At 39.0% G+C, this 72089-nt stretch overlaps 3 protein-coding genes across 3 annotated transcripts; all 3 read right to left on the minus strand.

The window, feature by feature from the left end:
* Positions 1 to 33393: 33393 nt before the first annotated feature.
* On the minus strand, positions 33394 to 34829 carry LOC109206069 (calmodulin-like). The gene is made up of 4 exons (XM_019368837.1): positions 34579 to 34829; positions 34325 to 34482; positions 33891 to 33968; positions 33394 to 33700 (listed from the first exon to the last, which is right to left on the minus strand). Exons 1-4 carry the CDS (start codon positions 34652 to 34654, stop codon positions 33569 to 33571), a joined length of 444 nt encoding a protein of 147 aa, XP_019224382.1. The 5' UTR covers positions 34655 to 34829; the 3' UTR covers positions 33394 to 33568.
* Positions 34830 to 47585: 12756 nt separating this feature from the next.
* LOC109206078 (RING-H2 finger protein ATL54-like) lies at positions 47586 to 49526 on the minus strand. Its single transcript, XM_019368847.1, has 2 exons — positions 48570 to 49526; positions 47586 to 48306 (listed from the first exon to the last, which is right to left on the minus strand). Exons 1-2 carry the CDS (start codon positions 49269 to 49271, stop codon positions 47848 to 47850), a joined length of 1161 nt encoding a protein of 386 aa, XP_019224392.1. The 5' UTR covers positions 49272 to 49526; the 3' UTR covers positions 47586 to 47847.
* A 13638-nt stretch (positions 49527 to 63164) lies between these two features.
* LOC109206070 (RING-H2 finger protein ATL54-like) lies at positions 63165 to 64724 on the minus strand. The gene is made up of 2 exons (XM_019368838.1): positions 63953 to 64724; positions 63165 to 63676 (listed from the first exon to the last, which is right to left on the minus strand). Exons 1-2 carry the CDS (start codon positions 64580 to 64582, stop codon positions 63614 to 63616), a joined length of 693 nt encoding a protein of 230 aa, XP_019224383.1. The 5' UTR covers positions 64583 to 64724; the 3' UTR covers positions 63165 to 63613.
* Positions 64725 to 72089: the final 7365 nt, after the last annotated feature.

Genomic DNA, 72089 nt, shown 5'->3' on the forward strand with positions numbered 1-72089 from the left:
GATCAAGCTTACTCGCTGGACCAGGAAAGCCTCCTTTTATAGTTTTGCCTAAGACCACTGAACTTAGGCCTTTGGAAGGGGATGAGGACGTGTCCTTGTCCGTTGATCCCTCCATTAAGGGACAGTTTAGGGCTACTGCGGGGGAGAAGAAGAAGAGAAAAAGAAAATCTTTGGGCCCGTGGGTCTCGAGGTGAAGCTGAAGAAGAGGATGGATCGTAAGCCCAAGAAGAGTACCAGCTCCTGGGTGCTAGATTCCGACTCGCTTCTCCAGTTCAGGGATGAGTTGGAAGAAGATGACATTTTTGTTGCCCATGGATCGACCCCTCCCGGGGAGCAGGCCACAGCCGAGGGGGCGGGCCATGAGATCGACCTCCCTTCAACTCAAAGGGTCGATATGGAGATAGGGACTGAGACCCCCCGAGATGCCAGTTCTACCTGAAGGAAACGACCGTTGTAATAGGAATTATTGGGATGCCCTTTTACACCGAGTCCATGCTCGAGGAGGCCCAAACAAGAAAAGAGAAATCAAGTGAAGGAGTCCACGGCGAGGATGACCCTCCCTTCATTCCTTCTTCGACGGTGTGGATTCGTCTACTTTGGAAGATTTACCCTGGTTGGGCGACCTGGAAGTCTCGGGCGACCTCGAAGTCTCGAAGAAGGATGTATCTTTGGAAGCCGGTGGGCCGAGTTCGAGCCCAAAGTTGGTTAATCAGTTTCTCGCTCCGAGCGTGGACCCTAATCGCAAGAGAGCGGTTATTCTTACTACCCCGGAGGATTCCCTGTTCTGTATGCTCCCGTGGGCGTAGCCAGCTACCTCCGATGCCTGGTGATCGAGGGGGACCAAGAAAAAATGAACGAGGGGGACGTGCTGTGTCTTTTCAATGAGGCTCAGCAGGCACTGAACCGGGTAAGGCATCATTAAGTCTTCTTGAATTTTACTTAGGCTTTGATATCTGTCGCGACTTTTGTTGTTTTGCAGGCCTCGGTACTTCACCACGAGAGCTTTTTCCGGTACCAAGTCGAGGTCAATCAGCTCAAAGAATAGGTTCAAAAGAAGGATACATACAAGCTCCTCAGAGAATAAGATAGGGCCGTCAAGGACCTTCAGGCCAAGCTGGATAGGGCTTAGATGGAAGTTTCGACCCTGAGGTGGGAATATGCCGACCTGGTCGAAAAGGTAAAGATCTTTGAGGTTAGAAACAAGGAACTGGTCGTAGTAGCTAACGGCAAAACCTCGCAGGTCCAACAGAAGATCGACCGACTCCGAATCGAGATGAACGAGGTCTAATCCATGGCCGACGGGTGGAAGAGCATTGGACCTGCTGGCTTCGGATAAGGAAACCGCCCAGGAAAAGTTGGCATCAGTAGAGGTTCAACTTCGGGTGGCGAAGGAGAAAGCCAACAAGCGATCCCAGCTGAATGACAATCTCCAAGCACAACTGAGCTCGGCTCTAGTAGAGGCGGGACGCACTCGGTCTAGAATACGAAGAAATAAAGTCCAAGTTAGACACAACCTCCGCCGATGCCGAAGATATGGTGGCCCAATATAAGGCCAATGTCGAAGCAGCCGAGGCACGCCTGAAGACCAATACCGAATATATGAGGTGGCTGTCTCGAAGGGAGACCCTCAAAGAGATTCACGCTCGAGGCTTTGACCTGGCGGCCGAGATAGAGGAAGCAAAAAAGCTTGAGGCCGAGGCAAAGAAACTTTTTGAGCCTGAAGGTGCCGAAGGGCCCGAGGGTTCTGAGGGATCCGAAGGCTCCGGCGGTTTTGGCGACGAATCAGGCCCCGGTGAAGATACCTTAAAACCTTTTTAATTTTTGTCTTATATATATTTTTTGTTTATTTTGAGGCATTTTTTGTTAGGCCTTTGTAAATACATTCCGAAATATATAAAATTTCTCTTTTTGGCAATTTTAAGTCTCTACTTTTTTAGCATATTTTCATGATTTCTATTCTAGTAAATATTTCTAGTGCCTTAGCACAGAATCAAATATAGTACTAAGTCGTTCATTTTCGGAGGCCCGAACAGAGCCTGACTTCAATGCAACTTTATTTGCTCGAGGCTTTGAAAACTCGGAGTGACCGAAAGTTTTTCCAAGATGCTTAAGTGATTCTAGATGATGCTTGCCGAGGGTAACCTTTTAGCAGGTTTTGAATTTTTATGAAGGTCTTATGTTTTGATAACGAGCTTCGGACGTCTTCGAGCCATTTTTTAGGGTGGCCCTAACTTTTTGTATTAGGCACTACCTAATAGGTTTTGTGCCTCCGGGATTTAGTAGCCCGAGTTGCCCAAACTTTTTTCGGACGATAGTCCTCGGGTAGGGGTAGCCCTTGGGCTCGATAGTCCCCAGATAGGGTTAGGATCTATGTTTTTAGATGCAAATATGTGTGATAGCACGGTGGAAATCTTCTTTCATTTCTGTGTGTGAGAAGTACATGATCGAAAGCGTGCAAAAGCTTGTATCACGGCAAAGGTGGCCTATGTAGGCACGATTCACTTGAGCGTTTGGCCCTTACAATAAATCCTAACCACCGAGCCTAAGCCGTTCAAGTACAAAGTTCCTTCTTCCCCTGCTAAGAACCTTAACCATAGGGTGATGGCCCCCAGTATTCGAGGTCGATCTTGAGCGGGCTCGGATACTGTTGATGTGCCCATTGACTTTGATTTAAGACAGGCCTTCGAATCTAAGTTAGCACGATTTACTGTTGTCTCATTAAAGACCTTGCCAAAAAACCCGTTTGGGATAAAATCGGTACGAGGGATAAAGAGTTCAACGCGTGCTTACAGACCTAATAGTCGCATTCTTCCTTGGCCATTGCCTGCAGGTGTTAGTAAGTAAATAAGATCGTACCTTAGCAGTAGTATTACTTTAAGTGCGTCACTTTTAGTTGTTTGGTGGTTTCGCACCGTTTCCTGCTTCGAGTTTGTACTAGCCTTTGCCGGTAATTCCGACGACTCGATATGGTCCTTCCCAATTTGGTCCCAGTTTCCCTTTATTCGGGTTTCGAGTATGCAGTGTTACTTCAAGTCCCCGATCTTGAAGTGTTGGAGGTTGGCTCTTTGGTTGTAATATCTTCTATGCGCTGTTCCTGGGCGGCCAACCAGACTAGGGCGGCCTCGCGCCTTTCATCCAATAGTTCCAAGCTCGTGCTCATGGCCGCACCGTTCGATTCTTTGGTTGCATATTCAAACCTGAGGCTCGGTTCTCCCACTTTGACCAGTATTAATGCTTCGGCATCGTCGATTAACGAAAACAGGGTGGCGCGGTACTAAACTTTGAAGTTGTACGGTACGCCCACAAGATTTCAGGCAGAATTTTCTTCCATTTCCCTTTGTCATCGGTCAACCTCTTCTTTAGGTTTTGAAGTATGGTCTTGTTTTTTGATTTCGCCTGTCCGTTCCCACTAGGGTGATAGGGTGTTGACAAGATCTTCTTAATCTTGTCATCTTCGAAAACTTGCTTACCTTGCTGTCGATGAACTGCTTCCCATTATCACAGACTATCTCGGCCGGTATCCCGAACCGGCATATTATGTAGTCCCAAATGAAGCCAATGACTTCTTTTTCCCGAACTTTCCCAAACGCTTGAGCTTCGACCTATTTGAAGAATAATCGGTCATAAACAATATGAATTGGGCATTGCCATGTGCCCACGGCAGGGGACAGACGATTTCTATTCCACACTTCATGAACGTCTATGGGGACAAGACCGAATATAGTAGCTCTCTAGGTTGATGGATCATCGGTGTGTGTCTTTGAGAGCCGTCGCATCTTCGTATGAAGTCCTTTGCATCTTTCTCCATGTCGATCCAGTAATAGTCGGCCCTGATTATCTTCCGAACCAAAGATTTCTCCCCCAATGGTTTTCGCATGTGCCTTCATGAACTTCTTTCAAGACATATTCGGTATCTCCCGGCCCCAAGAATATGACGAGCGGGCCGTCGAATGTTCTTCTGAATAGAGTCCCTTCGGACAGGCTAAATCTGGCCGCCTTCGTGCGCAGCTTTAGGATCCGGGGGTAATTTCCCAGTTTTCAAATAATCTATGTATTTGTTCCTCCAATCCAAGTTAAACTTGTTCACTCTACAAATAAGACCTTTAGCGGCAATACAAAATGGCTGTAGCGGCAATAACAATAGCTACTATTTCTTTTACCGGCGATTGGACTTTTGCCGCTGAAATTGGGGTCGGCAAAGCCTTTAGCGGCTATTCTCGCAAAAGCTGGTAAACGGTATATTTTATTGCCGCTAAAAGTTATTATCTTTAACGGCAACTATTTGCGACAATTATAATGGCTACTAAATCCAATCCAAAACGACTAATTATACTTCTTTAGCGTCCATTATTATAGCCGCTACATTCAAAATAATTGCCGCTAAAGCAATTGTTTGTGGCAATTATAATGGCTACTAAATCCAATCCAAACGGCTAATTATACTTCTTTAGCATCTATTTTTTATAGCCGCTAAATTAAAAATAATTGCCACTAAAAGTTTGCATCTTTAAGGGCAATTATTTTGTGGCAATTAAAATGGCCATAGTATCCCTTCTGAAAACATCTTAGTTTGCCCTTTTATCTTCCATTCTAGTGGCTAATATATTTAACTAAATTGCCGCTAAAAGTCAATATCTTTAACGGTATTTGTTTTACATCAATTATAAATAGTTTAGCCACAATTAATAACAATTACTACATTCGTACATAATATGACTCAAATAATAAAATATATTAATATTAATTAAAAAAAACATTATGTATCTCATTAATCTTAACAAACAGAAGGAAGTACTAATCAAAAACATTAATATCACAGTAACTTAAAACATAAAAATATATTGTTTAGACTAAATAGCTAATGTCATTATATAACTAATCCAAATGATGGTCTTCAAATGATTTCCGCAACTTTTCATCATTTTGAAATCTTTCACCCCCTAAATTATCCAACATCAGATGGTATGACCTGAAATTATAAAATAATTGTGTCAAAAGATAAAGTATAATGTGTAAAAACAACTTGAAGATTTCATCACTGCCCAAATTAGTCATGTAACAGTAGTCCCCTTTCCCTTGTAGAATGGCACAATTAGAGAGAGTAGAATGACAGAGAAGTCCATTTGTTTATTGTATTAAACAGGAACCTATGTCCAAAAGGAGAATGTGAAATACAGAAATATGCAGCAAAACCAACCATTCATCTAAAATTGATAGAAAAAGGCAACTTTAGGAATTTAGGTAAAGCCTTATTAGAAAATCAAAAATTCCTGTTTGCAAAAGTTGACAGCTTAACGAAGCTTGCTTTAGCACTAAGCAAAAATATTTAATCGAGAAAGAGCTATAAGCACATAATATGTAAACTAAGAACTAGATTTAGGATTAGATACAAGAAAATGTGAAGGAAGAGATGAACAGAAACATGCAACAAGAGTAAAGAGGCTGAGACAGGACCCCGAGAAGGTGAATCAAATGTAAATCAACTTTGCGCTATCAATAAATGATCTGTTTAGTCCATATATCAGAAAGGTGTTGTACAACAAAAGAAGAAAAAAAAAAAAAGAAAAGTAGCCAACTCCCTCACCTAACATCTATATGCAAAAACAACTAAGCTAAAATACGAACATTTCAATCAAATTGATTAGAACAGATAGGAAAAAAGGAAAAATAAAGTAAACATAAAGCGACTGTCAGCAGGGTCATTTATCAGATTTCATCAAATTAAGGAAGCACGATCAGAATATAGGTCAACAAACAACTCTTGTTCAGGTTTCTCAAGAACTGAAGGATGCTAATGTTTCTGTGATGGATCAAGCAGTTGCAGATCGTGCTTTTGGAAAAGGCTTGGAAGTCATTAAGCCACAAAATACAACAGTTGTTTCTACGCATGCTACCGTTTCTAATCGATGATGCCGACGTTTCACATAATTCTAATGGAGCTGATCGTGTGACTGAGAAGCAGATTGAAGGTTTTAAGGCAACGTTTACAGAAGCTAAGAACTCTCAAAAAATTGTACTTGAGCAGACTAAGTCTCCTAGTATTTGCTCACTTTATGGTGTGGTGAGGTTGACAGAGGTTGGTACTACTACTGCTGCTGAGCAATTCTCTAATGACCAGAACCAGGCGACTAAGGGTGCAAAAATAACAGTTGTTACTGCTGAAGTTGGTGCAGAAACAGTTGTTACTGCTGATACTATTACTGCTGATGCTGGGACAAGAAAGAACACAACTAGGGATGTCTAGAAAGAAGTGGTGCGATCTTCAAGTAGGCAAGGTAACTCTCGAGTTGTGGAAAATACGCAGAAGCAGTTAACTTTTCCAGTTGTGCGACAGAATGACGCAAAAGCTATCATAACTCAAAATGTTTTTTATGCGCTTACACACGAGGAGGATGTTGGAATTAACTTACCAACCTTTGGAGATGATAACGTGCAAGAGCTAATTCTGCCTCGTCCTAGCAGTGAGGATCATGCCCAACACAGTGATGCTTCGAGTAAAAATTTGGGTGTTCGACAAGTTGCACCAATGATCAGCTTGGCAGAGGTGTTAAAGGGTGATCGTGTACCTATTTCCAGCACTCCTAGGCTACAATTTTCCAGTTCACAAGTGCAGAAAATCATCAAGGAATGTCAGATTGAAATGATGTTGAATGCCAATCATATGGTCAAGCACACATTGGTCACCTTGAACACATCGACGCATGAGATCCCGTCTCAATCGGTGGAGTCATTTGGTGAGCATGGAGGTGAGTCCTCAATATCCCTACAATGCATCATCAATATCCCTGCATCCTGCGTCGCGGAAAAGCAGAATTCTGTCAAAGAATGACATCACATGTAGGAAGTACATCTCATCTATATTGACATAAACTAAATGCGGGCACTGCAGTTAAATGGAAGATGCAAACCACAGTTAAATTTGGGAACATACCAGGAGGATCCACACTACATACACGTAGATGACGCAAATCCTGTCTAATAGGATTTGTCAAATCTTGAGGAGATACAGACCAAGGTAACGGCGGCAAGCATGCCAACACTTGAGCAGAAAATGGTCTGGCATCTATATCATTCTCTATTAATACCACCTAAAGTGATTACAGAACAAATTAAGTCATGACTATTATTTATCAGCATCAACAAATAAATAAAATCCTAATAATTTAAGCATGTAAAATAATATAATTGTAGCTACAAGCAAAGGACAAGAACGCCCTTAGCACTTGAAGGTTTTCAACAAAAAGCCACAACAGAGAAACAACAAATAGTCTCGAAAGTACATGACAGAAAAGGTAGAGAAGGATAATCAGTTTAAATTTTAAAGAGAACGAATGACATTTTACCACATACCTCTGTTTCAGTATCCCTATCACCTATTTCTCCAATTGTCCTGAATAGTGACCGGTTGGATATCGGGACAAACGATCCCATGAATCAAACGCAACGATAATCCGCTTATCCAACAAATTGATGAGTTTGTATCTGTATCTTAGGGATTCTTCGGTCCTTGGATACAAATAGGCATGGGCAAGACCACCATTACCTCCTGGCATTGGCATTGGCTCCAAGGATCCACAGTAACAGCAAGGACAAAATCAATTATATACCAGATAAATGAAGACTTTGTTAATAGTGGGAACTAGATAAAGCAATTTTAAGAAGTACGAGTTCAGTGACAGTGGATAGAATCCACAGACCATAGAATTGCAGGATTAGTTGAAGGGGCAGAATTTTCCGATCCCGTGCTACTTTGCAAATGGTTAGGTAAACTGAGCCTTGGGCATCACTCAATCTTAAAGATACCACAAGAGGTAAGAAACAGTCACTAGAGAGATGAGTGACGCCTGAAAAGGCACCAGAGAAAGAAGCGGCATCTGAACTGTCCTAAGAGAAGGAGCAATGCCTTGAACGGTCGTGGGGAGAGCAGCGGCACCAGATGGTGTAAGCCGCCTGCTGGTATCATAAGCTATGTGAATTGCCACCAAAATTGAAGATGCTCCGATACGATGTATGGAAAATGGATCTTGGACCTAACTCAATCTCAAAAGCTAGCTCAAAAGTTAAATTCAAGACCATAAAAGGAGACAAAATATTACACATTTGAAATGCCTGGAGCGTGGAATTTATAATGATCCAAAGTTACTCTACCTCTTACCTTAAAATTTTAGGCCAGATGTGAATACTTAAACATAGAACCATAGCAAGCAAAGTACAAGTCTCACTACTACAAATCAAAGAATTTACATGCTTTAGACCAAGAAAAAGAAATTAAATAAACCTTTCTAACATTTAAAGTGTAAAAATGTAGTTCAAATGTGTAACACAGCAGGTCCCATTAATTTTGAGTTCTTGACTGATTGAAAAGTATTTCACTGGCCAGAAATGGTCATTGTGCAAGCCCCAAAATGTAAACCACAACACTCAAAAGTGATGAAGAATTTAAAAGTTAAAAGTAATTGGTGTATTACATTAACAAAAGATTAGGCCAAAACATTTTTTACAAAATATATTTCATGTCAGAAAATGAAGAGCATGGAGCATATTTTCAAATATTTTCTCCATTTCGGGGAAAGAAATAACTCAAAAGACTAACAATTTGAAAAAAATATGAGGAATAAACCATTAAACAATATAACCAAGGACAAATATGAAGTTTGATCCCAGACATGGACATTGTGGTAAAGGTTCCTTAAATCCATGTTGCTAGGTGGTGACCTATTTGGAGGAACCAAGCGGATATCCTTTTTCTAATTATGAAAAGGTACAATCTTTTTTTATAAGAGAAAATTTCGAGAACTTATTTACTAATTTAGGCACCAGCATAGGACAATTGTTTTAGAAAGTATCTCCTGAAATGGAAAAAACTTCTGTGCCAACTTCTTGAAATCCTAACAAAAGACAGCACAAAATAGTGAACCTGCGATAGACCTCCTGCACTTCCACTTACTCACTGTCTGGATCGAATCAATTACCAAAGCTCGCAGTGAGAGAGTTTGGGCCTTCTCCAGAATATCCTGAACAAGACAGCAACACGGAATAAACCATAAGCACATCAGACGTATTCACTTTAAGCATCTGTCCAGTATTATATCTCAGTCTGCAACCTTCAAGTAGTCCAGGTTATTTTTTGAACAAATGCGCTAAGGACCTAGATTTTCACAAGAGAAGACGAAGCACACGAATTAATACAAAGATATTTTTGATCATTCACATAGTTTAACAGAACTATATTTCATTAAGTGATCTTCTTTTATCTGCCACGTTTACACATTATTATTACAACAAATTGCAATTTAAAGATTAAAAAGATAAAAATATTGATCCATTCTCTTCCTTCGGTTGGATGTAGAAATTTCGGCTACACACTGGTCACAACTAAGAATAGAATTATTAAACTTATAAATTATACAACTTTTTAAGACTGGACATTCTGATTATTACTACCAACAAACTAGTAGGTACCCACTGTCGAAGGATTCTGACTATTGCTAACAACCCAAGCTATTTCTTAACAAATGACTGAACTACTGTGGTTGAGATGTCCTATTGGCGATTGAGCTTTTATATGGTGAAAAGTAGCCATAGGAAATATACAAAGGAACCAATTTATAAAACAATACCAGAACATAAGAGGAATCAATTCAATCAATCGATGATCAATCCAACAGCAAACAAGTATCACTAACGACTTAGCAAACACAAAAAGAAAAAGCAATACTTTCACAAATTCACAACTTATTTGATAATCTACACCCAAACCTGACCTCTTAAAATCAAATTTTCCTAAGCAAATATAAGTTCCTAAGATGCAATGTCTATCATATCATTGTATGAATTAGAATAAGCAATCATTTCTTACCATGATGATAGAAAAGAAACAAAAATACGATAGCTTGTGTACCTTACTTTATTTACTAGCTTAATGAAATTCTCTCTTAAGGATGGAATTCTGTACTACTACTCTAACTAAAACCTTAAATGTTCTGGTAAGTATAGGTTCATAATCATTTACAAATTATTGCAAGAATGCTATTTCTTTTAACTCAATAGTACACTAATTTATAGATTATTCATAACTGCTGCTCTAGCAAACCTCACACCCATGACATGGACCTTTAACACGGAAAATAATAAGTCTTGGCAATAGATAGATTTTGCAATCAGAAAGATATCTCAGCGGTACTCTATATATTTATATTCTTTATCTAAGCACTTAACAAAGTTCAATCCAATATATGAATAGTCGAGGGCCTGTTTTACACCATTTGAAGGTCATTCTTAAAGTAACAAAGGGCGTCCATGCTTATTAAAGGATCTGAAAATCTTTTTCCATGCTACGTACATCGTTTCATACAGAACACAAATCCCATGTACAAGAACATTAACCTCGGCAACTATATGAATTTTGTAACATCCCGTGCATCCGGACTAGGTGTGGATATATTAAATGGGTATTAATTTGATATTTTAGACATATGAAGTCCTAGAGGGATGAGTAGGGGTAAAAATAGTTGGTTTGGAATCAAGATGGAAAGTGTGGTGCATAAGATTTGACAAAATCGACTAAGTTTGCAGAAGGTCTGTCTTCCAGCAGGGTTTAGTGAAAATGTATAAGGAACTTGAGAAAATTCAAAGTATGGAAGTTGTAGGCCATTGAGATATCTTTCCAACGATATATTGTGGAGCCCAAATGGAGCTCTGTGCAAAAAGTTATGCCCATTTTACAGAAATGTGTGTAACCACCGCGTTCCTGCCGCGTTTTTACCGCGACCGCGGTGGTGAGGCAGTGTCCCAGCGATTTACCGCGGTCGGGACCGCGATCCCGCCAGTGGGATGTGGTGGCCAACTTGGGAAGTCGTTTTTAGCCCTATTTCGTCCCCCACAGCCCCAAAACATAAAAACTTGCTTTAGGAAGTAAAGCTCTCAAAAAAAACCACTTCTTGAAGGTCCCTCCACCATCCAAAGTAAGTTTTAATGGTGATTCTAAGTTAATTTCAATTTCCCAACATCTTATTAACATGGGTAAACCCTCCATATCATTAGATATTCGATTGGGACACCATTGTTGAGAGAAGAAACCCTAGAACTCGAATTCAAGAAGATTGAACGTCAAAAAGGTAATATCTTCACCCTCTAATTGATTCTATGATTGAATTAACGATTATAGACTCTAGTTCATGAGATATGAGTTTATGGGTTTGATAGAATAGCATGAACGGTGATAGGCTTGGGTTGTTGATTGGTTATTATTGGTTATGGGTGTTGATTACCTTATGGGTGATAAAGAATAATGTTGATTATAACCATTTGAGACTTTAGAATTTATCTAGGAGCAAGAGAATGGTTATTAGGTGTAGAGACACCATTAATAAGGGCTATGAAGCTTTATGCCACCGAGTGTTTGATAAAATGCCTAAGTGACCAAAACATGACTATTGTTGCTAATTTGGAATCTCTTTGACTTGTATTGATATAGATTAAAGTTGAAAGGGTTGGCGAATGTTGTATTATGCTCAAGAGCAGGAAGTTAAGGTATGTGAGGCTAACTCTCTATGTTTGGGAATTTTAATGATTCTCCCTACTCTACGTTTCTTTTACGACGTTACTAATTGCCTTTAGAAATATAGTTTAGCCTAGTCCCTTGAATAGTTGCAGAACTTCTATTCTCTAGCTTCATAACTCGTTCACCACTTTCATTCTGAACGTTGTGAGCTCAGTGTGTATTCAATATAGACTTGGGTTTGATGCCCCCGAGTCTTAGTATAGATCACTCAGTATGCCATAAACAGTTGAAGTTTCAGTGTTCATAATCAGTTCAAGAATACATGTCTCAGTCTAGTCCCATTCAGTATTCCAGTATTATGTAACTCAGTGTGATCCAGTATTCCAGTATCATGTAACTCAGTGTGATTCAGTATTTCATTATCATGTATTGTAGTTTGATTCTCAGTTCCTGAATGTTGAACACCTGTATTTGGGCCTGAGGCCACAGTTTATGCTTTATGCATTTTGGACCTGAGGTCGCAGTTATGTATACGTATACTTGGGCCCGAGGCCGCAGTATATATATATATATATATATATATATATATATATATATATATATATATATATATATATATATATATATATATATATACATACATATATATTGGGCCTGAGGCCGCAGTTTATTTATTCAGATAAACAAGTTGTTCATCATTCAGAAGAGGGAGTATTCATATCCTTACTTCCTTTGTTCAGTTCAATTATTAGTTATCATTTCAGATATCAGTTATTAGTTCAGTTATCAATTATCAGTTATCAGTTATCATTTCAGTTTCAGTTTCAATAGTTATATTTCAGTTATCAATTATCAGTTCTCAATTATCAGCTTAGTTTCAGTTTCAGCATTTACAATTCTTTCTTTCAGTTGCTTTACATACCAGTGCAATTCAAATGTACTGACGTCCCTTTTGCCCGGGGCCTGCATCTCACGATGCAGGTAATGATTTACAGGTTGATGATTCAGAGCGCTAGGATTCTCGTACTAGCTATTTGGTGATCCCCAGTTCTTTCGGGGCATTATCATTACTACAGTCTTAGTATTTTCAGACAGTCAGTGATTTCAGTACAAATTAGAGGCTTCATAGACTAGAGTAACAGTTAGACAGAGTCACAGGCTTTTCATATTAAGCTATGTTGGCTACAAATATGTTTCAGAATTGTATTAGTATTTCCGCACTTTGATTTATATCATCCAGACTTTCAGTATATCAGCATGTGTTAGTTTATCTTCCGCATTCAGTATGTTATGATACCATATGTTGATTCAGCCAGCCAGTTGGTTCGCTCGGTCACATGTAGTCAGGCACCGAGTGTCTTGTTACGTCCAGGCCCAGGTTCGGGGCGTGACAAGTTTCTTTCCCAAAAATTGGTTTATAACATAAGAGAAATTCAGATATAAGAGATAAGCGGCCGAAACAAACTTCCTAAATTAGGATTTTCTATATCCAAATAATAACATGACTTTTACTAGATTAATGTACACAAAATCTATTATAAATCAATCGACAAGGATCAATCCAAAATCTACTGTAAATCGATTGCAAGCGACTGATTTAACCGGGAAAAAAGAGAAATTAACAGGGGAAGAAGATGGACGGGCACTGCGGCAGGCTGTTGACGCAACAACGAGTTGGGAACTGATTTACTGTAAATCAATCGACCAACATCAATACAAAATCTACTATAAATCGATTGGAAGAAGAGAAGTTAATTTACTGTAAATCGATTCTACTGTAAATCGATTGTAAATCGAAGAGAAGAGTTACCTGGAAAAAGATGGGCTGCTGTTGAAGCACTCGTACTGCCGTTGACACACTGTAAATCACATTGCCGTTGACGCAGCAAGGAGTTAGGTTTTTTCGGCAGCGAAGTCGATTCAAGATAGAAATCGATTCTACTGTAAATCGATTGTAAATCGAAGAGAAGAAAATTTACCTGGGAAAAAGATGGGCTGCCGTTGACGCACTCGCACTGCCGTTGACACACCGTTGACGCAACAGCGAGTTAGGATTTTTCAGCAGCGATTTAGGATTCGATGTTTTATTGTTTTTCGTTCAACTAGGGAGTTAGTTAGGTTTGTCGTTCTATTCCTTTCTAATTGGGGAGGGAAACGATAAAAGGTATCCAAAAAATTGGAGGGAAAGATTTTCTCTTTTTCGTGGGGAGGGATTGTTAAAATAATAAAAGATTAATTTAAATTAGCAATTTTTTAGTGGATATTATTTTTTATTGCCAGTAAAAGGATATCTTTTACTGACTAATAGTCATATGCCGCTAATATTTAAGCTTAAAGAATTTATTAGCGACCATTGCCTTATTGCCGCTAAATAATTGCCGTCAAAGGCCTTTTTGTAGTAGTGGTTGAGTTTATTTCGGCATGGCCTTCTTCTACTACCAATTTCATGAGTTGTACGACTGTTCCTGAATTGAATTCATCGTCATCAACCGATGACCCCAAGTTAGCCAGAGCATCGGCCTTGCTATTTTGATCTCGGGGCACGTACTGTAGGATCCATTCCTTGAATTAATGCAGCATTACCTGCAATTTGTCTAAATACCTTCGTATTCATTCCTCTTTTACTTCGAACGTCCCATTGACTTAATTTACCACAAGGAGGGAATGACACTTAGCTTCGACCACCTCGGCCCCAAGGCTTTTAGCCAATTCAAGACCTGCAATCATGGTCTCATACTCGGTCTCATTATTCGTCAATTTCACAGTTCTAATGGACTACCTGACTACATTACCCATAGACGGCTTCAACACGATGCCGAGTTCGGACCCCTTTGCGTTCGAAGCACCGTCCGCAAAGAGGGTCCAAATTTCTGAGGAAGTCACCAAGATTAAAAATAATTCCTTTTCGACTTTAGGTATTAAGGCCGGCGTAAAGTCGGCCACGAAGTGTGCCAAGATTTGTGATTTGATGGTGGTTCGGGGTCAATATTTGGTATCGTACCCACTAATTTCTATGACCTATTTGGCCAATCGACCCTAGAGCTCGGGTATGCATAACGTTCTTTAGTGGATAAGAGGTTACGACACATATGGGGTGGTACTAAAAGTATGGTTTCAACTTTCTGGAGGCGCTTAGCAAAGCGAGCGCCAATTTTCCAGGTGAGGATACCTCATTTCGGCCTCGCCTAGAGTCTACTAACATAATAAATAGGAAATTGTGTACTGATAAGTAGGGAATTTAGCCTATTATTTGCTTCTTTTACTTAGGTTTTGGGTCAAAAAAGCGTGAAGGTATTCTCAAAAACTAACTTAATGTGCTTGCTTGTAGGGTTTGTTCAAAATGATCCAAAGAAGCCATAATCAACTCATAAAGGAGTCAAACTTGAACAAATCCAAGACTGGGATAAGAGCGCGGACCACGACATAAAAGTGCGGCCGCATAAGGATCAACGCTGAGGCGGCCATAATTCGCGGACTGCGAAGTAGAGATTAAGAGAAGTGGTTTTGGGCACTGGCATGGGCGCGGACAGCGACAGAAAGACGAGGCCGCTAAATTACTGGCGCGGCCGTGATTGGAATTCTGTTGACAGCGTGTGCTAAGTATCAGAGACTTTTCAAGTTATGCAAAAACGAAGAAAGCGGTCCGCATCAAGAATACGCGGCCGAGAAAAATCGCCCACGCAGACGCGATGAAAAATACGCGGTCCGCGAAACAAGTTCCAGCCCAGTCTCAGATATAAAGAAACGCGGACCGCACTCAATATTACGCGGCCGCGAAAGCAAGAGTGCGGCCGCGGTTAGAATTACGCCGTCGTGAAACCTCCGCAGGAGCATTTTTGTCCGAAAATTTCAGCCTAGTATAAATAGACTTTTTCACATTTTTAGGTCAAGTTTAGTTTTTGCTGAGCATGTGAGACGGCCAGATTTACTATTTTGGGCAATTTTGTAATAGATTCAACTTTTAACAGTAGCTTTTCATATTTTAATCTAGTATTTTGGATTCTACCTTTATTTCATCTTTGATTTCTGCTATTTCCATGAGTAGCTAAACCCATAGCTAGGGTTGTGACCTAACCCTAGTGTGGGTATTTGATGGGTCTTGAATTTTAGGGCTTGAATGTGTATGGGTTAGTAGTATTTAGCCTAGTTCTTGCTAGAACTGTGGAATTAGTGGTTGCAAACACTGATTCATGCCTTTATGACTTAGTCTCTACTTGAGAAGAGGGACTAAGTCTAGGAAAACTAGGCTAACAAGGAATTGGGGTGAACTCAAGAAATTGATAGCCCCAATTAAAGGGTTAAACCTAGAGATAGTAATACTCGACTTGAACTAACATCACTTATATTGCATGAATACCCATTTGGACTTGAGAAAGCCGAATTAGGCAAAATCACTCAAACTACCGAGAGGTATAGAGTGAGTACCCGGGTGTGATAGTTATACTACGATCCCAATTAATCACTTGATTGCCCTAGGTTCTTGCTACCTGTTAGATATCCACCTAGGCAAAAGTCACCACCCTAGTCCCTTTTAAACCCCTGAAAATCAACACCAAAAATATTGTACTTAGTTTTAACTATTGTATGCTATAGAATAGAAGTAGAAGTAGAAGACAAATCAACCATGTGTGGAAGTGTAATTAAGAGCAAAACCCACATCTAGACTCGGATATAAATCTATCTCCAAACAAATTAACTCCCTGTGGATTCGATCCCGACTCTGTTGGGTAAAACTGCATCGACCATCCTCGCTACTCAATAGTAGTGCAGGCTTGGACTCGATCAATTTTGGCGCCGCTGCCGAGGATTTAGACGGTTTTAGCTATATATCTGAGCATTTGTGTGTTTTGTTTTTCTTTTCTTCCAATTTTTTCTAATTTGTTTGTGAATTGCTTTTAGGTACTAAATGAATTTTAACAATGATGCTCCCGGAAATTTGCCATTAGGGGAGGAGGTAGATGATGATAATGTGGATGAGATTCAACCCGAACCTCAAGCACAAAGGAGAGGCCGACCGCCTCATGATAATATTCCAAACTCTCCCCCAGATCCACCAAGGGCAGCACACCGGGTGTTGCCGAACGAAGGCTATGCAAGTGCAATAGTCCCGCCCCGGATTAGGGCGGGCAACTTCTAGATAACCAATGTCATGCTTACACTGTTAGAACAGCGGGGTTTCTTCACTGGAGCTCCACATCAAAACGCCTACAAGCATCTCAAGGGTTTTGTTGACACGTGTTGGGGGAGCAAGCAAATTAACGTTTTTGAGGACGCATTGAGATTAAGGCTTTTCCCATTTTCTCTAAGGGGAAAGGCTTTGGATTGGCTTGAAAGGTTGCCCAACCATTCTATCACCACTTGGGATGAGTTGGCCGAGAAATTCATAGCAAAGTTCTTCTCGCCGGGAAATATGGCGACGCTGAGAGATGAGATCATTGCTTTTAAACAAAATCCAAATGAACCGCTTCATGAGATTTGGGAAAGGTATCAGACGATGGTTAAAGAATGTTCGAATAATGACATGACCGAAGCTAAGATCCAACAAACATTCTACCGTGGCATCAACACAACCAACCAGTGTGTAGTTAACCAACTCGCCAGGAGAAACTTCATGAACGCGCCTTATGCTGAGGCGTGTGAAATACTTGATAAGATGGCGGATACTTCTTCGGCGTGGCAAAGCCGAGCTAATGTGCCACAAGGTGATCCCAATGTCATTCACCTACACAAGGAGCTCCATGACCACGACCAAGCAATAGCCGAGTTAACTACTACAATGAACCAATTGGCCAAAGCGCAGTTGCAACAAGTTCAAGGGCCAAAACAAGTGAATGCCATGGAAGGGGTAAATATGATGGTCAACAAGAGGAGGCAACGAGATCAACAAGTTCAAGGCAATCCGGATCAATTTGAGCAGAGTGGTAGTGGTTACAATCAAGATGATGTGTATGATGATCAAAGTGAAGAGGTTCAATATGTGAACAACTACCAAGGTCAACGGGGCAATTCTTCGAATCAACAACAACGGAGATCTCAAGGAATTTGGGGAAATCAAAATCAAAAAGGAAATTGGAATAGTGGCAACAACAACAACAACCAAAGCAATTGGGGAACAACAACAATCAAAACTGGGGTAGCCAAGGAAACCAAGGCAACTGGGGTGGCAACAATAATAGCAATTGGGGAGGCAACAACAACCAAGGGGGTTGGAATAACAACAATCAAGGGAATCGGGGGCCGTGCTTTCAAAGGCCTCCGATGTATCAACAACCAAACCACCCACCTCCCTTTCCGTCTCAAGGTCCTAGCTTGTCCAACAATGAGATGGGACGGATTGAATCCATGTCTGAGCAAATGATGAACAAAAATGCCAACTCCGATTCCCAATTGGCATCCCACAATACTTCTATCCGCAACTTGGAGGTCCAACTTGGCCAAATTTCTCAAGCTTTGAATACTCGCCCTAAAGGGAAACTACCAAGTGACACGGTAGTAAACCCAAAAGGTGGAAAAAATACGGGCCATGCTATGGCGGTGACTACAAGAAGTGGTAGAGGTGGAGTTACTAGTACCTCTAATCCAAGAATGGTTGTGAGTGATGATGTGTTGATGCAAGATGATGATGAGCAAAGCAATGATGTGCAAGTGAGTGATGAGATTGTGAATGAAGAAGTGAGGATAGACATTGATGACAACATGGAGGAGAAACAAAATGATGTGAACCCGTCTAGGAAACACGTGATAGACATACCGGAAACGGTAGTGCACAAAGCCAAGGCTCCTTTGCCAAGGCCTCCTCCACCATATCCTCAAAGGCTTGCAAAACAAAACAATGAGAACCAGTTCAAGAAATTTATTGATATGATGAAAAATTTGTCCATAAATGTGCCTTTGGTGGAAGCTTTAGAACAAATGCCGGGATATGCCAAGTTCATGAAGGATTTGGCAACGAAGAAGAGATCAATGAACTGTGAAACAATCAAAATGACACACCAAGTGAGTGCTATTGTGCATTCCATGGCGCCAAAGTTGGAAGACCCCGGTGCCTTTACAATCCCATGCACTATTGGTAGTGCCGATTTCGCCAAAGCTTTGTGTGACTTGGGGGCAAGCATTAACTTGATGCCATATTCTGTGTTCAAGACATTGGGGGTTGGGCAACCAAGGCCCACATCCATGAGGTTGCAAATGGCGGATAGGACAATGAAGAGGCCATTGGGGATAATTGATGATGTGCTAGTTCGGGTTGACAAGTTCATACTTCCCGCGGATTTTGTGATACTTGACTGTGAGGTTGACTATGAGGTGCCGATCATATTAGGGAGACCTTTCCTAGCTACGGGAAAGGCTTTACTTGATGTGGAAGCAGGGGAGCTCACCTTCCGGGTGGGTGATGAAAAAGTTGTGTTCCATGTTTGCAAGTCAATAAGGCAGCCTAATAGCAACGAAGTATGTTCGTTTGTGGATCTTGTGACCGAGGTGATTGTTGAAGACACCAGTGCTGTAGTTAATGTGGAAGACCCTTTGGAAGCTGTGTTGTTGAACCATGATGTGACCGAGAATGAAGGCTTGGTGGAATATGTCAATGCTTTGCACGGAATGGGTTTATATACATATGAGCCCCGGAAACTTTCCTTGGATCTTGAGAACCGGAAGACTCCACCAACAAAGCCCTCAATCGAGGAGCCTCCCATATTGGAGTTGAAGCCTTTGCCTTCACACCTCAGGTATGAATTCTTAGGCCCTTGTTCCGCTTTACCTTTTATTCTTTCTTCGTGCTTAACTAACGTGCAGATAGATGCCACCCTTGCGGTGCTCCAAAGGAGGAAGAAAGCAATAGGATGGACATTGGCGGATATTCGGGATAGATGCCACCTTGCATGCATAAAATCATTTTGGAGGAAGATGCCAAACCCTCTGTGGAATATCAAAGAAGGTTGAATGAGGCCATGCAGGAGGTTGTCAAGAAAAAGGTTATCAAGTGGTTGGATGTTGGGGTTGTCTACCCCATTTCTGATAGTTCATGGACTTCGCCGGTACAATGTGTCCCAAAGAAGGGGGCATGACTCTGATTACAAATGACAACAATGAGTTGATCCCAACTAGAACTATCACCGGTTGGAGGGTGTGCATGGATTATAGAAAGCTCAACAAAGTGACTCGAAAGGATCATTTTCCGCTTCTATTTCTTGATCAAATGTTGGATAGGTTAGCCGGACGTGCTTATTATTGCTGCTTGGATGGGTATTCCGGGTATAATCAAATTCTTATTTCACCTAAAGACCGAGAGAAAACCATCTTCACTTGTCCATATGGCACATTTGCATTCTCAAGGATGTCGCTTGGCCTATGCAATGCACCGGCTACTTTTCAATGGTGTATGATGGAAATATTCACGGATATGGTGGAGGACATCCTCGAGGTTTCCATGGATGATTTCTCTGTTGTAGGGGATTCTTTTGATGAGTGTTTGGGTAATCTTGATAAAGTCTTGGCACGTTGTGAAGAGACGAACTTGGTGCTTAATTGGAAGAAGTGTCACTTTATGGTTGAGGAAGGCATTGTCCTCGGCAATAAGATCTCCAAGCATGGTATTGAAGTGGATAAAGCAAATATTGAAGTGATATCAAAACTCCCTCCTCCTACTTCCGTTAAAGGGGTGAGGAGCTTTCTAGGGCATGCGGGGTTTTACCGTCGGTTCATTAAGGATTTCTCAAAGGTGGTGAACCCCTTGTGCAAGTTGTTGGAAAAAGATGCAAAATTTGTGTTCAATAATGATTGCATGAAAGCTTTTGAGCTACTCAAGTATAGGTTGACTACCACTCCCATCATTACCACACCAAATTGGAGCTTACCATTTGAGCTCATATGTGATGCTAGCGATGTGGCGGTAGGAGCGGTATTGGGGCAACGCATCAACAAGATATTCCATCCAGTCTACTATGCTAGTAAGACCATGAATGACGCCCAAGTCAACTATACGCTGACTGAGAAAGAACTCTTAGCCATTGTCTTTTCTATGGAAAAGTTCCGCTCGTAGTTCATGGGTACCAAAGTGATTGTTCACACTGATCACGCGGTGCTTCGCTATTTGATGAGTAAGAAGGACTCCAAGGCTTGATTGATGAGGTGGGTACTTCTTCTACAATAGTTTGATCTTGAAATCATAGACCGAAAGGGGAGTAAAAATCCTGTGGCGGACCACTTGTCCCGTTTGGAAGAGGAGGGGAGGCCCCATGATGGCCTTGAGATCAATGATTCGTTTCCGGATGAACAACTCCTTTCCATGTCTTTGATCGGGATGCATTGGTTTGCCGATGTGGCTAACTATCTTGTGAGTGGAATTGTCCCGAATGAGTTCTCTTCAAACCAAAGGAAGAAGCTCAAATGGGACTGCTCGGATTATTATTGGGATGAACCATATCTTTTCAAAATTTGCACCGATGGTGTTATCCGGAGATATGTTCTGGAAGAAGAGCAATTGAGTATTCTGGAAGCTTGTCATTCTTCGCCCTATGGTAGTCACCATGGTGGTGCGAGAACTGCTAAAAAGGCACTAAGCTATGGATTATATTGGCCTACTTTGTACAAAGATGCTAGCGAGCTTGTTAAGCGGTGTGATGAGTGCCTAAGAGCTGGTGGGATTTCCAAGAAGAATGATATGACTCTCACCACCATCCTTGAGATTGATATTTTTGATGTACGGGGCATCGACTTTATGGGTCCATTTGTGAGTTCATGTGGGAACACCTATATTCTTGTTGTTGTAGATTACGTCTCCAAATGGGTTGCAGCTGTGTCTTTGCCCAACAATGAAGCACGGAGTGTGGTGGCTTTCTTAAAGAAAAATATATTCACAAGGTTCGACACCCCAAGGGCCATTATCAGTGATGGGGGTTCTCATTTTTTATAACAAAGCCTTTGATACTTTACTCTCCAATTATGGTGTCACTCACAAGGTGTCAACTCCCTATCACCCCAAGGCAATTGGACATGTTGAGGTCTCCAACAGGGAGATCAATAGTATTCTTTCCAAGACTGTCAATGCAAACCGGACTGATTGGTCAAGGAAACTTGATAATGCTTTATGGGCCTATAGAACAACGTACAAGACTCCAATTGGTATGTCTCTTGTATCGGTTGGTATTTGGTAAAGCATGTCACCTCTCGGTGGAATTAGAGCATAAGGCCATGTGGGAGTTGAAGAAGTTGAACCTAGAACGGGATGTAGCTGCAAATCTTAGGGTGGAGCACATGAATGAGCTTGATGAGTTCCGGATTCATGCTTACTCCAGCTCGTCATTGTATAAGGACAAGATGAAGTGCCTACATGATAAGTATATCCGGAAAAAAGAATTCAAACAAGGTGACCTTGTTCTCTTATTCAACTCGCGGTTACGGATGTTTCCAGGAAAGCTAAATTCAAAATGGAGCGGTCCCTTTGAGGTGGTGCATGTTACTCCTTTTGGTGCTCTAGATTTGAAAAACAAGAACCGTGAGATCTTTAGAGTCAATGGGCACCGAGTGAAGCACTACCTTGGTAAGGTTGACGATGGCCATGATGTGGCATTGATCCATTTCAAGTGAACAATGGTAACATGCATCGTGCCGCGACGTTAAATCAGGCACTTCTTGGGAGGCAACCTATGTGTTTTTCTTTCTTTTTGATTTTCTTCTTAGTTTAGGCTTTGTTTCGGACTAACTGGTTGTGAAGTTTGTGTGGGAATTATTTGTGCAGTGCAGGACTTTGGCTGGAAAAATTTGCCCAAGTGTGGGGAATTTTGCGGACGGCGCCCAAAATCTCGCGGTCCGCGTTAGCAATACGCGGTGGCACTTTTTGTTCGCGGATGCGTACTTGAAGAGCTCAAAATATCAGCTCTCTGAAGTTGAGTTCGCGTCCGCGTTCATAATTTGGCGGACCGCGGTGACTTTCGCGGCCGCGCCCATTTTCCGCGGACTGCATCCAGGTTTTCGCAGCAGCCCTGCATAAAGGAAAAAAGCATGGACCGCGGTAGAATTTCGCGGACCGCGCTCAGGTAAGGCGGTGGGTCCCCATCTGTTTGTTATAAAAAGAAAGTCCTTAACACTTTTACACTTTTCGAACCTTAAATTTTCACCACACTATTGCACTGTTCACCTTCATCTCCTTTGGCTCTCAATCACATTTCACACTAATCAAGAGTCCAATTTCCACTAAATTTCACAACTGGTATGCTCAAATCCTTGCATTGATTTTATCTTTTGCTCTTCTTTTCTCTTAGTTTTAATTTTTTCTTTTTTAGTTAGCGTTTGAATACTTGCCATAATCTCAAATTGATGCTTAAATTCATGTGGATAATTTTTACATGCCTAATGGAGGGATAGGGTTATTAACTATGCATGATAATTGCACTAATTTTTGCACTTAGTGAAAACCCTAGTTTCAAATGTTCATCAGTGCCTGTTTTGTTTGAACTTCACGGTCCGCGGTCCAATTTACGCGATCCGCATTCCCTAATTTGTGAGAACTGAGTATCGATGCATGTTCGCGGACGTGGTGACTTTTCCGCGGTCCGCATTTTAATTTACGCGATAGCGTCCCAAATTTCGCGCTCCGCGCTCTTGAGTTTCAGAGAGTTTTGATAACTGCTTCCACGGCTGCTTTCACTTTTATGCGGTCCGCGTTTGGTCTTTCGCGTCTGCGTCCATTATTTCGCAGTCCACGGAAAACCATGATCAGAGAATTGGTATTCTGAACCCAACCTCTTCGCAGCCGCACCCATTTTTACGCAGTCCGCTATGGCCCTTCCGCGGCCGCGCTCCCTTTTTAGCGGTCAGCGGTGCCATGTTTTGAGAAGCGTCGTGTTCATTTCATCTGCATTTCTTTAAGGATTAATTAAAGCCCAATTCTAGTGATCTTTCACTACCTGTTTGGTGCTGACAACGGTCCGCTCCCAAGGTAGAGGTGATACATCTAAAGGAAGGGCAGAACCCTCCAGAGGCAAGGGTAAAGGAAAGACCAAAATACCCCAAGCAGTACAAAAGTCAATTGGCAAGATGAGAGCTGCAATCCAAGCTACGGACAGGGTCGCGGACCATTCAGACACTAGTGAGTATGTCCCTTCCCGGGAAGATTCGGACAAAGACTCTGTGCCAACTTATGTCCCCACACAGTTCAAAGGGAAATTCCAGTTACGAGATGAACCTACCTCCTCTTCTGAGTCGTCTGATGGCTCAGAGGAAGGTAGTGAGGCTTCGGGATCATCTTCCCCACCTGCTACAACTTCGGCCTAACCAGTTGCCCCTATTGATGTTGATGAAGACGAGGTCCCGGATGACGGAGAAGGGGTGTTACTAATGTAGGGGGTTTGGAAAGGTCAAGAAAACCGGAGGTGTGGAAGCATCAGTTTGTGAGCGAATTAGCTTATAAGAAGTTACGAGAATGGTGGCCCCAAAGGTCACTCACCCTTGAGAGACAGTTCATAGAGAGAGACCTCCTTCCCCACAATCCAAATGTCAAGAGGCAGTTTGAGGAGAGAATAGGGTGGAAATGGTTCGCCAGCAAAGTTCCGGATGCTAATGAATACCTTGTCAAAGAGTCCTATGCAAACGTTGCCCACATCAAAAAGGGCACCACTGTGACAAAGGTCCGGAATTGGAAGATCCGGTTTGATGGCCACATATTGAATGAATATGCCGGTTTCGAGGATGTGAAAGCCGTGCAATACTTGGAGAAGTTGGCACTAGGTGAAGTAGCCCGTCCATGGTTGGCGGAGATATTATCCCCAGGGACGACACCGACATGGCTCATAGCTGGAGCCCTAATATACAGAAACACCCTCAATTTTGAAGCCAAGGGGTGGTCCACCTTTGTATGCAGACGGCTGGACCCATGTCAGCACGATAATATCCTCCCACTCACCCGGTGTGTCCTGATAGCCTCCATCATGGCGGGGTATCCTATCAATGTGGGGAACCTCATGTACTATCACATTACAAAGGCAGTAGGAAAGAAAGGAAGATCCTACCCCTACCCCAACTTCCTCACCATGTATTTCGAGGACCAAGGAGTTGAGAAGAAGCTCTATGACACAAAGACAAAACCAAAGAAGCCTTTTTCCTGGTATAGCACCAAAGGACCGGACAACCCTAAAGCAAAGGGTAAAGTCGCTATCTCCACTAGCCAGTCTGAAGAGCCAAGGGTAGTGGCCACCGGGTCAAAGCCTTCCATAGTAGGGGAATCTTCAGCTGCCATACCTCCTCCTTCATCCGGGCCATCCATCACCATGCCATTGTCTGTGCCCTCTTCTTACACTTACCCCCAGACTCCACTGCGGGTTGCTCAGACTTTATCCAGCATCAACAACTGGATGCAGGCAACTATATCAAAGCTGCCTGTCTTATCCAGCGCAGTAGCAGCACAGTCAGCCCCGGCACAGCCTTAGGTACCTTCATCAGTAGAGGAATCGTTGAAGGAGCTTTTGGAAAACCAGAAGAAGCTCCCGGACAATCAGAAAAACATCATAGACACTTTGGATATCCATGGGAAGGTCATCAAGGATCTGGGCAAGCAAGTGAAAAAGATGAAGAAGACAGAGGCCTCAAAGAAGTCCGTGGAGCTGCTGACAGAGGAGGTAAAGAAGTTTGCATCTACTGGAGATATTCCGTTGGACTTGCTCATGGAGGGGCAAGCACAAGCAGCACAGGTAGTAGAGCATGAGGCACCAGCAGCTGGCCAGTCTGAAGAGCCGGCTGCCACTACACATACTGTTGCTGAGATGATCCAGATGCTCAGCAACCCCATGGTCCCCCGGTCAGATTTGGAGGTCCAGTTAGAGGACCCGGCGGGAGCTGCTGATCCTTTGCAGTCTGAGGACCCCACTCATGTGCCGGACCTGATGCAGACCACATAGGGAGTTTTCTTTACTCTCTAACCCTTTCCCTGATTTTGTTTTGATATTAGAATTGAAGACAATGCTATCTTTTATTTGGAAGGGGGGGGGGGGGTTATTTTGATTTGGTGATAATTGCATAACATTGGTATGTAATAACTATGAGACTATTTTTTTCTTTTACCTTCACTTCTCGTTATTTTACTTTTGGTATGTATATATCCGTTACTTTCACATTTGGTATGTATATATTTTTACCATTTGATGTATATATTCGTTTTTATTTATATAAATATTCACTTTACTTCAATTTTGTATATATTCAGTTTGATTTCCGTAGTTTACTTCATAACTTCTTTTGTAATTTTACTTCATAGCTTCTTATTTCCTTTAGTAGTTTCTTTTTAAGTTGTTAGCTTCTTTTTACATTTTTGTGAACAATAAGCCTTTGATTTTCTTAATGCCACGGTTCTTTCCAAAGGTAGATGCTGTGTGAACCGGGTGGCTCTTCCCGACGATGGATGGCGTGACAACCTTCTTAAGGGATTGAGTCCGTTTTTCTTTTTGCTTTGATATGTAGTAGTAATGAATAAAAGTGTCTCAGGCAAGATTCAGTTAGGCCTAGCACATTTACCTTCGACCTTATGGTTAGAAACAAGTTGATTTGCAAAGAATAGTTCTAGTTGTGACCTTTAGACTCTTGTGTTGACTAAACAATCATCGAGTGGCTTCTTGGAGCCATTTGTGATGCTCAATCTTAGCTAGGGTTGTTGTGGGCCCTCGACTCTGTTCTCTTTAGCAATCCAACAACTTGTGAGGTGAGGTATTGAATTGCAAGTCCAAGTCCCGTGCCAATAAGTCTAGAACTTGCCCTGAATATTTGTCTAGGCAAAATTCTAAGTGTAGCTCGACTTGAGAAATGATTATAGGCTCTCCTTGATCCAATTTGAAACTTGAAAGCATCCACAGCCTACCAAATATGATACCCCTAGTCAACCCCGTTGAGCCGAAGCCCTTTTTCTTTCAATAACCATGATACAAACCTTTATTTGTTCTATAATGACTCTCTCTTGGCACCCAATCTTTCCTTAGCATATTGGCAAAAAACTAAGTTTTGGGAGAGACGAGGAATGTGAAAGTGATAAAAGGTACAAAATGAAGAAAAGGGAAGGCAAAAAGAAAAGAAAAAAAAGCCAAAAAGTCAATGAAAGCCAAAAAGAAAGTGAATAAGATAGAAAAGTGAAGGGATTCAATGAAAGCAATGATGAAAGGCATGGAATGATTAGAAAAGGAGAAAAATGATCGTCATGAATAAGAAAGAGTGAAAATGTGTCTCTCTAGTTCCCCTAAGGAAGAAGAAAATGACTCAAAGAGTCAAGAAAGTGTGAGCCGAAATGAGAAAATGAAGTGCTTAAGGAAAGTTGAAACCTTCATATACCGATAAATCCTACCTTGATCCAAAAGCCTTCATTACATTCCTGCAAAAGCCCTATATGATTTCGAGTTGGGTGAGCTTACATTAGTGGTGATTCACATAAGGGGCAAGCTTATGGTACTTAGAGCCGGACTTGTGACATTCCCTTGTGAGAGATGAGTGTACTTCTTCACAATCCTTGTCTTGAGTGCTACAATTCTTAGGTGAGATTTGCTTATGGAGAGTAGAGGAGAAAGAGTTTGGTTTCCACAACGACCTATGTAATAGAGCGAGCTTCCTTGGTGAATTGAGTCAACTCTTGATGCTCTAGTGTTGCATTAGAACTATGGTACTCAAAAGTTTTTGTGCTGTTGATAATTCATTTGTGTTGAGGGTAATTGTTATTCCCAATTGATGCTTGATGGATACACCTTAGGACAGCTGAAATTTTCCCTTCTTTTTCTTGTGGATGCGGGAATTACCTTATTTGCTTGAGGACAAGCAAAAGCTTAAGTTTGCGGGAGTTGATAAGTAGGGATTTTAGCCTATTATTTGCTCTATTTTACTTAGGTTTTGGGTCAAAATGCGTGAAGGTATTCCCGGAAACTAACTTAATGTGCTTGCTTGCAGGGTTTGATCAAAATGAGCCAAAGAAGCCACAATCAACACATAAAGGAGTCAAACTTGAACAAATCCAAGACTGGGATAAGAGCGCGGACCGCGACATAAAAGTGCGGCCGCGTAAGGATCAACGGTGAGGCGGCCAGAATTTGAGGACCGCGAAGTAGAGATTCGGAGAAGTGGTTTTGGGCATTGGCATGGGCGCAGACAGAAACAGAAAGACGTGGCTGCTAAATTACTGGCGTGGCCGCGATTGGAATTCCGCTGACAGCGTGTGTTAAGGATCAGAGACTTTGCTAGTTATGCAAAAATGAAGAAAGCGGTCCGCGTCAAGAATACGCGGCCGCGAAAAATTGCCCACGCAGACGCAATGAAAAATACACGGTCCGCGAAACAAGTTCCAGCCCAGTCTCAGATGTAAACAAACGCAGACCGCTCTCAATATTACACGGCTCCGAAAGCAAGAGTGCGGCTGCGGTCACGAAACCTACGCAGGGGCATTTTTGTCCGAAAATTTCAGCCTAGTATAAATAGATCTTTTTCACATTTTTAGGTCAAGTTTAGTTTTTACTGAGCACGTGAGACGGCCAGATTTACTATTTTGGGTAATTTTGTATTAGATTCAACTTTTAACATTAGCTTTTCATATTTTAATCTAGTATTATGGATTCTACCTTTATTTCATCTTTGATTTCTGCTATTTTCATGAGTAGCTAAACCCATAGCTAGGGTTGTGACCCAACCCTAGTGTGGGTATTTGATGGGTCTAGAATTTTAGGACTTGAATGTGTATGGGTTAGTAGTATTTAGCCTAGTTCTTGCTAGAACTATGGTATTAGTGGTTGCAAAAACTGATACATGCCTTTATGACTTAGTCTCTACTTGAGAAAGAGGGACCAAGTCAAGGAAAACTAGGCTAACAAGGAATTAGGGTGAACTCAAGAAATTGGTAGCCTCAATTAAAGGGTTAAACCTAGAGATAGTAATACTCGACTTGAACTAACATCACTTGTATTGCATGAATACCCATTTGGACTTGAGAAAGCCAAATTGGGAAAAATCACTCAAACTACCGAGAGGTATAGAGTGAGTACCCAGGTGTGATAGTTATACTACGACCCCAATTATTCGCATGATTGCCTGATTGCCCTAGGTTCTTGCTACCTGTTAGATATCCACCTAGGCGGAAGTCACCACCCTAGTCCCTTTTAAACCCCTGAAAATCAACACCAAAAACATTGTACTTAGTTTTAACTATTGTATGCTATAGAATAGAAGTAGAAGTAGAAAATAAACCAACTATGTATGGAAGTGTAATTAAGAGCAAAACCCACATCTAAACTCGGATATCTAACTCCAAACAAATTAACTCCATGTGGATTCGATCTCGACTCTGTTGGGTAAAACTGCATCGACCATCCTCGCTACTTAATAGTAGTGCAGGCTTGGACTCGATCACGTACCTTCCTCTTCTCGGACTAAGACTCCACTTACCGTCACCTCGGATACCGCCAAGTAAAGTTACAACTGCTCATCTGCCTTCGGAATATGGAGCAGGGGTGGACTCGAAAGGAACCATTTGAGTTATTCCAAAGCTTGTTGGCACTCCGGAGTCCAAGAAAAGTTATTCTTCTTCTTCAATAGCGAGAAGAACCGATGGCTTTTCTCTTAGGACCTCGATATGAATCGGCCTAGGGCGGCGATGCGCCCGATTAGTCTCTAAACGATCTTGACACTGTCCACCATGGTGATGTCTTCTATAGCTTTGATTTTATTGGGATTGATCTTGATCCCTCGGTTGGACACCATGAACCCATGAAATTTTCCGGATCCGACCCCGAATGCCCATTTTTCGGGGTTCAGCTTCATATTATATCTCTTCAATATGTCAAAGGCTTCGTGCAAATATTTCAAATGGTCCTCTACTCGCTAGGACTTAACTACATGTTGTCAATATAAACTTCCATTGATTTTCCTATATGTTCTTCGAACATCTGGTTTACTAGGCGTTGATAAGTGGCACCAGCATTCTTTAGTCCGGATGGCATTACATTATAACGAGAGGTACCGAACTTAGTGATAAAGGAAGTTTTTTCTTGATCGCCCGGGTCCATCCAGATTTGGTTATACCCTGAATAGGTGTCGAGAAAGCAGAGTATCTCATACCCGGTCGTCGTATCGATCATGAGATCGATGTTAGGAAAAGGAAAAGAGTCCTTAGGGCATGCCTTGTTCAAGACTTTGTAATCTACGCACATTTTTAATTTATTTCTCTTTTTAGGCACTACCACTACGTTAGCTAACCATTTCGAGTATTTAACTTCTCAAATAGAACCTATTTTAAGGAGTTTAGATACCTCGTATTTGATGAAGGGACGCTTGACTTCAGACTAAGGCCTCCTCTTCTGTTTAACCGGGTGGAACTTCAGATCCAAACTCAGCTTGTGAGTGGTTATCTCTAACGGATCCCTATAATATCAAGATGGGACTAGGCAAAACAAGATATCTTAGCTTTAAGGAAACTAATAAGTTCTTTCCTGAGCTTGGGGTCAACTCCATGCCCAGGTATACTTTTCAATCTGGCAGGTGTTCGATCAATATAACTTGCTCCAATTCTTCGACCGTAGATTTGGTGGCGTCGGTATAATCAGGAGCTATGAACGATCTAAAAACTATGTAATCATCTTCCTCATCGACTTCTCGTCCCCCTGGTCCGACCGAGACCGACATCGCTACTTGCTATTTAACTTCAGCCTTTCTAGCCGGCTCCCCGTTTTTTAATGCCGAAACGGTGGGTACTAGGAGTACTTCATCGACAAAAACATTTTCTTTGTGGTCGGATGCTCTCTGTACACTGTCTTGATCCCTCCCAGTGTAGGGCACTTTAATTCCTGGTGTAAGGTCAAAGTTACCGCCCTCATTTTGTGAACCCTTGATCTTTCGAATAAAGCATTATATATCTTATCCCCTTCGATCACATAGAATTTTATTTCCTGAATGGTCCCCATGGTGTTCACTGGTAGGGTTATCTCCCCTTTAGTAGTTTCACATGCCATATTAAATTCGTTCAGCACCCGGACTGCTGGCACTATTTGGTCTTGTAGACCCAACTGCTCTACCACCCTCGATATGATGATGTTGGCCGAGCTACCTGGATCAACCAATACACGCTTAACTCGAGATTTATTAACAAGTACAGATATTACCAGTGCATCATTATATGGTTGCATGATGCCTTCGGCGTCGTCATCGTTGAACAAAATGTTTCCCTGAGATATAATCTCGGGTTCGTTTTTCCCTTGTGATGGACACCTTCATGCGCTTTAGCATTGGTCCGTGGGGGACGTCGACTGCTCCAGTGATCATGTTGATGACGTGCTGAGCTTCTTCATTTTTGGTCTGTTTGTTGGAGTCCTTGTTCCAAAAGTGATTTTGGCTCGATCACTCAGAAATTCCCGGAGATTCCCATTATTGAATAACCGGGGCCCTTTTTCTCTTAGCTGTCGGCAGTCCTCAGTTCTTTGGACATGAGTGCCATGATACTTACACATCAAATTAGGGTCTCTCTGGGTAGGGTCGGACCGCAATGGTCGAGGCCACTTGGTATCCTTGATGCGTCCGATGGCAGATACGATGCTGGCATCATCGATATTGAAGTTATATTTCGATCACTTTTGTGCCTCCCTGGCCCCGAGTGTCCTATCAAAATCGTTTTTGCTCATGAGTCCCCGGCTACTATGGCCTTGATTGTTCCTTTTTTTGTTTTTCACAGGGTTACGTCCAGATTCGTTACCCCTTCGATCTCCGCTATACGATTGATACCGGTCTCTGTTCGGTCTTGGTTCATGATCGACGACTCTATTAGACCTTTCATTAGTTCTGATGGGATAAACGAACTCGAAGCGGGACCCAGGATTATCGTCCTCGACTCTGATTTTTTACAGTTACTTGTTATGGACGTCGGCCCAAGTTACCGACGGGTACTCTATCAAATTCTGTTTCAACTACTGTGAAGCCAAGGAGCTTTGGGGGTTGAGTCCTTGAGTGAACGCCTGAATGACCCAATCATCCACAACTGGAGGCAGGTCCATCCGTTCTATTTGAAACCTCGATACGAATTCCCTGAGCATTTCGTTGTCTCTTTGTTTTACCTTGAAAAGGTCTGATTTTCTGTCTCGACCTTGATGTCCCCGGCATGCGCTTTCACAAAGGCATCTGCAAGCATAGCAAACGAATCAATAGAATGTGGGGGAAAGTTGTGATACCATATCAGTGTTCCCTTTGACAGGGTTTCTCCGAACTTTTTTAACAAGACCGACTCGATTTTGTCATCTTCTAAGTCGTTTCCCTAGATGGCACACGTGTACGAGGTCACGTGCTCATTTGGATCCGTGGTTCTGTTATACTTTGGAATATCGGGCATACGGAACTTCTTCGGGATTGGCTTCGGTGCCGCGCTTGGAGGAAAACGCTTTTGGACAAATTTCTTGGAGTCTAGGCCCTTCAATATCGGGGGCGCTCCTAGGATTTAATCAACTCTGGAGTTATAGGTCTCCACTTTTTTGTCGTTTGCAATTTTCTTCTCCCTCGATTCCACCCGCTTTGTTAGTTCCTTAAGCATTTTTATTATTTTGAGGCTGGTCCCAGGCTCAGCTTCACCCGGCCTTTCTGTGACTTGCTCATTTCTTCAGGTGTTTTCCTGGGATGGTTCGGGCTCAACTTTGCTGGGGGCGCGACTTTGATTCTGCAGTTGCGCTATTGCCACCTGTTGGGTCTGCAACTGGGACTCTGTTGGGATCAGCAGGGGGAACCTCGTTGCTAGGTACTATATTGTTGTTTTCGCCATGATGGCCGGACTCAACATCAACGTTCAAGTGAGCAGACCGAGATTTTGACATTCTTTGGTAGATCTAAAATTAAAATCTCAAAGAACAAGCGTAAAATAGAGTGTGTATTGTACCAAACTACCACTATTATTCTTAGCCCCACGGTGGGACCAAACTGTTTATCTTTAAAAATGAGTAACAATTGAATTTATACGTGATTTTAAGGATATGTGGATTAATTCAAACAAATTATCAATAACGTTACATAAACGAATTAAAGATAAAATAAATAATTAAACCAGTTTTAATGTTAAGTCCGAGCTCGGGTATGAGCCTAGTGACTGTTCTCCCCTCGGTTCGGAGCCAAATATCTATGAAGAGCTATGAACAAGAACTTTGAACAACTTAGAAGTAGAGAAAATAAGTGTATATTGCCTTGGAATGCGTGTTACAGTGTCTTCCTTGAATAGAAATTATCTCCTTTATATAGTAGGAGAGTTCCACCCCTAGTACAATTCTAAGAAAGGTAAAAATCTTCTTTTTCGTTAATCACTGATTTGCTGCCGATACGGGCCGAGACCCACGCCGTGATATCCGATCGGGCACGGACATCACGGCCCTTTGTTAATTGTGTGCGGATGTTTGGTAATGCTTTCCGAGGTTGGAGCTCGAACCGGATTCGGGGGGGCATGGTCTCGATGGCTCCGAGGGCAGGTGTTTTGTTCGGGCCTTGATACGAGAAGCTCCAAACTTCGATTTTGATTCCTTGTAGTTACGTCCTTGCTACGTTTGCCCTACCGGAAAATCGAGGTACTCATTAGCTCCGATTTTACCCGTATACATTAGGGTTCAACATGATTACGCTTCAACTTTGAAATTCATTTTCTTGGAAGTAAATTTCTTTAAGGAGGATAAAACGAGGGAGAATTGAAACAACTTTTAGGTTTTTGTTTAATATTTATTTTTGGAAAATTCTCAGAAAAATCTGTAGCCGCTGCGCATTGAGTAATTTTGCTCACTGTGCAATAGTTAACTATTATTTAAATACGTGTGTTAGTTAAACATAATACTAAATGGTATTATTATTTCCGTTTGTGTTGCCTGTGACTCCACATGAAGAAAACGAAGACTACATAATTATGTAGGAAACCAGACAAATATATAAGTGCATTGCAAGAAGCTTATTTATTTGTACTAAAATGCCGTATGGGAACGACGAGAATTAACAAGGTACAACTATAGAAAGATGTTTAATTTATCTGTAAGTAGTCCTAAAGAATAGAAGAGAAGAATTGTACAAAAAATAAAAATAAAAAGATGAAGAGCAAGAAAATCAAATAATCATGATCTTAACAAATTCCTCATAGCTAACAAGACCATCTCCATCAAGATCTGCCTCTCTGATCATCTGTTGGGCTTCTTCATCTGTCAATCTTTCTCCCAAATTCATCATCACATTTCTTAACTGCATTTACAATCACCACCAGCAATTTCACTATTAAAATATGTTTCAACGCAGCTAAAGTCAAAAACCCTATAGTTGTCTTACGTATTTTATTTGTGGTCTTCTTCGTTTTGAGACAGGTAGTTAAGATCTTTGATCAAGAGTAAATAAGGGAAAGAACGCAAACAAATGTTAGGAGTGTAAGTTAAACCTCATTAGCAGAAATAAATCCATCTTGATCTCGATCAAATACTTTAAATGCTTCTTTAAGCTCCTCTGATACGTTGTCCTGCACAATAGTATTTAACTCTATGAGTTTAACTTCTATATTATATCACCTAAAATTTAAATATTGGATTATCATTGCAGGTAAGTTAACTCATGTACAAATTTAAATAGATCGTGGCCTTAGAGAGAGGCGAAAACAGAATTTGAAATTCATGGGTTTTGAACTTGCCACCAAATTCATGCATCGCCATAGTTCTTGGGTTCGTAATTAAATACTTGTACATATTAATAGATTTCTTAGTACAAATATAAGTTCCAAACAAAAGTTACTGAGTTCGTACGAACCCGTAACTAATACTCTTTTCCTTCGCCCCTGTGCCTATAATCTAGATATCAGAATAATCACTTTATAATTACCTTGAGCTTTTTAGCCATGATATTCAAGAAATCTTCAAAATCAATAGTGCCATCACCATCAGGATCCACTTCATTTACCATTTCTTGAATCTCTTCCTTGGTTGGATGTTCATTTAAAGATTGGATTACTGCCGCAAGTTCCTCCATTCTTATCACCCCTTTATTATTTCCATTCAAACAACACAAACTTTAGATTTCATGAGCAATATGTACATCCTGTGATATACTATGTGTACAAGTAGTGCTAAACTTACCATCACAATCCTTGTCGATAACCCAGAAGGCTTCACGAAACTCAGAAATTTGGTCTTCTGACAGTGCATCAGCCATGGCTAATTGCTCTAAATCTTAATTTGAAGTAAAATAGAACAACTCTTTAAAGACACGATACACATATGTCAAACTTTGTCCTACTTTTAAAAGGGTGTAATTACGACATTTTCCACAAAAAGTAAATTGTGGAAAGTCAGATAAACAGACACGCTTGAGGAGAAAATGGAATTAAAATTATATTCAACATTCAAGGATTGAAGCTTCTATAAGATGGAGTCCAAATTTTCGGTAGTCAAGAATTGAATATTAAATTGAGGGAACACCAGCAAAGACTTGACACTATCATATTAGAATGGCCAGGGCTACAGCCTTTCATTCTCGTCAATTGAACCTTGACTTTTTAATTCTTGACTATGGGTTTGATTGTGATGGTTAGTGATGAGTAATTATAACTCAAGAAATAAGTAACACGTACTCCAATTTTATTTCAGTCAAACTATTGATTAGAAGTAAATATGCAAAACGCTGTACAGTAGAAATACTCACCACTCAGAGATGATTCTCCACTTTTTGATTAAGTCATTCGCATGCACTTAGGAAATATTCAAAGTTCAACATGCAAAATCGTTATCAATATTATTCTCCTATATGAGAGTAAACAATTTTTTTTAATTATTATTTCCTTTCTGAAACGCCACAAAAAAGTGTCCAAAAGATAACGGATTTAGCTAAATTTTGCTTTTCAATATTGTGAGTTTGACCGGGACTCCGTTTGACCAAGTTGCCCATAAAAACTATTTTTATTGAAAAGTGCTTTCCAAAAAATTGTTTTCGAGATTAGCAATTTGTGTTTGACCAATTCGTTTGAGAAATATTTTTTTCGATAGTTGATAACAAATTACGTTTGGCTAATCTTTTCAAAAAGTACTTTTGAGTGCGAAATAAAATAGTGAAGGTTTAGTTTACAATTAGTATTATTTAAAAAAGAGAAAATAATAAGTCAAAAACGAGGAGATGAAAGTAGCCGAGATGAGGATGTTGAGGTGGATGTGCGGGCATACAAGGATGGATAAGATTAGGAATGAAGAAATTCAAGAGAAGGTGGACGTGGCCCCCATGGAGGACAAGATGCGGGAAGAAAGACTCAGATGGTTCGGGCACATTCAGAGGAGGAGTACTGATGCACCGGTGAGGAGGTGTAAGCGACTGGCTGTGGTGGGCACGAGGAGAGGTAAAGGGCAACCTAAGAAGAATTGGGGAGAGGTGATCAGGAGATGGCACAACTTAGGATTGCTGAGGACATGGCCCTTGACAGGGAATTGTGGAGGTCGAGCATTAAGGTTGTAGGTTAGGGGAAAGTTGTGAATATTTCTACAGCGCACTAGAGTGAGACTAGCCAGTAAGGAGTTAGTTTTAGGATGCTGGTGGTCATCTACTGATGCAGGGCTTTATCTGCTGGTTATTATTATACCTTCCATCTATTTCGTATTTCTTATATTGCTGTTATTTTATTATGATTCTATTGATGGTACTAATATATCGTCTCTTGTTGCTTTCTTGAGCCGAGGGTCTCCTGGAAACAGCCTCTCTATCCCTCGGGGTAGGGGTAAGGTCTGCATACATATTACCCTCCCCAGACCCCACTTGTGGGATTATACTGGGTCGTTGTTGTTGTTGTTGTTGTTATTGTTGTTGTTGTATACTTTAATTAATATTGTGTTTTTATTTAATTAAAGTATAAAATATAAAGTAATATATATATTAAAAAATTTATCAATATATAAAATACAGGTATATAGAAATAATATTGGTAGGAATATATTTACTTACAAGTTACATATATGAAAAACACCATCTATTCTTGAGAAAATAATAAACTAAGTAGTATTATATTCTGTCAACTATATTATGTGCGTGCATGCAAATAAAAAATCTAAATAAAACTACAAACTGGAGATCATATAAATATTCCAAAAAGGAATAAGAGAAGAAGATTACAAATGTGGTAAAAATAAGAAAAGAGAAGAAAAGGATGGTAGAGAGAAAAAAGTAAAGTTAGATCAATGAGAAATAATTTAGGAAATATAATTCTATGGTAAAGATATTTTTTTCTTGAAAAGATTAATTTTCTGCTTCCGGTTCTTGAGAGAAGCTAGAATTTGTAGATTCTTAACAAAAGTAGAAATATTGTTTCTTCTGCTACTCAAACTCACTCCTCTAAGCTCAGTACATGTCGAATGTCCTATGGTTATAGTGGACTGTGTTCGTACCTTTAACTTAAAGTGTCTTCTTCGCTCCAACCGTGTCTTGCAGGCTTGTCTTGGCTTTGTAATATTGTCATTGACAACAACACATGGTTGTGCGTCGCGTGTTGGGATGTCATTGCTATGTTTGGCTTGCATCGACGAAGTACGTGTACATATAACACGTGTTTTGGCCAAACGCCCCAACTTTCCAAATAATTATTTTTTTAACAAAAAAAATATTTTTGACCTCCTAAAAGCTTGGCCAAATAGGCTCTAGATCTGTCGTTTTATCCGATTATAACATGGTCCATTGAAGCATATGCGGGTTTTTCTATAAGCTCATAAAGTTGTCATTTTGACTTATTCATGTTTTTGGTAAACAATTAAAAAAAAAATACTTATAATAAGATAGAATTAGCAAAAAAATCATAAGTTAGGGGTCCCAAGTCTTAACTTATGACATTTCAGTTCCCGAAATATCTTTCCCAAAACAAAGCTCGTAAGGATTTCTTTCCGTTCCATTTATGCTATTTTTCCTTGTCCAAGTAAAAGTACTTTATTGTAAACAAAGACGGACTTGTTTAGTTTGCATAGAAGCTAGAAATCGATTTATTCTTCATTCGAACTTAAATATATGTTTACATTTATTATAAAATATTTTACACAATGAGTGCCTGTTAAAATGTTAATTTCCTTATTTTTTAGATCATTATATATTGATCCACATTTATTAGTAAAGTTGTCTTTTACATGAAATGATAACTAATGTTAAATTATTTCACTGGCGTATGAAAGTTAAAATCTTTTGATTTATACAGCGTTGTATTTTTAGTATACAAACTTGAATTCGCAAGAATAGGGAATTTTACATAAATGTCCCAAAAAAGTCTCAACTTACCAACCTCTAATCATTAATCATAGACTTATTAAAATTAGTCAAACACTTATAAAAATTAAAAACACAAAGAAATAAGGTTCTTTCTTTCCAAGAATCACACACAAAGATCTCCTTCCATATTCTTAAGCGTGATTAGCAACATTAGATGCAAGACGGAAAGAAAATTTCATGGATGAGATAGCAAATAAGGTGATGAAATACAAATATATATAATATATACATATATACATATACATATATATATATATAAGATTTCAACAATCTAAGCAAAAAAAGAACTTTTTTCAATAGGTATGGTTGATATTCATTGAAAACACATAGATGAGTCAATATACAAAATTCGAGGAAGATTGAAGGTGATTTGGACTGAATTGTTATCAAAATTCGTAGTTAAAATCGAGTTCAAAAAATTTATTTGCGACATATGTATCAAACATGTATCTCACACGCAGGTATACAATATACATGTGATACATATTTGATACATATCTGATACACAGTGTGATAAACATATTATTTTTTCATGTTTGTCTTCTATTTTGAATTTTCAATTCAAACCACTCCAAAACTCCACCAAATCATCCCAAAACTTAGATTCAAGCTCCTTAAGATGTACCCAATCTATTCTAATAATACCCACTTAAAAGAAAGCAAAATTTTGACCTTTTTTTGCTACAAATAACTAATTGGCTAATATTAGTAATATTTTATGAATTGACCAATTTTTGTAATAAGCTACTTATAAATGGACATAACTGATATTTTTCCTCAATTATCGAGTGCCTTATAGAAAAATATTTTTTTTGAAAAAGTAATAGAAAAGAAGGCACTTATATGACTTTGACTTTGGAACTAGAACGCAAAAACAGCAAACTAATATTTTCCAAGTTCAGCTTGTCTGTTAGTGACTAATTGTTAAAGACAAGGGATCAAATGCGTTGATTGACTTCCACAAAATAAGGGGAGCCCAAGCCTTCAAAGTCTTACTATCTTTTTTTAAGATTGGATCGGATTGTCTATATATTGGGACTAAAGCTTATATCATGATGACACGTTTTTTAGCAAAATAAAAAGTTAAAATGTGGGTGAACTTTGTTTATCAGTACTTATCAAAAGTATTCAAAGATGTTTTCTTTTCATTCCATCATTTGAAGGTTTGGATTGTAATCCAAATTCTTTCGCACTAATAATTAAGAAATCTATTAAAATAAGTGTACTATTGCTGATCTCCATATATTGCATTTGAAGGGAGATTTGGAAGATATCTGGTCAAAACTGAGCTGCATATGAATGGGAACTGAGAAATGCTAAGAGCTCGTTTGGATTAGCTGATAAGCATTAGGTGTTGAAAAGTACTTTTATATGCTGAAACTGATTTAATAAATAAGCAATTATGTGTTTGAGTACAAGTGCTGAAATTGATAATAAGTTGGTGCAGTATTTGATTAAAAAGTGCTGATAAGCTCTTTTTATGTTAAAATGACTTAAATAACTTTAGAACTGTTTACACTTATAAGGGCGTAATTTCTTCAAAATTTTAGATTCCATATCGATTCAAATATAAATTATTCTATTTGTCATATTATTTTAAATACACTGTGCTTAGATAAGATAATTTTTATGATAAATATAATTTGTTTTATGATAAGCATATAATCATGAGTTATAATAATTAATAAATTGGCAAAAGTTTCTCAGTAAAAAAGAAACCTAAATAGGACAAATTATTTGAAGAGAAACAAATATTGTCTTCATCACCACAACACTTAAAATCAATACACCGAAAATTTGATATGTCCTCATTTATTACATACAATTCAACGATTAATTAATACACAATCAGATATAAGTATGCAAAGGAATAGAGAATTTGCTTATTTTAAATAGTCAATGAGAATTGCAGACTTGAATAGGTGGGGGGGGGGGGGGGTTAGGTTGAATACTTGAGGCAGTGAGTATCGATGTAGGAGTTTTGTTCTAAAAAAGGAATATTTTAAGGATAAAATAGTGAAAATCTCGGTCAAACTTAAAGTGCTTATAAGCTAAAAATTCATAAGTTGGAGGTTGACCTGCTTATGCTTTTGGCTTATTTTTGACTTATAAGCACTTTTAACTTTACAAACGCATAGATAAGTCGAAAGTGCTTATAAGCTCGTTTGACCAGCTTATAAACTTAGCCAAACACCCTCTAATTAATCGGCTCATTCACAATTGCCTAAGGCCTGAACCATAAGATTTTTGACCCTTTCAACTTTGGTTTGGTCCCAGACTAAACTTAATTAAATCCTAAGCTACAAAATGATGGAAAAGATTAGAAGCTAGCGCTTCGTTTATGATTGCCTAGATCGATCTTGAACACACTAGTTGAGCCTAATATTTTGATTCGAAATGCTTCGGGCGTCAAATGGACGGGTTGGATGCATATTTTATTAGTGTTTATAGAGGAAATTATGTCCAATAAAATGTATACTTTGGTGATTTTTCTGTATTGCCCTACTACTCCTGGATGCATAACTTGTTAGGATTTCTTCTCGCCTACCAAATTGTAAAAAATGTTTTACTAGAGCAGTTTTTAGTTTTCAGTATTTTGGCAAAGTAAAAAAGAAAACGTATTGGTTAGATGGAATACACAAATCATATTTGAGGATACACGCTCTTGCTGCGGCGACGACGACCTATTTTTCTTCCTTTTTTTTTATACTCAAGTAAATCGCTTCTATAAATGGCAACCTGCTTATTCTTTTATTTTAATATTCCGTTGGTGCTTTTATCATTATGATGTGGCAGTATATTATTGGTGACAAATTCAATTGGTCGCTTGATGTAGTGGCGACTGTTTACCCGTAAAACGGTACAGTTGAATTTATATGTGGCTTATAGACAAGTGAATTAATTTGATCAAAAAATAATAGAAAAAATTAAATAAGAATGTAAGACTTAACATTGAAATTGATATAGAACAACATAAATTCTAGTTTCGGGAGCAGAGCTTTCGGAGGCAATAGTAACAATGTTAATAACCTAGAAGACAAAATAGTATTGAGCTTTTAATAGAGTGTATCATATGCTTAGTCAGAAAACTCCTCCCCGATAATGGTTCTAGAGCTCACTATTTATAGTTGCACCTAGGGAATAAGGTACTAGGATCAAGCCCCTCTTAATGACAATTATGAGGGCCATTGAAGAATGTGGAACGGTAGGCAATGGATGCCATATTCTCTGTAACGGACCATGTACTTAATGCTATAGAATATTCTCCACTAAATGCTACCGGGTGGAAGGTATTTATTTCGTCTTTATGAATATTACTACCTTCGGGGACAAACGGGTTCGTTACTTTCAAACCTGATTGTTCTCTGTCTTCGGTTCCACGTGTCGTTTTATCAATCAAACATTTAATATAAACATATTTTATCCTATACAACGACATTTTATATGCCTTTATTTTAGGGAAAATGGCCAAATATCCCCATGTACTATGTTAAATAGTTTACATCTATCCTCTGTTATACTTTTCGTTCAAATTTAATCCCACCGTTAAGATAGTAAACAAATTTGCCCCAACCCTAACGGATGTCCATTATAACACTGGACTCAGCAAATAAAATGCCAGTTGGAGTCCATGTCACCATTTTTTTTACTTTTTCAAAAAAAAAAAAAGACATTCCCGTTTGGATTTATCCGGTCTGATTCTGTGCCGTCCACCATCACCTGCCAGCTTTTTCACCGATTCATGTAAGAAATTTAAATCAACTCATGCGAACAAAAATCGCCGATGAAATTAAAAGCCACCAAAGTATTCTACCTTAGCTTTACTCAATACAGACATGTTAGATTTTGTTGGTAGACACCCACTTTTTGTCACAAAAAATATTTCTTTCTCTTTATATCTTGCTCGATTACTTCGATGGCATCATTGAAGAATTTGTAAAGAAAGCTTGAGAACATATATTGAGATTCATTGAAGTTTATCATTGTTAACTGGGTTTGTTGGTGATTTGAAGCTTCTTGATTTCTTCATCTTCATCGGCAACTGTACGCTTTATCCAAACTCTTTAATTCACCTTCTTCTTCATTTTCATTTTTGTTCTCATCGTGTGTTTGTTGAAAATCATAAAGTCCGGATCTTTATATTCCTGATGGATTTGCGGAAAGTTGAGCTGAAGAATTTCGGATCTCAAATTTTGAAATCTAAGAAATGAAATTTGGAGGTTAACCATTGTTAGAATCGTTTGAAAAAAATCATTTGTTGTGCTTTAGTTTATATTTACTTAAAGATTTGGGAGACGTATTTGAAAGGAGACTAAAATCACTATTAAAGAATTTGGAAAAGCTTGAAGAATACCCAATGGGTCTGTCATATTCTTCAGTAGGTATTGAAGTTCATTCTAAGTTACTTGAATATACTGTTGAGGCTTTGTGGTGGAAAATTGAGGCTTTTCGGTGGTGAAGCTACTGGTGGAAGAAGAAATCGAAGGAGAAGAGAGATGCTGGGATGGTAAGGTAAATTACGTGGTATTTTTAAATGAGGGGTCTCAATGCTCTGATGGACATCCGCTAGGGTTAGGGAAAAATTTGCTTACTATCATAACGATGGTTAAATTTGAATGGAAAATATAACGAAGGATAAATATAAACTATTTAACATAGTACAGGGATAATTTTGGCCATTTTTCCTTTATTTTAAGTATTCCTATTGGATGTGTCTTTTAGTGCTGTTTTTTCTTTTTTTAATATTCCAGGTCGCTAAAGCGATCTGATTTTTCTTTTTCTTTCGGAACAATCAAGGACAAATGTAATGGGTTATGTGCGTGTAATGTGTAAGAGTCCGGAACCAAAATAATATCTTTTTTGGACTCAAAGCACCAAAGTAGGTGAAAAAACAACTGGTGACCTTTTTATATATAGTGCATGAAACACATGCACTATAGCTTAACGGCATGTTTGTCCGTTAAGGTATAGCACATGTATTTCATGCGCTAAACCTGTTCATTGACTGACCCACAATAATTGGTGGGTATAGCGCATGTAATTTATGCGCTATACCCACCAATTATTTTACCCCTCGCACAGAATATTTGCTTACTTAAGAAGCTGCATTCCTTCTTCAAAATTCATTCCGAAAAATTCATTCTTCAGCATCCTTTGTATTTTTCTTACTCATTCTGAAATATTTATTTACTTAATTTCTTCTGTATACTGTATTTTGCGATAATGTCTGAAGAACGAAAAATTATGGTTGCATTATATTTGGGGAGAGGGGGGAAGGGGGAGGGGGGAGGGGGAGGGGGAGGGGGAGGGGGAAGGGGAAGGTTGTCGTGGAGAATAACTTAGTACACTATAGTTGTTCCCCATAGTGTATTGTTAAGTTTCTACTCACATTGGAGTACGATAGATTGGTAAAAGAATGAGTGTGAGTAAACGTTCGGTTATTATTGAGGTAATCAAAAGACATCCATATTCGCTTACTCCGTAATGGGTTGCTTGTTATGGTGAATTTAATATCGAAGACGATGAAACTTTAAAAGATTTTTTGAGGACTTCGGATGAACAACGGGAACTTCTTGTGATAAATATACTAGAAATGTACGTCAAGTCTGAATACATCCGCAATATTGAGGTTCCGCAAAATAAGGATAACTCTCAATCATCTCGTGGTATTTTTGGAGCAATTTTATCCAAACAGGTTCCATTTGAAAGAGTCTAGCAAGATATAAGTTTATCTCCACGGGCGAATGAGGAGCGAGGACACAATTTCTCCCCAAGTTTAGGTAATTCACATGCTTAATGGTAAATGTCAATTTTTCTTATTGTAATATAATTTTTTTATGTATCGTATTCGTACTAACACTCATATGCTCCAAAGGGGGTACCGTTCAGATATGAATTTTACAAGTTATGAACCAACAATTGGAATATGCCCAATTTTGGTATTTTGGATCATGCTGGTCCATCTGCGAGTCATCAACGACTCGATAATGTGCATCATTGGCTATCAACCTATTATGAATTGTAAGTTAAGAGATAAAGTTAATATATAATATTGAGATGACTTTGAGAAACTCATTATTTTATTGGTTGTGCAGTGAAAACGAGCAACATGATGATCATGCCCTTACTTAGTTGCCTGAAGACGATATATTTAATCAGGATCTGGCGGATGCATAGAGTCATGAAGATGATAGTGATTATGACAACAATACTGATGAGTCTGGATATGATACACCCTTCCCTAATGAGGCGGCGTTGGTGAGGAAACGCACTTTGTTGATGAGAATGAGAATAACAACCTCATTTGACGAGGGAGCATGATGCCACAAATGAGCATGCTCCATATATGCAGACTCCACCTACCGTTAGACCTAGAGTTTACGAGTCTCATATGCCCTTATGTTCAAGAGAGATTTCCTACCTTGATCAGTTGCCCAGTATGCCAGATGTGGATGCCCTCGCAAGGGATCTTGATGACATTCGTACAGGAATGTGGGATGAATCTAGACCAATATTAATGGAGCTGTCAAAGAATATTCTTTTTGCTGATAAAGCGCGCCTTAGCAGGGCGGTGCAATTTTACAGCATAAAATATTATCGTGAGGTCGAGGTTCATGAGTCACCTATGCAAGTATATAAGGTTATTTGTCGTAGATGGTTTCAAGGTTGTAAGTGGATGTTGCGTGCGAGAAATTTGAAAACAAATATGTGGATGGTGGGGAAATACATTGGCAACCACACTTGTGATATGGACACATTCAATGGGAATCATTTTAGCTTGAATGTTGACTTGATTTCTCTTGTCTTAATTCCACATATTGAATCGTCCATAAGGTACAAAATTAAAGAGTGTATAAAATTTGTCCACCAAGCATATGGCTGTACCATTACCGAAAAAGGCTTTTCTCGGGCGTAAACGTGCGTTTGAGATTTTTTAAGGTAATTGTGATAAGTCATTTACCGATCTACTCACGTACATGGCTGCTTTGCAGCACTTTAACCCTGGGACTGTTGTTGAATTGAAGCTTGAGCAGAGTCCGGGAATACCAGAATACATATTCAGATATGTGTTCTGGGCATTTAAATCAGCCATTGATGGTTTTGTGCATTGTCGGCTGGTAATCTCTATAGACGGCACGCATGTCAATGAAAAGTATGATATTAAGATGTTGATTGTCGTTGCAATAGATGCTAATGGAAGCATATTTCCCCTCACATTTGCTATTTGTGCCAATAAAAGTCAAGAGACTTGGACATGATTTTTGAACCACTTAAGGAACACGTTGTGAGACAGTATTCGGGTATTTTTCTAATATGTGATCGGCATGGTGGAATTTTAAGTTCTGTAGACTTTGGATGCATGGAAGGAACCGTATGCCTACCACCGTTACTGTGTTAGACACTTGAAGGCCAACTTCCAGCTGGCTTACCGACCAAGAGCTTACATGATTTATTGTAGATGGCTGCAACAGATCATCAAGAGTGTAAATTCAGGATGCGAATGGAATTGATTAGGCGGGAAGACCCAGGAGCTTATCGTTGGTTGATGCAACATGAGCTTGATAAGTAGACTTTGCATAACGATGGTGGCATAAAATGGGGAATATTGACTACAAACGTGTCAAAGTCTTTCAATGGGTTGTTAAGTCTGCCCGTGGATTGCCTGTCACTTCCATGATGTGACTGTAATTCAAGCACATGGCGGAGAGGTTTGTTGAAAGATTCCGAAATGCATCGTCCTTGTTGGAAAGAGGTGCTCAATTTATGCCACAGCCGAGGAAACGATTTGAAAAATTAATATTTAACCGATAAATATTCTATATTATTACTTGGGTTGATCAATAAAATATTTACTTATATGTTAGTTTTTAGATTTTTTGCCTAAAATTCGGTAGGGTTTGTTTGAACTATTAACTATTTTCAGATATTTTTGGGTTATAAGAAATTAAATATTTAATTTTCTAAACTAATCTAGATATTTTTAATAATTATTTATACACAAAATAATATTAATCTTTTTAGTGTTCATAACGATTTATATCTTAATTTAATTCTTTTAAACAAACAAAAATGACACGATTTCTTTTACGTACTGTCAATATTTTAACAATCTTATTCCTGCTTAAAATAGGAACTAAATACTTAATTTGTTTAACTATTTGATAGTATTTTTAAAACTTACTATTAAGTATTTATTTCATTCATAACGATTTGTATGTTAATTTTTATATTTTACACAAAATCGGGCAGCGTCTCTTTTGTACTGCCAAATAATTATTTTATGATTCATACCTAATTTTTTTTTTATTCTTATCTAATAATACGTTTACTATACACTTAATAATTTATTAATATTTGATCCATAATTGAGTACTCTAACGGGTTTAATTAATGAATCCTAAAGAGCACTAAACTCACACTACTCTAAACTGCCATAAATAACATCAACTAACATAAATTAAAATTTATTATCAGTTCTACTATGCCAAAGGGCGCTACATAACACTAAAATGCACTACATAACACTAAAGGGCACTAAACAATACTAAAGTCACATATAACATTAATTATTCAACAAATGACTACACAATTTTCATAATTTTTTGCACATAAATAAACTAATTCGGATAAAAAAAATCAAAAAAACAATCACAAAAAGCTTACAATATAGTAAAAACGACTAATTACTCAATTATATACAATGAGTTGTATTATAAAAGTGATTCGGAATACCTTTTTCGAATTTTTTGAATTGAGAGAGAATGAAGATTTGACCATCGAACTGGGAAATAAAAGAATTCCACTACATGACAACGCCTTAGATCGAGTGTTAGATTGCTAAAATAACCACGGGACAAGATTTGGGGGAGCGGTGGCTCTAATGGAGTTTTAAGCTTTTAAAAGTGGTGGTGGTGGTGGTTGAGGAGGGGGGGGGGGGGTAAGGGACTGTTTTGGGTATTCTGTCCCGAAGAAGGAGATTGGCCCGTTTTTAAAATACGTATAGCGCATATATTGGATGCGTTATACCTAAGTTTTTTCAGATTCAGCTGTAGCGCATATAATATATACGCTATATCAAAACTTTGACCGCCTTTTGAAAATCAGGTACAACGCATGTAATTCATGCTCTATACCTTAATCGACAAACGTGTCGTTAAGGTATAGCGCATGAATTTCATGCGCTATATATAAAAAGGTAACCAATTATTTTTTTCAGCTATTTTGGTACTTTGAGATCAAAAACCCAATATTTTGGTTTCGGGCTCCGTGATGTGTATGTTTGTGTATAATTGAAAAAGCTTTGAATCCATTTATGATTTTTTCTTTAATCTGTCCAAGTTTTCAGTTTTAGCATCACCAAACTTGCGATGCCCACCATACATCCCATAAAAATTCATCGGTATATTTACAGTACTGAGGATTTTCGATGATCTAGGCTGTTTGAGTTCGCATTATTGGTAAATGCTAATTTATAGTCTGATTTCAAGGGAGTCATGGTTGATGATTGGATAATTTTGTTTGTATACATCTGCTGGAAAATCTTAATTAGGCATAAATAATGCTCCTTTCCGAGGACTTATATTGGAAAAGTATATCAGTAAGGAGCTTATAATCCCTATATCATATCATAGGAATTATAAAAGCAACACGAGAGTTTCGTTTGTTTGCGATAAAGGAATTCGTTGTCAAGGAATTCTGTGGACCCAGCAGGTGTAAGATTGGGGTCCACAATTTTGTGAGACAAAAAGTTGTATGAGACACAAAATAAAACTTCTCCATGAACACACTAGCAAGATGGATATGAACTTAAACCAGGACACAAGAAACAAAAAAGAAAAGACACAATTATATATACTTTACAAACAAAAAAGAAATATTATTGATAACTTTTGCCAAAAGCCTTTGGCATTGACAATATATGCTGATCTCCATTTTTACATCAGCTTCAAACTTCTTATACAGCTAACATTGATAAAGTATCTGATACAATATAAAAGCAATAGGTGTTCTTTTTTCTTATTTGCTTTTATGTTTTTCCTTTTTGAAGAAGTATTAATTTTGCTTTTCTATGGGAGTCGGGTGTCTGGGGCAAAGAAAAGGGCAAACTCTCATCTTTATAGAAGAGCTGTGCTCTGGCTTCTTTTGATCACTACCTTTGTACTCAAAGAAAGAGATCTCATTTGCTCTTTCTCCATTACTCTGTCCACACAAAAATTTCTCTTTTCTGCTGAGCTCTCATTACCATCAAAACTACTCTGTGACACAGAAATAGCCATCTCTGAGTCATTTACCTCAAGTGAATTTTGATCAGTTGATTGTTCTCTTGAAGAATTTGCATCAGTAGAAGCAATACGTGTCATAAAAGCTGTAGATAAAGATACCGAAGAAGCTGCTATTCTTGATGCGTAAAATTCACTTAACTCTCCTTCATTACCATTCCCCACATCTTCCTTGGAATTTCCACTAATATCCATACTACTTATATCCGCTGAATCATCTTCATTTTCAATCTCAATCCTTAATTCTGCCGCATTCTCTGAACGAGTTTCTTCGTCATGTCTCAGCCCTAAGTTCTGAATATAGTCATTTTTTGTAACATGTTAAATGTATATACGAGTGGTCGCACACTTCAAAATGGTATCTAAGCAGATTGAGATTTTGAGTTTTAGTCTCACTTCCATCTATTATCAACAATAATTTCCATGTACTAAACCCGTAAAAAAAAAATCAAGCTACATATAAAGGGTGTGTTAAAGACATAATTAAACAAGTATAAAGTGTATTATATCGAACAACTTAAGCTTTTTGATGAAATATTCATACACTTCAAGCATACCTGTTCAGGCGACGGTGATGGCGCGTTTGTGGCGATGACAATGCCGGCGCGGCACATAGGACAATTGGTGTGTGATCTAAGCCAAGTGTCAATACAAGGTATATGAAAAGCATGGTTACACTTTGGCAAAATTCTAAGAGTTTCATCTTCTTGAAACTCACTCAAGCAAACAGAACAATCTGTTCCTTCAACTAGTCCTTCACCTCTTTTATACTTGCGAATTGTGATAGCGCTAATAACTGATGGCTGAAGACCCACTGTTCTAATATACCATATAGGATGATCCACCATAGGTTCATGAAAATCTTCATCAACAATATCACTAAACTCCTCTTCTTCTTCCTCCTGCTGCTGCCCTTGTGACAAAATTCTTGAGTTGCGGAATCTGTAAACAACAAAGAAACAAAATATGAAGAAAGAAGTGGCTAAAAACGAAATGAGAATGATCAAGAAGATGGAAATAGTGGTTTTATGTGGAGACGGAGGAAGAAGAATTTTTGGTGTGAAAAAATTAGGTGGTAGTGGTGGTTGGATTTCTGAAAACAGAGGAAAAGAACAATTTGGGTAGCAAATATATAGACATGAAAGTGGACAAAATGCAGAAGGATTTTCTTTTGCGTTGCAATAATAGCTGCTACAAGTTTTGCCTGTGGAATTCATGTCAAGAGATTCAAAGATTAGCTTTCGATGATGGAAAGTCATGGCTGCAGCTAATTGTTTTACAAGAGATGTGAAGAAATGTATAGTTAGCTGCAGCCTTGTTTTAATTTTGGGTGAAAGAGAAAATAGAGCATCTTACGAAATTGTGTGGAGCAGCCTAGTTTCTAACGAAATTGTAACATGATGAATTCCTTCTGGTTTTGTATTTCTGTGTTGGTTCTTATTTGACTTTTAGGTAGCCTAGTATACTAGGCGGCTGCTGATTGTTAAGACTGATTTACAGTAGCTACCATATTTTCTTGCTTGTCCTACCAAACCTAAAGTGGATCATAGCAAATTGGACAATCATTACTTTAATGAAGACCTCATAGTGGCAAGGGAAATAGTCAACTGCACAAGATATTTTATTATGTTAATTTTAGGTATAGCGTTATTAAATTATATTCACTGTCAGTAAAATTTAATTTCTAATAAGAAAAACTCAAATGACAGTGATTAAAAAATATCCGCCATGTAAATTTTAACTAATTAAAAAGCATTAAAATGAAACAAAAATTTTATAACGGTCCAACTGGTCGCTTTGAGCATTTGCATTTCGCTCGGTAGTTTGAGGGCTCGAGTATCTCCGCATGGTGTACTAAGACTTGCGTGAATCGTCGGTGTTGGTTTTCAAGTTATCCGGAATCGATTTGGAAGAATGAACTTAAGATATAAACTCTAAGTTGGAAGAGTTGACCAAGTTTGACTTTTTAGCATTTGACCTCGGAATGGAGTTCTGTCAGTTCTGTTAGCTCCCTTGGGTGATTTTGGACTTAGGAGCGCGTCCAGATTGTAATTTGGAGGTCCGTAGTCGAATTAGTCTTGAAATGGCGAAAGTTGGATTTTGGGAAGTTTGACCGGGAGTGGACTTTTTGATATCGGTTCCGAAAATTGGAGTAGGTCCGCAATGTCAAATGCGACTTGTGTGCAAAATTTGAGGTCAATTAAAGTTGATTTGATATAGTTCGGACGCTTGGTTGCGAATCTAGAAGTTCTTGAAGTTTACTTTGATCTTCATGCGTTTTGGCGTCGGATTCGTGCTTTTAGAGTTTATTTTGATGATTTGATCGCGTGAGCGAGTTCGTGTTGTGTTTTTGGACCTGGGTGCATGGTTGATTTGGAGTCCCGAGGGCTCGGGTGAGTTTTGGATTGGTTTCGCAATGATTTTTGAGTGTTGGTACTAGTGTCATCGCATTTGCGATGTTTATGTCGCAAATGCGACAGTCACAATTGTGAAGCAGCCATCGCATTTGCGAAATTGAGCTGCTAGGGAAAAGTTCGCATTTGCGAAGAAGCCCCTCGCATTTGCGAAGTGTGGCAGTTCACTTTTGCGAGGACCCCTGCCGCTTTTGCGAAATAATTGCCTTCGCATTTGCGAAGTATTGGGTCGCAAATGCGACCTCAGCAGGAGTCCTTCTGGTTTGCTTTTGCGATATATTGTTTGCAATTGTGGGGTTCGCAAATGCGAACCCCATGTCACAAATGCGACATCTGCAGCCTGCATATAGCTGAGAATTCCGAGACTTAGCTTCATTTTGTTATATTTTGAACCCTAACTTCGATGGTAGGCAATTTTGTGAAGGGATTTCCATACCAAATCATTGGGTAAGTACCTCTAATCAATTCTCAGTTATATTTTACCATTACACATAAGATTTAACATCAAATTCATGAGAAATCTAGGAAAAATTTCGGGATTTTGTCAAAGTTTTGAAAAATGAAAATTTGGAATTTGAGATTCGAATAGGACTCGGATTTGGAAACAAAACACGTATTTGGACTTGTGAGGCTATGGGTAGTCAAGACCTACCCTTGGACCCGGGTTTTGACCGGGGCGGGCCCGGGGGTTGACTTTTTAGAAATTATATAAAAATTACAGATTTATTAATTGAAATTGTTTTCTCTTGCATTGTGTGATGTATTTAAGTCGTCTTTGGCTAGATTGAGCTGAGCGGAGGTGAATTTGTAAGGGAAAAAGCTAATTGAGTATTGAGTTAGCCGAATTGAGGTAAGTGGCTTGCCTAACTTTGTTGAGTGAATTATTCCTACTATTTGACATTGCTAGCTACATGCGGGGGTGATACATATATGAGGTGACGAGCATATATGCATGTGCCAGGTTTAACCATGCTCGGGGGTAAATTACGTTGTAAATTATGTTTTGTAGAATTACGTGACCTTGTTGCTTCATGCCTTACTTGATTCCTAGATACTAAGAGCATAGTATTAACTGTTACAAACCAAGACTTAGCTTATTATAACTTGATCAAATTTTGATGGAATTCTGAGAATACATTGATGTGTCTAATTCGGTCATCACTATGCGTAATCATTAATACATTGCTATGGCCGTTATTCCTGAGATACTAGTTCTATACTCGTGTTGTAGATCATTCGCGAGATTTGTTGAAACACTTGAATAATACAGTTCTTGAGGGTTTATCGAACTGTTGTTGGCATTGGGAAGTTGTGATTGGGATTCGTTTGGAATATTCGTTTAAACACTCTCCTTGATGTTATTTATGCTTCCTGCCTTGTTTGTCATTGATATACATATGCTTGGTAAGGAAGAGTGTAAAGCACAAAGGGTGATGCCGTGCCATTGTATATACATTATCATGTGAGGGAGAGTGTAAAGCACAAAGGGTGATGCCGTGCCATATCATTTCAGAGTAAAAGCACGAAGGGTGATGTCGTACCATATAATTGAGAGTAAAAGCACGAAGGGTGATGTCGTGCCATATCATTTGAGAGTAAAAGCACGAAGGGTGATGCCGTGCCATTTCGTTTATATTGTTATGCTTTTATATTATCGTGAGATCATGGCACGATGGGTGTTTCCGTGCAGGAGAGGATGGGGGACATGCATTATGTTGTGATATCTGTTTTCCGTGTATACGTTCATGTCTTCACCTTGAGTTTTTATTGTCGTAATTATAGATCTGATATTACTTGTTGCTATTGTTCTGTCATTGATCTCTATCTCGATTTGTTGTGTTGCTCATACCTTCTACTTGCTTAACTTGCAAATACCATGCCTATTTCCTGCTGTTATAATATACTCATGTTGTATCTATTCTGTTGCACTTTAGTACAAGCCTTCCACCATGCTAGTCATTCATGCCTGTACTTGTTAACTTGTAAAGATCATGTGTTCCTTTCTTATTCGTTATACTTGTACCTAGGCCTCCACCATACTAGTTAGTTGAATTTGATATTCTGTGTTTTCCTAATTGTTGTCATTACTCATATGCCTTCTGCCTAGTCTATTTCTGTTGCCCATATGTTTACCCTCGTTCATTAATGCTACTTGTGTATTTCCTACTTTTCAATTCCTCTTATCGGTAGTTCTATCATCTGGTTGGTACTGTTATACATATATTGGGTGAGGATGAGATAAAAGCACGAAGGGTGTTACCGTGTAATTGACTTGATATCTAAGTACATTCCTCATGCTATGAAAGTTATGGAGTGACTGTCGTGGTTTATTGGTTTTCGTTCTAAGGGAAAGATTGGTCAAGGTATTGGAAGTAGCTAAATTGTGATCTCTATTAGCACTCAGTAATTGTTTTGTATATTCGTTCCATGTATCCCTTTCTGTAGTATCTTTTAACTAAAAAGCCTCGTCACTACTTCGACGAGGTTAGACAAGATACTTACTGTGTACATGGGGTCGGTTGTACTCATACTACACTTCTGCACCTTGCGTGCAGATTTTTGGAGCGGAGCTGTTGATATTGTCGGGAGCTGACTTTGAAGATGTTCGTGCACTCCGGATATAGCTACCACTTATCCTTGGTAGCTTTAGATTTTTCTAATCTATTTATGTAACTTTTGAACATATCGTGTATTTATTTGTATCAGCTTTGTAAATTCCAAATCTTAGAAGCTCATGATTCGTACTACTAGTTCTTGTGTTAATTTGTAAATGTTCAAATAATTCTTCTCTATTTTCCTACAATCTCGGTTGGATTGTATTGACTTTTAGTTGGCTTACCTAGCGGATCGAGTTAGGTGCCATCACGACTAGTGGTTTTTGGGTCGTGACTAGTTGGTATCAGAGCACGAGTTTCGTAGGTTTTACGAGTCATGAGCAAGTGTCTTGTAGAGTCCTCCGAATCGGTATGATGACATCCATACCTATCTTCGGGAGGCTACAAGGCTTTTAGGAAATTTCCCTTTCTTTTTTCCTTATCGCGCGGCCTTATTTCAGCTTGAAATCTACGACTTTGGCTCTTCCCAATCGCTCATATAAGATGTTGCGCACTCAGTATTTGCATGCCGATGATCTGTGATGTTGCGGATGGATTACGATGGGCTATGGATGCTTGATTATTATCGGGATATGTTGTCTAGCCTCAGGAGCAAATGCAGCGTTAAACCTTCCATTTGTTCGTTGGTAGTACGAGGCGGGTTCTTATATCTGGTTGATAAGCACATATTTGGGAAGATTGGGTGGTGGCCTGGCTATTGTGATTAAGGTGGGTTCATGGTAAGGTGCCGATTTGAGTATATCCCATCCTGCGTGATGAGTTTGGATCGTGTGACTCATATGAGGTTTCCTTTCGGTGGAGTGCATACGTCATCATTTTAGAGCATTTGGGGAAGTTGTTTGACTATTGCAAGGATGGGCAAGCGCTTGGCAGAGTCTTCGGAGTGTTCTATGATCAGTATTGCATGAGTCTTTAAAGTATTCAACTAAATAGCTGTGTGGGATCGGGGCATGCTATGAAGATATGGTACTTTGGGTTACCGATGAGGTGTTCCATGGATTCGGGCTAATTGGTGGAGTCTGCTAATGACGATCGAATTGTAGGATCATGGGTCGTATCAGTTGCTGGACCGAGGGATTGTTTGGTTATTTCTTCGAATGTTCATATGCTGGTGAAGCATGGGTTGGTCGATGCATATTAGCTGTGTATTGAAGATCAGAGTAAGGTGAGTGGTTATCGAGAAGGTTCTGGCGAGTTCCAGGTCTTATGTAGCCTTTAAGGACTTTTGAATTTGTCACGGGAAGGCTTGAAATCGGTAGCGAATGGTAATCGGATCTGCGGTATTTCCTTGTCAAAAAAGGTCTACATGTCAATGTTGGAGAGATGCAAGAAACGGCTTGGGGTCCCCGGGATGTTCCTTTAGGGCGGTTCATATTCGGTTGAGTTACCTTCGGGTTGGTAGTCTGCGTGACTCGGTTGAGTTAGAGGCGATTGGTTCTGATTACTCGATTATGTGTTATTGAGTTCCGAAGAATTCATCATGGTGTTGACCACGGTCGGAGTTGATGTTTTCTATAGGTATAGAAGATATATTGCGTGTGGTGATGTTCTCCTAGATTGAGTTAAATGAAAGATTCTCGGTTGATGAGGTGTTCAATTTGCTTATGGTTCAGAGTTGACTATTTCGTAGTATCACGAGTTAGCATGTTAAAGGCGATGCGCCGTAGGGTTGAAAATTTGCATGTACATGGTTGCAGTTTAGTTTTGGAGGGAAGGATATGAGTTCTTGATGAGACGGACGATTTCAGGTGTTTCATATTTTGCTAGCACTATCTATTCCCGCCGGAGGAGAGTTCGCCTGTTGGCAAATACATTGTGTTTTGACTTATGGGTATTTTTCTATAAGATAATGGAGTATGAATGACACATCAGCTATTTGAGTAGCGGTGTTAAGATCGCGTATGGAAATTCTGGTATACAAGAGGTTCAGAGACTGGATGTTCTCGTTGGAATAATATTCCTTAATTGCGAGTTGTGAAGGAATGTGGAGGATTGGGTGATTGATGGTATATGTTATGAAAAGGTTGCTATGGGCTTGTGGAAGGTTATTGTTCGTTCGGGGATGACCGGAGTTGATTTAGGGGCCCATTGGTAGGCCAAATGAGGACGTGTATTCAGTATCAGATCGGATTTGCTTGCTCCTGTGCAGCTGTTACCACAAGTATATCGTCGGGCGGAATAGATGCTATTCGCGCCTGGGTCTATGTTATATGTTCCTCTCTTATGCTATGACAGGTTGTGAGGGATACATGGTTTTTCGCACGCATATTGTAATTCAGTTTAGGCCTTATGGTGCTATGGGCGAGATGGCCTTCGTGATGTTGATTTGCTTATTGCACCATAACTGTGCTTGTCCTTCTCAGTATTGTTTGTTCCTAATGATTTTCCCACAGTTATATTTTGTGCACTCTATTGTGCTCGATATTGACGCACATGTGATCAGTGAGCTTGAGTATTATGGCTCGATGGGTAGCCCATGTGGATCGATATGATGGGATCAGGTTGCACGCCGCAACGATACTGTGATGAAATGTAATTCTTGATGCTTACTTCGTGTATTTATGCTTTCACCTTGTTGAAAATAGTTCATAGGAAAATGCTAAAATTTCCCTGCCTGCTTAACTTGTTTGGTAGTCTTCTTATTTAGCTCTCTTACTGTTATCTGTCATATCTGAACTATTACTTGTGGTGTACGGAACCGGGTTGTGTGGGGCTCCATATGATTATTGTTGATACTTGTTGGTGGGCTGTTTGTATATGATGAGATGAGGTTTCTAGACCTAAGATTTGCACTATTGTATTGGGATGATGAAGGTTTGGAAGAAAAGTACTATATTTTACTGAGGATTTGGGCAATGGACCTGGTCGGACGAGCGAGTTTCTTGGCTTATTGATCAGATGAGTGGTTAAGAGGTTATGCGTGTTTCTCTCACCATCGGCAGGGTATGAAGGTTTTGAACGAGGTTCTAATCGATATGAGGTTTGCTACCGGCACCAGATTTGTTTTTAGACAGTAATGGTGGTCTGCAGTTCTTGCTGTGAGTACAAAAGTGATGGGGTATATCATGTGATTACATCTTGGGATTATGGTTATGACTTAATACAGCATGTTCAGACTTATACAGTGTGTATATGTGAGATTCGGGTCTTGTAATGAATTCTAAATGTTAGAAATTGGGTTCTAAGGTTTAATGACCAAGGTAGAAGTAAGGATCTCTAGTTATGTTGTGTTGGCAGCCTTATATGGAGCAGGGTGACGTGGGATCACCCCCGGGTATGTGCATAGTAAGGTTACATCGTGATTTGATAGCTTTGGAACAACTCCTGGCACATTCGAGGACGAACATTTGTTTAAGTGGCTGAGGATGTAACGACCCGACTGGTCGTTTTGAGCATTTGCACTTTGCTCGGTAGTTTGAGGGCTTGACTATCTCCATATGATGTACTATGACTTGCGATTGTAGGTGTTGGTTTTCAAGTTATTCGGAATTGATTTAAAAGAATGAACTTCAAGATATAAACTCTAAGTTGGAAGAGTTGACCAAGTTTGACTTTTTAGCATTTGACCTCGGAATGGAGTTCTGTCAGTTCTGTTAGCTCCCTTGGGTGATTTTGGACTTAGGAGCGCATCCGGATTGTAATTTGGAGGCCCGTAGTCGAATTAGTCTTGAAATGGCAAAAGTTGGATTTTGGAAAGTTTGACCGGGAGAGGAATTTTTGATATCGGTTCCGGAAATTGGAGTAGGTCCGCAATGTCAAATGTGACTTGTGTGCAAAATTTGAGGTCAATTGGAGTTGATTTGATATGGTTCAGACGCTTGGTTGCGATTCTAGAAGTTCTTGAAGTTTACTTTGATCTTCATGCGTTTTGGCGTCGGATTCGTGCTTTTAGAGTTTATTTTGATGATTTGATCGCGCGAGCGAGTTCGTGTTGTGCTTTTGGACCTGGGTGCATGGTTGATTTGGAGTCCCGAGGGCTCGGGTGAGTTTTGGATTGGTTTCGGAATGATTTTTGAGTGTTGGTACTAGTGTCATCGCATTTGCGATGTTTTTGTCGCAAATGCGACAGTCACAATTGCGAAGCAGCCATCGCATTTGCGAAATTGGGCTACTGGGGGAAAGTTCGCATTTGCGAAGGAGCCCCTAGCATTTGCGAAGTGTGGCAGTTCACTTTTGCGAGGACCCCTGCTGCTTTTGCGAAATAATTGCCTTCGTATTTGCGAAGTATTGGGTCGCAAATGCGACCTCAGCAGGAGTCCTTCTGGTTCGCTTTTGCGACAGATTGTTTGAAATTGCGGGGTTCGCAAATCTGCAACCTGCATATAGCTGAGAATTCCGAGACTTAGCTTCATTTTGTTATATTTTGAACCCTAGCTTCGATGGGAGGCGAGTTTGTGAAGGGATTTTCATACTAAATCATTGGGTAAGTACCTCTAATGAATTCTCAATTATATTTCATGATTATACATAAGATTTAACATCATTCATGAGAAATCTTTGAAAATTTTAAGGATTTGAGAGTCGAATAGGACTCGGATTTTGTAACAAAATACGTATTTGGACTCGTGAGGCTATGGGTAGTCAAGACCTACCCTTGGACTCGACCGGGGCAGGCCCGAGGGTTGACTTTTGTTGACTTTTTAGAAATTGTATAAAAATTACAGCTTTATTAATTGAAATTGTTTTCTCTTGCATTTGCGTGATGTATTTAAGTCGTCTTTGGCTAGATTGAGCCGAGCGAAGGTGAATTTGTAAGTGAAAAGCTAATTGAGTATTGAGTTAGCCGAATTGAGGTAAGTGTCTTGCCTAACTTTGTTGAGGGAGTTTTTCCTACTATTTGACATTGCTTGCTACATACGAGGGTGATACATATATGAGGTGATGAGCATATATGTATGTGCCGGGGCTAACCATGCTCGGGGGTAAAATATGTTATAAATTATGTTTTGTAGAATTACGTGACCTTGTTGCTTCATGCCTTACTTGACTCCTAGATACTAAGAACATAATATTAACTGTTAGAAACCAAGACTTAGCTTATTATAAATTGATCAAATTTTGATAGAATTCTGAGAATACATTGATGTTTCTAATTCGGTCATCACTATGCGTAATCATTAATACATTGCTACGGCTGATAATCTTGAGATACTAGATTCTATACTTGTATTGTAGATCATTCGTGAGATTTGTTGAAACACTTGAATAATACGGTTCTTCAGGGTTTATTGAACTATTTTTGGCATTGGGAAGTTGTGATTGGGATTCGTTTGGAATATTCGTTTAAACACTATCCTTGATGTTATTTATGCTTCATGCCTTGTTTGACATTGATATACATATGCTTGGTAAGGAAGAGTGTAAAACACAAAGGTGTTGTGCCATTGTATATACATTATCATGTGAGGAAGAGTGTAAAGCACGAAGGGTGATGCCGTGCCATATCATTTGAGAGTAAAAGCACGATGGGTGATGCTATGCCATACTATTGAGAGTAAAAGCATGAAGGGTGATGCAGTGCCACATTATTGAGAGTAAAAGCACGAAGGGTGATGCCGTGCCATATCATTTGAGAGTAAAAGCACGAAGGGTGATGCCGTGCCATTTCATTTATATTGTTATGCTTTTATATTATTGTGAGATAATGGCACGATGGGTGTTTCCGTGCAGGAGAGGATGAGAGACATGCATTATGTTGTGATATCTGTTTTTCATGTATACGTTCATGTCTTCACCTTGAGTTTTTATTGTCGTAATTATAGATCTGATATGACTTGTTGCTATTGTTCTGTCATTGATCTCTATCTCAATTGTTGTTGTGTTGATCGTACCTTCTACTTGCTTAACTTGCAAATACCATGCCTATTCCTGCTGTTATAATTACACTCATGTCGTATCTATTCTGTTGCACTTTAGTACAAGCCTTCCACCATACTGGTCATTCATGCCTCTACTTGTTAACTTGTAAAGATCATGTGTTCCTTTTTTATTTGTTATGTTTGTACCTAGGCCTCCACCATTCTAGTTGGTTGAAGTTGATATTCCGTTTTTTCCTAATTGTTGTCATTACTCATATGCCTTCTGCCTAGTCTATTTCTGTTTCCCACATGTATACCCTTGTTCATTATTTCTACTTGCGTATTTCCTACTTTGCAATTCCTGTTATCGGTAGTTCTGTCATTCGTTTGGTACTGTTATATGTATATTGGATGAGGATGAGATAAAATCACGAAGGAAGTTGCCATGTAATTGACTTGATATCTAAGTACATTTCTCATGCTACGAAAGTTATGGAGTGACTGTCGTGGTTTATTTGTTTTCGTTCTAAGGGAAAGATTGGTCGAGGTATTGGAAGTAGCTAAATTGTGATCTCTGTTAGCACTCAATAATTGTTCTGTATATTCGTTCCATGTATTCCTTTCTGTTATATCGTAGTATAGTTCTATTGCTGTTCTCGGTGCAGGTTTTATCAGTGAGTACCTTTTAACTAAAAATTCTCGTCACTACTTCGACGAGGTTAGACAAGATACTTACTGGGTACATGGGGTCGGTTGTACTCATACTACACTTCTGCACCTTGCGTGCAGATTTTTGGAGCGGAGCTGCTGGTGATGTCGGGAGCTGACTCTGAAGATGTTCGTGCACTCCGGATATAGCTGCCACATGTCCTTGGTAGCTTTAGATTTTGCTAACCTGTTTATGTAACTTTCGAACAGATCGTGTATTTATTTGTATCAGCTTGGTAAATTCCAAATTTAGAAGCTCATGATTCGTACTATCAGTTCTTGGGTTAATTTGTAAATGTTCAGATAATTCTTCTCTATTTTTCTATAATCTCAGTTGGATTGTATAGGCTGTTAGTTGGCTTACCTAGCATATCGAGTTAGGTGCCATCACTACTAGTGATTTTTGGGTCGTGACAGATTTATTATCTGAATAAAAAAATTGACCTTCATGCTATTTGAAATTTCTAAGCTAGTTACACATAGTTTAGTTAATTGATTGGAATAAAAAATAATTACCTAGCACCAAAAGTTCTTAACTTTATTAAGACAGAAAGTAATTTTATGACTTTTTACTATTACAATGAGTAAATTATAAAAGCATAAATTAATCATATTATATGTCACCATCCATTTTTTGAACAAATCGTGATCGGCACCCGATCACTAAACTTGATCGAGCGAATCATTTGTACTTATCAAATATGTTGTAACTTCAAACTTTATATCCAACAAGGCAATACTTTAACCGAATACTTTTAATTAATTTAAATATTCAAAATAACCAACTCCAAAACTTTATTCGTAGTAACTACTGAAATACTGCTAAGTTATTATCAAAAACATCTGAATCTTAACCCACCGGCTGTGTCTATGAAGTCTCTACTTATAAACTGACGCACTACTCAGGACATGAGATCTTCTGGCCAGTTCTCTAAGTAAACAAAGAAATAGCTAAATAATGACGACTCAAAGGAGTACTCCACGAACAAAAGCGGAGCTCACCAATAGCACTAAAAGTGAGAGAAATCCTAACCCGTAGCTTGCTCGCCTGCAAAACTGGTTCCTATGTTGTACCGCATGCCAACGTAGGTTTTCAAAAGAGAACGTCAGTACCATCCATTGCACTCAGTGAGTATCAACGATAGGGAACGAAACTTTAATAAAATATATATTACGAACAAAGATTCTAAATGCATGAAAAACACAAAGCTTCTAAGAATAATTCTAAAATAATTGCATAATAGCAGTTTATGAATATTCTAGAAGAAATTCGATTCTTTTCTTTCTAAAAAAAATACTTCACTTTATACTTCGGGAGTTCCAACTATCCTGACTTATTTCTGTCTTAGTCACCGTGTGATCGGTACGGGTTCGATCCCAACCTGATCGAATAGGCCCAATCCACGAGGTGCCACTCGCTTCATGGTTCTCAGCGCTCATGTATCATACCTTAGCCTGGCTAAGTAAATTCTCAACAACGAGACCCTCGGCTCGTGTGTTCCCACCTTTGGCACAAGTAGTTTCAGGAAGTCAACGCCTTGGTCAGGACCTCGGCTTGGACGATGACCCCTTCTCAGAATAGAGGATACTCCCAAAAATCTTTTCTTTCTAAAACTTCTTTTTGTGACTTTTCAAGTCTAAATCTTTTCTGGAACATCCTATACATACTCATAGTGATATCCTTAAACGTTAAGTATGGCATAAGAATGAAATAAACATTCAAAAGTATTTCTAAAGATTCTTGCTTCTTCATGAATTTTCAACATGAAAATGGCATATAAGAATAACAAAAAAATCTGAAAATTTATGCACATATATCATAATAAATCACCTAAACTTTAGCTAGAACAATTGTACTCCCTCGCTCCAATTAAGCACATATTAACTCTTTTAAGCAATTCATCAAACACCTTGTATGCGTGCTTTTGTAAGTTAAACCACTTTAGTAAAGGGTTATATCAACTTTCCTCAAAACTTCTCGAGCCAACACGTAGGCCCCAGTCCAATTTATACCCATAAAATAATTGATTCTACAACAACTCGTGCATTTTAATTAATTCAAAGTTTCACACCTAGACATGAAATTTAATGTTGATACAGAAAAAGAAGAGAATTAACTATTCAATTCTTACCTACTACTACTGTAGAATAATTGACTATAGGAAATTTTATATACCTGAGTTTAAGAATTTGTGATTTGTAAAGAACCATAAAAGTTTTGTTGCCTAGTTCGCTGCCTCTATTTCTTGAGTAAACATAATGTTAATTCTGTTTTGTTCTTATAAGGTCTTGACTTCCAACAGCCCTTTATGGGCTTAGGCTTGGCATGTGCTTCTATTATTATTTTTTTTGTTTTTTTGCTTTTTGTTACTTAGCTAGTATTTAGTTATACTTACTTTTAATAATTAATAATATTAAAATTATCAATATTCCTATAATTGTATATCCAATTATTTATAAATAGAGAAGTAACTCAAAAATCAATCACAAGGGTTTAATCCGTAATAGATAATTTAAGATTATAAAAATTAAATTTTATATTTAGCGTGTCTTAAAATTTTTATAGATTTTAGGAGTGTTACATTATATTTGTATAAACTGTAGTCTTATGAGTTTGATTCTTCGTATCACTATTGTTCAGTTAAACATTTCATGCTCCGTAGTAGACTATGTTAAGAAAAAAGAATATAGGAGCAAACTGAATTAATTTATTTTTATTTTGGGCACAAGAACTATTGGAAAAGTAGGCGTTTCTTGTAAATGCCAACATGCGACTACTGTCGATCACGTTTGCAGGTATATATTGCCGTTTCTTATAATTTCCCAACGAATATTTGACTTATACGTTCTTACTTGCATTTTAGAATGTACTCCTTCCGTCTCATATTAGTTGTCTCAAATTAAAAATAGTTGTCATTTAGAAGTTCAAGACAAAATTGATAGTTTTCTCCCTTTTTTACTCTTAGTAATAATTGTTCTTGAAGATAGAGATAACACTAAATAGAATAAATATTCAATGAAGAGATATTATATCTTAAGATATAAATGAGGGTAGAATAGTCCAATCACTTTCCCAATTAATATTTTTTAAGAGGACGTGTAAAAGAAAAACACGACACATAATATGAAACAAACGGAGTAGGATTTACGTAGAAGTTTGTATATCCTTTAGGAAGAGAGAGTAGGCCAACAGAAAGGGGCGCTTAGAAGTATTCATCATTGATTCATTGGATTGCTGTATTTTGGGGCAATACGTGCTTCCTTTCTCCCCCTCTTGTTTGCCTTTTTATGAGCATATTTTTATTTTCCATCTACCGTGGTATGATCCTAAATACACTCTACATCTTCCAAGAGGATATTTACATTGCGAAAACAAGAAATTTATTCTTTTTTGTGATGATTCCCAATGATCAATAATTCTAAGTCGCGATGGTCGTGGGGTTCTAAACTGTCACTAAGTATCTTCAAGAACTTCCACAAATTCAAAATTTATTTTGTGGCGGTTGTCCTGGAGGTTTTAAAAAATTGCCACAATAATGCTCGTAGCAAAAATAACTGTGACACTTCTAGAAATCGCCACAAATCTTTTTGAGGGGGTCAAAAACCGTCCCAATTTGACCAATTCTCTGGTTCCGTTAGGAGAATCTATAAGTTTCCGAAACTAGTTTACTTGAAATCGATGAGTGATGTTTACACATTTGTACTGCGAGAAACAGACCTCTTAATGCATTATTATTCTTTCCAAGAAAGACTTCCCCTAATTTGCTCTCATAATCACAAACAAAAACTCTTTTGATAAAGAACGTAACCCATCTTTGATTCATTTACTTCAATTGATTCCTCACCCAAATTTTCATCAGCGGATGTTCTCCTTAAAGAATTTGCAGGCAGAAGCACAACTCATTGAAGTAGTAGATAAAGATTCCAAAGAAGCTGAACTTGTTAAGTCATGAACCTCATTTAGCTACCCTCCAGAACCATTCACTACATCTTGCTTGGCATTTCCACTGATGTCCTTACTACTTAATTAGATCCCCTGATCTGCCTTCATACTGAATGTCAATCCTTAATCCGTGGCATTTCCTGAAATTCCCGGACGAGTTTCTCCTTCATGTCTCAACCCTAAATTCTGCACTACAAAGATAATTAAATGAATAATAGTGTGTTTCATTCCTCTACAACTTTAGTTTTTAGATTAGATGCCACGCGTTTTAACATATTATAAGAGCGGAAGAGATCTTGAGTTCAAGTCTCACCGTCATCCATTATGAAAAATCACGTGTTTAGCTCATGATAAAAAATTAAACCAACGTACAAAAAGCTTGCTGAAGTGATAATTAAATAAATAAAAGCGTCTATACACTTTTATATAAGATGGTCTAACACTCATACAGTTAAACAATACCTGTTCAAGGACAATGCCGGTACGGCACATGGGACAATTGGTGTGAGATCTAAGCCAAGTGTCAATACAAAGTATGTGATAAGTATGGTTGCACTTTGGCAAAACCCTAAGAGTTTCATCGTCTTGAAACTCATTCAAGCAAACAGAGCACTCTGTTCCTTCAATTAGTTCTTCCCCTCTTTTATACTTGCAAATCTTGATAGCACTAACAACTGATGGCTGAAGACCCACTGTTCTAACACCAATAGACTCTTCTTCTTCTTCTTCTTCTGCTATTACTGCTGTTTGCTGTTGCGGTTGTGAAGGAGTTCTTAAGTTGCCGAATCTGTAAACGACGAAGCCACAAAATATGATGATAGCGGTAGCTAAGACTGAAACTAAAATGATCAAGAAGATGGAAATAGTTGGTTTTTGTGGAGGAACTTCGGTGGAGAAACTTGGTGGTGGTGGTGGTGGTGTCGGCGGTTGGATTTCTGAAAGCAGACAAATGCTGGGGCAAATAGTAAAACATGACAGTGGACAACCTGCAGAATAATACTCCTTTGGGTTGCAGTAATAGCTGCTACAAGTTTTGTCGGTGGAACTATCAAGAGATTCAAATATGAGATTTCGATGATGGAAAGAAGCCATGGCTGATTGTTTAGAGAGAGATGGGAGCCACCTTGTCTCAATTTTGCGTGAAAGATAATATAATATAATGCATCTTAATTATCACTGTAGTATCTAACGAAATAGTATCATGACAGTACACATGAATGTTTTTTTCTTCTTTTCATTTATTTTTTGTTTCTTCTTATTTAACTTTAAGGAAAACCTTGTATGCTAAGAGGCTGACTGTGACCGGTTTAGCAAGCTACCATTTCCACATACTTGGCTGCTTTTTTGCCTTTTTCTTTCCTTTGTCTTTTTTGGTTGGTGCTCTGACTTTGGAGTATACGTTTTGAAGCTGAGTTCTACTATTTTTTTCTTGCTGCGTATATAAATGTGTTTGGGTTGTTTGTCCTGACACTCATCATTGCTCTACAACCAGGTCCTTCACTTCTTTGATTGAATCTTATTTCTTAATTTTCTAAGATAACTAGTGGTTTGGCTCTCGATTTAATTAGTAACGAGACTCACCGCTAGAAAACTACCAAAAAAACGTCCAAGAAAATCGATCGAAATCGGTCGGAAATATAAAAAAACCGACCAATTTTAATTCGTCGAAAAAACAGTGGTCACTAACGTGTGGCGACCGAAGACGGTCGCAATTTCCGACCGAAGTCGATCAGTTAATTCAACTAAAGTTTGACCAGACCGAAATTGGTCGGAATCATTAAAAAATAAATAAATAAAAAGGTTATTTCCGACCGACTTCGGTCAGTAATTTCAATTTTTTGCAGATTGCACATTGAAATTACCGACCGAAATTGGTCGGAAGTCGGTCAGTTTTCTCGATAAAAACCTGGCAGAATATGGCTGCTTTTAAGCTACATCACCTTCCAATTACAACCAATAACCATCCTATAACGGCAGCATTACATTGCTGTCACTCAACCACAATTTACCAACAATAACCACATTTAACCAACAACAACAACAATTAACCAATGCTTACCACAACAATGATCACGCCCAACTATGCCTTATAAAAAGGACTAAGCGATCGTTGCAAATATAATTCGGTTTACAAGTCCGGAGTCGAATCCCACAGAGAACTAAGGCTTAGCTACAGCTGTTCAATATCACCAAAAAGACAAGCTTGAAGAATTCCTAACTTATAGATATTAAGATTCTTTTGTTTAACTATTCAACTAACAAATTAAAATAGTAAATTAACAACTAAAGATGCTAAGGGTTAGAGACAAGATTAAGGAGGTCTAGAAGTTATGATTTCCCCTATTGTCGGAATCCTTCCGGCTATGTTTTCTATAAATTTGCCTAAGATTCTCTACCGATTGTGAGCGCTCTGACTGCCGTAACTCTCTCCCGAGTAATTACCACAATTCACTAGACATATTCTCCCGAATTACGCTAGCTGACATTAAGTACGGCTCACTCGGATCGCACCCAAGGTTTCGTTATCCCTAATCCCACCTTTAAACCCTCCGTATTGATCCCTCATATACGTTAGGAGTGATGTTGTTCAACAACTACCTAAATATGCACTCTCTCCCGAGTAATACACACTAAATAGGAACAATCAATTGAGAGCTCTTCAACCAACCACAATAATAACGTAGTTGAACAAATAGAGAAAATACTACAGCAAATCTATATTAACGTAACTGGAAAATCATCTCCAATAGGTTCCATCAAAACCCTAGATAACAAATTAACTATTCATAATAGTATGCAAAACTGCAATACTAGAATTCATAACCAATAATAATAATAGGAAGAAGGAAGTGAAAAACTCGTAGAAGAATTTTTCGCCTTGCTCCTAGTGTGTTCTTGCCTCCTTAGGTCGAATCCACGGTCTCCTTAGCCTCCTTAGGTCTAAATTGTATCAAAAGTATGTCAAAACCTTCAAAAGTTTTTCCATGTATATATACCAAGTAGGGTCGGGCCCAAACAATTATACCTTCTCCTACGCAAAAAAGGACACTTTTCCCGGACATGACGTGCGCTGCCGCGCTTGGACCGCGCATATCCACTTTGATTCTGCCTGACGAGCGCGGCCTGAGCGCGGCCGCGCACTTGACGCACACCTTTCACCTTGTTATGTTTGGAATTTGGAAAAACGTAAAACATGAAAGTTGAAGATCTTTGAGTTAGATTTCCAACTATATATTGCGGAGACCAAATGGAGTTTTGAGCGAAAAGATATGTGCATTTTACTAACACTGCGCATTATGCTTGCTCGATTTTTTTTTCGTTCTAAACTATCATCCGTTGATCCCCGAACTCGATTCCGGCTTAATTCCTTAGGCTTTTACTCTGACTTCAAAGCTCCAAATCACTTGAATTCATTCCATTACCTCTACATAGCTCGGAATCAGTCCTACAAAGCATAAAACACACAATTAGTGCAAAACACTAGCGATTAAAGCGCAAACTCAATTAAAATGCAGTAAATTGGAATGTAATAATCGACTAAAATACGTAATTATAGCCAATCATCAACACCCCACACTTAAATCATTACTCGTCCTCGAGCAATCAAACTACACTTTATTTAGACACAACCTTTTTAAACAATTCTCCTAACTCATCACACCAAGAATGTTTAAAATAGACTAAGCACAAAAGCATAACCTCTTCACCTCAAGATTTGACTCACAAGTACTACGCATTATTCACAACTCACCCACTTACTCTAACGTAGAGGTCACTGACATTACCTTCCCTTCATGAATTAAGTGCCCTCATACAACAAAAGAGAGCAGTTCCACACAATAAAATTTAAGAATACTTAGGAACTCAAGATAGAAAGAATTCACTCACTCTCAGAAATAACATTCATATGCCACAAAAGATGCACCATAGGCTTGCCCATAGTGTACTACTCTACAATCGAGCTCATTCAGTCTAGGATCAAGTAGGACTTTAATTGGTTGTAATGTAGGCTACGGGTCGGGTAGGATACATTTGGATATAAGAGTGACTACACCTCCCTAAGCACTTTAATACATATACTTTAACATTCAAGCCCATACTTATGTCAAACCATAACTCCACCTTCACATCAATATATATTAACTCCATACTTCTTTAAGCACAATTACATCAAGAGTCACCATTTAGCAAGGAATATTATTTTTTTTCACAACAATACAACTATTTTTTTTTTCGAATTCAAGTGGCTCTTATTTTTTTTTTTGTCAACACAGTGCACCTTTCTCCTTATTTCATTAGCTCCACTCAAAAGCCAAACCAACCACCCACACTTTAACTTTTACAAAGTTCATTACAATTCAAGTGCTCATGAGAGGTGAAAAGGTTCAAATAGATGGTTAATTCAAACAAAGGGGTAAGGCTTGTAATGTGGTTGCCAAAGAAACAGGATTACAGGCTCAAAGGGGTTAACTACGATACACAACAATTAGGCGGGTAAAATATACATATCTGGCTCAACAAAGAAATGCCTATATCACTTCTAAGACTGAACAAAACTACTATTTCGCTTTGCAAACACACGGGGCAAGTTCTAGGCATCAAATGCAATGCACAGAATAACACCCAAACCTCATACACACATGGCACATAACTCACTCAGGATTGGATTCATCAAGACACTCTAGTCAAAGCAGTTAATCAAAGTTCAAATCATACAATTTAAGGTACTTATACAAGAGGCAAAAACTGAGCCTAAGCGTCACAACCAAAGTACTCACTATTCTCAAGGCATAACAAAGTCAAGAGATATTGCTTCAATTCAAAACACAACACAATAGCTCCTGCTCCCCCCCCCCCCCAAAAAAAAAACTAACTACACCCGGTTCAAACAAAACCCTTGGAAAAGAACCGCGGCACAAAGAAAAACCAAGGGGGAATTACTACACTACCTACAAAGAAAATCTTTTTTTTTAGACTTAAATCCCTCAAGAAAATTGTCTAATAGATCCATCGTCGGGAAAAGTCCAACCTTTTAAATAAAAAAATATTATTTAATTAAACTAACACAGCTAAAGTAGCATGAAAAGTCACCAGACAATCTCCTCACCCCATACTTAAAATTGTGCATTGTCCCCAATGCACGTCATAACTATAAGAGGGTAAAAGGAACTCCCCGGTAGGCCAAAGGACGAAGCACTAGCAGCTCATGGGGTACTCAGACTTCTCCCAGATTTGTCGTTCGTGCGGGTACCTCGCACTTAGTTCCAACCATTTGGTTTGCTGTTTCATCCTTCCAATAGCTTTGCTTTCCATGCTCCTAGAAAATCAAAAATGGACACTACAAAAATAATATAATAAAAAAAATAATAAAAAAAACAAAAGAAAGCAGTAAAGTTGGGTTGCCTCCCGACAAGCGCTTGATTTGACGCCGCGGCACGGCGTGAATCACTTTCTGCCTCCACTTCGAATTTATGAATTGGACCCCAAGTTTTGATTCTGCTCTGTGATCATGCTCCTGGGGTGGTAGAACGAATCTGACTGGCCCAATAAAATAATGTAGTATTCTGCACTTCTTGGCCTTTGGATGAGATGTGTATTCCCGACTTTCTGGCATGAAGAATTCCAGAATGTAAGCATCTTGTTCCTTACTCCTTGACTCCTGAAGTGGCTCGGACGACTCTATTTTCATATCATCATCCATACACAATGTGGAAAAATGCTTGGAGTGTGGACCAATGCGCTCAACTACACAAACATTGAGATTGTCAACATCCTTAACTCTAATGACACTAGAGTCAACTAAATATGTATCCTCAATATCCTTGGTTGACTCTAGTATCTCTTCTACGACATCGGTATCCTCAAAATCTAGTTCGATTGATTTGTTGGTGTTCTACTCTGGCCTTCTCCTCTAGCTCATTCTCGTATTTTTGTAAATCCTCCGGTATAATGGCAATTTCTGCAGCCAATTCATACTCATATTGGCTACTATCCACAATGTCAACTTGTTGCGCTTTTCAAGGTTCAATTAATTTATTCGCTTGAGCCTCCAAGTTGTGAATAGTTTCCCCTTGCCTTTGTACCCGCAGTTGTATCTTATCATATTGTTTCATAAGGCACTTTAGCATATCCTCGATCTCTTTCAGGTCCTCATACCTGGGTTCTTTGTTCCTATTAATTTCACAAGAAAAAGAAGAACCATCAAAGTAAGGGGTTGGGGGAAGATAAGAAATATAAGCACAACCATGAAAGTGACCATCTTGACCACCACACATATCACATACATTCCACACATAAGATTGAGTTGGTGCACATAACTCGCTCTCGGGAATATTTTGATAATTTTGCCCTGCGTGGTTTCCTCCATAATATGCATAACGAGGATCAAAAGTAGAATTACCAACATCAAAACTCTCATAATTCCAAGATGCCATGTCTCTCATATCAAATAAAAAAATTAAAAATAAATAAATAATCAAATACACGAAAATAAAAATAACAGTTCAAACTTGCAACCTAGAAATATGTATACCTACAGCTACACCGTTAGTTCCCCGGCAACGGCGCCAAAATTTGATCATGCCCAACTGTGCCTTATAAAAAGGACTAAGCGGTCGTTGCAAATATAATTCGGTTTACAAGTCCGGAGTCGAATCCCACAGAGAACTAAGGCTTAGCTACAGCTGTTCTATATCACCAAAAAGACAAGCTTGAACAATTCCTAACTTATAGATATTAAGATTCTTTTGTTTAACTATTTAACTAACAAATTAAAATAGTAAATTAACAACTAAAGATGCTAAGGGTTAGAGACTAGATTAAGGAGGTCTAGAGTTATGATTTCCCCTATTGTCGGAATCCTTCCCGCTACATTTTCTATAAATTCGCCTAAGTATTCTCTACCGATCATGAGCGCTCTGACTGTCGTAACTCTCTCCCAAGTAATTACCACAATTTACTAGATATATTCTCCCGAATTATGCTAGCTGGCATTAAGTACGGCTCACTCGGATCGCACCCAAAGTTTCGTTATCCCTAATCCCACCTTTAAACCCTCTGTATTGATCCCTTATATACGTTAGGAGTGATGTTGTTCAACAACTACCTAAATATGCACTTTCTCCCGAGTAATACACAGTAAATAGGCACAGCCGATTGAGAGCTCTTCAACCAACCACAATAATAACGTAGTTGAACAAATAGAGAAAATACTACAACAAATCTATATTAACGTAACTGGAAAATCATCCTCCAATAGGTTCCATCAAAACCCTAGATAACAAATTAGCTATTCATAATAGTATGCAAAACTACAATACTAGAATTCATAACCAATAATAAAAATAGGAAGAAGGAAGCGAAAAACTCGTAGAAGAATTCACCGCCTTGCTCCTAGTGTGTTCTTGCCTCCTTAGGTCAAATCCCCGGTCTCCTTAGCCTCCTTAGGTCTAAATTGTGTCAAAAGTATGTCAAAACCTCTCAAAATACCGTTTTTCCCTGTATATATACCAAGTAGGGTCGTGCCCAAACAATTATACCTTCTCCTACGCGAAAAAGGACACTTTTCCCGGACATGACGTGCGCGGCCGCGCTTGGACCGTGCATATCCATTTTGATTCTGCCTGACGAGCGCGGCCGTGCACTTGACGCGCACTTTTCACCCCGTTCTATTTGAACTTTGGGAAAATATAAAACATGAAAGTTGTAGATATTTGAGTTATCTTTCCAACCATATATTGTTGAGACCAAATAGAGTTCTGAGCGAAAAGTTATGTGCATTTTACTAACACTGCGCATTATGCTTGCTCGATTCTTTTTTCGTTCTAAACTATCATCCATTGATCCCCGAACTCGATCCCGGATTAATTCCTTAGGCTTTTACTCAGACTTTAATGCTCCAAATCACTTGACTTCATTCCATAACCTCTACATAGCTCGGAATCACTCCTACAAAGCATAAAACACACAATTAGTGCAATACACTAGCGATTAAAGCGCAAACTCAATTAAAGTGCAGTAAATTGGAATGTAATAGTCGACTAAAATACGTAATTATAGCCTATCATCAAACAACAATGCTAATAACAACCACAACAATAATGCCAACCACAACAACAACAATACAAATGTTCAATAACAAAATAAAATCAACAATACAATCATCATTCAAAACTATTCCAACTAAATATTCACAAGTTCAAGACTTTGTTTAGCAATATACACCATTCAAGGAGTGTTTTATACTGCATCATCGGCATGGTTCGAAGGATCACGACAAGAAGGATGAGCATATGGGGAAGACTCACGAGACCAGGGGATGGGGAAAGCACCACTAGCAAGAAGATTGGCTAGCTGACCTTGAAAGACATTAAATTGTTGGTCCCTCTTTTCTTCCTGACCGTGAAGGCTATTTAATTGTTTATCTCTCTTTTCTTCTCTAGCCTTTGCTTCTTGAAGCTCTGCTGACAGCTTTGAGATCTTCTTCTCCACAGCCGAGAGAGTCGACCTATCAAGTACCTCGCCTCGGGCGAAAGTCCCTATACCTTGCAATCCAGCCCCGTAGCGCCGAAATGATCTCTCTGAAAGTCCGTATGCTATC

The sequence above is a fragment of the Nicotiana attenuata genome, unplaced genomic scaffold (genome assembly GCF_001879085.1).
Source record: "Nicotiana attenuata strain UT unplaced genomic scaffold, NIATTr2, whole genome shotgun sequence".
NCBI classification, from domain to species: domain Eukaryota; kingdom Viridiplantae; phylum Streptophyta; class Magnoliopsida; order Solanales; family Solanaceae; genus Nicotiana; species Nicotiana attenuata.

Bases quoted from the DNA above. Each gene is read 5' to 3' on its own strand.
- LOC109206069 (XM_019368837.1), bottom strand. From the start codon at position 34,654: ATGGCTGATGCACTGTCAGAAGACCAAATTTCTGAGTTTCGTGAAGCC. The intron at 34,483-34,578 runs GTAAGTTTAGCA...GAAATAATAAAG, and splicing joins TATCGACAAGGATTGTGATG to GGGTGATAAGAATGGAGGAA. The intron at 33,969-34,324 runs GTAATTATAAAG...ACTATTGTGCAG, and splicing joins TCATGGCTAAAAAGCTCAAG to GACAACGTATCAGAGGAGCT.
- LOC109206078 (XM_019368847.1), bottom strand. From the start codon at position 49,271: ATGACTTTCCATCATCGAAAGCTAATCTTTGAATCTCTTGACATGAAT. The intron at 48,307-48,569 runs GTATGCTTGAAG...GACTATATTCAG, and splicing joins CATCACCGTCGCCTGAACAG to AACTTAGGGCTGAGACATGA.
- LOC109206070 (XM_019368838.1), bottom strand. From the start codon at position 64,582: ATGGCTTCTTTCCATCATCGAAATCTCATATTTGAATCTCTTGATAGT. The intron at 63,677-63,952 runs GTATTGTTTAAC...TTTGTAGTGCAG, and splicing joins CCGGCATTGTCCTTGAACAG to AATTTAGGGTTGAGACATGA.